The sequence below is a fragment of the Populus trichocarpa genome, chromosome 5 (genome assembly GCF_000002775.5).
Source record: "Populus trichocarpa isolate Nisqually-1 chromosome 5, P.trichocarpa_v4.1, whole genome shotgun sequence".
Lineage (NCBI taxonomy): Eukaryota > Viridiplantae > Streptophyta > Magnoliopsida > Malpighiales > Salicaceae > Populus > Populus trichocarpa.
The window spans coordinates 18,397,504-18,469,445 of record NC_037289.2 but is presented as its reverse complement, the minus strand read 5'-3'; the positions used below and the strand labels follow the sequence as shown (position 1 = coordinate 18,469,445).

Genomic DNA, 71,942 nt, shown 5'->3' with positions numbered 1-71,942 from the left:
CCATCAAAAACCCTGGAAAAACCCTATAAATACCCTTTGAAATTTGAGATAAAGAGAGAAGAAAAAAGAAGAGAAATACTGAGAAAATACCCTAGTTGTAAAGGTTTACAAGCTTAGCATAAGGGTTTTTTCATCTTTAAAAGGGTAACAAGTTTGTGGAAACAAAACTTTACAAAGAAAAGGAAAGAAGGGTAGTAGATGTTCTAGAAGTTTGAAGGTATATTTCTTAACCTTAAAGTGGAGTCCATGTGGTCTGTTTAAGTTAACAAATATTATCATTTGGTTTGTGTTTATGTTTAAAAGTATGGAAATGTGTTTGGAATGCTTGAAAAGTAGGGATCTGCGTGTTACTTTTTTTATTGTAATTTTATATTCTATGGTTTAATGTTATTCTCTGAAGCATTTTAGGATGTAATAAAAGTCTTCTAGTTAAGTTAATTTTGATAAAACAATGCTTGTTTTCTTAGTTTTGTTAATTTAGTTAATGCATTGATAAGCCATGTTGTTAATATTGGGTTTGTAAGGCTTTGGTCATGACCAAAATATGTTTTGAAAATCAATTTTGAATCTAAATGGCATGGATAAGCTTGCTGTTTTTATATGCCAGTTTTGGAAAATAGGATTTCATGATCCTATTTTCCATGATTTTTTTGTTTCTTTTGATTTAAATGTATATCACTATGATAATGTGGATTGTTTGAACAAAAAGGAATCAATTTCGAGGCTTAGTATGCATTTTTGGAAAAAAATCTGGGTTAGTGTTCTTCATGTTCTTCCCAAGAACATTGCCTTAGCTACGAGTTTTGGACCTGTTTTATTTTATTTATTTACATCTTCACATTCACATGACATAATCTAGGGTTTTCATGCATCAATAACTATTTTTTGTGAGTTTTAATCTTAGGGTTTTGTTTTTTATACCAAAATATTTTTGGTCAAATTAAGATTATTAGGTGATAATTATTGAGTTTTGTTGCTTGATTATTGATCCTTGCATGGTTTACAACCTTTCTGTTTCTTTTTATTTTATGAAACATATATAGTTTAGAGTTCGTGTTGCTGGAATTGCTTTAAATGTTCATTTATGTTCTTCGTGTTTGTTTTTTTTTGTTTTGATCCGTTTTCGCCAAACTTTTTGAGTTTTTATGTTTTTGACAAGTTTAATCTATTTTTGGTTTGATTTGGTTTTTGTTTTTAGCTTGTTTCCTGGTCAAACCCATGTCTTTGGTTTGGTTCATGGTCAGACCAAAGATTTCTGGTCAACCTAGTCAAGTTAACCCGGTCAGGTTAACTCAATCAAGTCAAAATTGAATCAATGGCTAAGCCTTTGTTTGGCTAGCAATGTTTTCACAAAAGGTTTTTTTTTGTTTGTTTAAGAGTGTGTTTGACAAACATCTTTTAGGCTTGTTTTGAGTTTTATTACAAAAAAAAAAAAAGAGTTTTTGCCAAATAAAGCTTAAAAAAATACCATAACTTTTTTTTAAATAAAAATACTTTCTTTTTGCTTTCATATGGCCAAAAATCTTTAAAATTATTTGAGTATTTTTTTTTTTTATCTAAAATACTTTGGCATGTTTTAAAGAAGATATTGTATGAATTTTACAATAGGTTTATAAAATTTCAAAGGAATTTGACCTATATTTCAATAACTTTAAATTTTTTAATTCATCAAAATTAATGGTCAATATCCTGGTATAAAATGTTGGACATGTAAGTAGACTGGTATTTAAATACCAGTATTTGACTAGAAAGTTTTCAGAATTATTTTAGATATTCACCAATTTTAATTGAGAGTATTTTTTACCATAATATATGAGTTGTGGAGAACCCTTTCGCTTTCTAAGATAGGTGAATCATGTTAGGGCACTTACATGGACTCTTCCCATAAGCATATATCTAGACATATAAACCCATAATAAATTTGAAATGCCAGAATTATTCACAGGAGTAAATCTTTATTCTGAGCAGTAGACAGACCACATGTTAGGAGCCCATCAAAACCTTTAAACCATATCTAGACCACACGATACAAATTTCCTCAGGTAAGGTGTGTTAGGGGTATTGATACCTTCTCTAGCCACAACCAGTCTCTTACCCTTGGAATTTCTAATAAAACCAATACACCAAGGTCTCATAGTGACCCTATACTAAACAACTAGGTGGCAACTCCTTGACCCATGACGTCGAGCACCCATATACAAAAAAAAACATTGAAGAATTTTTTTCAAGAGTTCTATGTTGAGTATGAGGAAGTCTATCTCTTTAATAGAGACCATCGGGGAAAAACTCTTTCTTTCTAAGTCCAACTTGTACTTCTTCATACTCTCTAAAGGAATACAAGTGGAGTTTAGTGAGTCCTTCCATAATGGTCAGGTCCCTGACTTTGAGGATGTCTTCCTTGTAAGAGCTATGATGGCCAATGATGGTTTTTACCTTGCCCAATAGCCAGGACTAGACATGTAGAAGTCGCTTTTGAGCAACAATAATTTGTATTTCTTTATTTTCCCTGGTCTTGTAGGCTTTCCATCATATAATGAATATTATGACTTTAAGCCTTGAATGTAGCCCTAACGTATTAAATATTTATTTTTATATATGTTGAGTTACATTGTGTACTATATTATTATTTTCTAAGGATGGATGTAAGACCTTTTGATAGATTTAAGACTTTTTTAAGTAGTATGTATCAATGTATTCTTAGGCATCCTAGATGGGTCCAACGCCTATACTTATAAAAATATTTAAAAGTTTGTATGGGTTTAAGGCTCATACTTAGAAAAATATTTAAAAGGAAATCCTTTAGACAGTTTGTATAGGTCCAACGCCCATACTTATAAAAATATTTAAATTTTAGGAAGATTTGAACTCTGTTTAACCTTATTAGGATTTGCCTCCTGCTTAGAACCGAGAGGAAATCTAGATTACATGTATATCCTTATCCAAGAGTTTTAGCTCCTTTAATCTGGTTGTCTGAATGAATCCCCAGCGAATTGATGAGGTTGCTAGGCATGGAGTTGTGGGGCGATATCCCTTGGGAGACTGAGTTAATCTATGCCTTGGAGAGTTATGCTATTGCACCAAGGAGATCTCTAATCAATCCCTTCCAATGTGAGTTGTTCAATCGCACTAGAAAGATCGAGTTAATCTCATCACTGAAAGGTTATAAGGTTATTTCCCTAGGGAGACCAAGTCGATCCCTTTCTTGGAGAGTTGCGCAATCGCACTAGGAAGATCCTTGATCAGTCCTTTTTAATGTAAGTTGTATAATTGTACTAGAGAGATCCATGATCAATCCATTCTAAAGTGAGTTATGCAGTTATACTAGGGAGATCCCTGATAAATTCCATCCTTGAAATGTTATAAGGCTATTACCCTTGGGGGACCAAATTGATCCATTTCTTAAAGAGTTATGCAATCGCATTAAGGAGATCCTTGATTATCTCTTCCAATGTAAGTTGTACAATTGTACTAAGGAGATTAAGTCAATCTCATCCTTGAAAGGTTTTAGGGATATTGCCCTAGGGAGACCAAGTTGATCACTTCTTTGGAAAATTATGCAATCGCACTAGGAAGATCCCTAATCAATCTCTTCTAAGGTAAGTTGTGCAATCGCACTAAAAAGACCGAGTCAATCCCATACTTAGAAGGTTGTGGGGCTATTGTCCTAAGAAGACCAAGTTGATTCCTTCCTTGAAGAGTTGTGCAATCGCACTAGGGAGATCCTTGATCAATCCTTTCTGAGGTGAGTTAATGAAAGACCCTTAGGCATCCCATGGAGAAAATAAAAAAAATGTAACTTTGAATAAGTTAAATCATATATAAGAAACTTATATTCTTAGTTATTGACTATGATATATTTTCATTTCCCTTTAAGATATAATCAACTCGATGACTTGGATACCCAATTTTTACTGAGATCATGATCTCAGTTTCATAGGTAAGGAGAAATAGAATTTCTTCAGTATATGTCTTTTGGGTAGTGGACTCACTTTTCCTTGGATAGTTGCCAAAGATACTTCATATGTTTTGTAGTTTGAACCAACATTTCATTTGTACTTTTTGAAAGCTTTTAAGCTCTCGAGTCTCTAATAACATTCATGAAGTTGACATAACATATAGCCCAAATTTATTTGCCTCACCAAGTCCTTGGGCAAATAAAAGAAACCATATTCTAACTTAGAGTAATTAAAATGTTGCATAGCCTTCTGGTTCTCTTACAAATAGTGCACATCCAGTATTCATAGTAGACCATGCCTTCCAAGCTTATTAAATTTGCTTGTCTCGTTAAATCCTTGGGCAAATAGAAGAAACTATATTCTGATTTAGAGCAATCAAAATGTTGCATAACCTTCTGATTCACTTACAAAAAGTGCACATCTAGTATTCGCAATAGATCATGCCTTTCAAATTGATTTAAAATATTATTAATTATTAAAGTAGCTTTCCTGTTAAAGAAACTTCATTGGTACAGTCAACAAGATCATAAAAATGTACACCATCCTTCTGATTGAGTGATGTTGTAGTTTTATGGAGTTTATATTGGCTGGTATATGTGATACAAGTTTAGTATAGAGGCTACTGAAACCAATAATAGAAGCTAGCACTAGGTTATTGTACCAGGCTTGTTGGGCTTGACTATTCCCTTGAATGGCTAGCACAAGCTCGGTGTGGAGTTGGACCTGATTGAAGAGTTGCTAAAGCTCTTATAGAGTAATTGTGCCAGCACCTATAGAGAGGTATGTGATACGTTCCATCTCAAACGTATCTTGATAGTCTATTATTAATAGTGATTAAAGATGTTAAAACACTGTTTTGAAAGAACAATTGATAGCTTTTTTATTTTTTCCCTATAAATAACGCTAATTGATGATGCTTTAAAATCCAGTATACTCAGGAATGATTTATTTTTGAGTGTTTGGATAATGGATAATCACATGTTCATGACAATATTCCCTTTTCTAGAGGTCATGAAGTTGATGGTTGGCGATAGAATACATAACACCTAAAAAAAAGTCCTTTTGTGGGACTTAAGGACCCTCCGATGACAAAGTCAGTGACTTTTAATAAGGGATTGCAATAAATGAGAGATTGAGTTTTAAATTCTAAGAACAAGAGTGTTTGTTCTTATTTGCATATGATAAATGCTCTAAAAATAAGAATATGAATAATTAAGAGAATAAAAAAAAAATATGAACCATTTACCTGGTGATCAATGGATATTTATAATCCTTAAGCCTTGTCGTTTTGATAGAGTGAAGGAGTTGAAGATTTATTTTTCCTGATGACATTAATGAAAGATAAATATCTATTACACATCATTAATGAGATGAAAAAAATGGTAAGTCATTAGAATATTCATATACATTTAGGGAGAAAAATATTCCTGATATGAATATTTCATGTTAAAAGTCTTAAGAATAAATAAATAGAGCGTTATGTTCCTAACATGGGTCTACAACGATCTTCAAATTAATTGGGCTTGATACATAATTAAGCCCAAGAACTATAAGTTTGGCAACTTGTCAAATTCATGTTCACTTGAGCTTAATAAATAACTAAAACTAAATATATTAGGTTTGATAGCTTCCTAGACCCGCTTGGTAGTGGGTTAACATGCCTTTTTATGTTTTTTTTCATAAAAACGTTAAAAATACTGATGATTCATGATAGTGATTTTGTATGTTAATAAAGTTAAACAAAGCAGTGAGTGTGACAATTATTTGCCAAATTTTTCTGGCAACACTCGCTCAAATCAACCAATGGAGTGAAGAGATTTACTGTTTGGAAACATGACGCATGTGACATAGCACCCAAAATGATAGTAACGAATGTGACATGTAAATGTGGGATTATGCAATATTAATAATTTCCATGGTGTGACATAAAGTTTTTAATCAATTGCGCATTTGTGCTAATAGATTTTTGGCAAGTAGATTATCATCTCCATTGTCGTTATCAAATTGAATCAGGAAGTGATCAATTGTGGGGCCGTCTAGTTTTTCTTTCACCAGAAAAAAAAAAAAAAAAAAAAAAAAAACAACGCTTTTGTGCCATTTAAGCCCATGCTCACTATGCATTCACTTAGAGGGGAGGTACTGATGATGTCTTGATCGCATCAGCAACATCTCTTATTGTAAAAATCCCTCGTGAACTTGTTAAAAAAACAGAAACCCTTCTAAATATATATATATATATATATATATATATATATATATAAATCTTTTATTTCTTAAATTTTTTAAGATTTACTCTTAAACCATAGAAGATGACAAATAAAAACCCATAAAACCTCTCAATTTCTCTCTCTTTCTCTGCAATTTCTACTAATAATAATAATAATAATAATAATAATAATAAAATCAATAGTTTAACTGGTCAGATTTTAGATTTATTTTCTAATGGCTACGAATTCGAATCCTTTTAGAACCGTTGGAGGTTTATGTGGTTATTAACTTCAGAATTTCAAAAGATTTGTTGAGATATACGTAAACTGATCTGGATATCCACGTTAATAAAAATAAAATCTACATTCATTGATAATTTAGTTTGAAATTTAACTTGGATGGTTTGTGTTAATGATGATGTTCAATAAAAAAAGAATTCTAATATTTTTTTTTGTTTTTTTCATCAATTTAACAACAAAAACTCTAATATAAGGGACACCTTCAAAAAATTATATTGTTTAGAATGAAATATCAGAATTTTTTTGTTCAGGAATATTTGTTTTTTTATATATAAAATTCAGTGTGTATATATAATAATTTGGCCTTTCTTGAAATGTTGCCTCACTTTGAAAGAACAACACATGCTTGAAGAGCCCCTCATAACGGGGACGGGACCATCTGAGCTGACAGAGTACCTCTAAATTAGAAGGACAATGCCATGAGTTACAAGTGCAGTGTACCTATTCCCTAAAGAACGTGACATCGACCTTGCAAGTTCCAGGAGCTTTTAATTACAGGGCAATGAAGTGTTTGCTTCGAGATTCAATTTGACGATATATATCTAAAAGATTTTTTTTTTTATTTATGAATATATTTATCTAAAAGTTGACTTGTTTAAAATCAAACCTTCTAGCTAACAAAACAAACAAGCAAAAAGAAAGAGAGGGCTGTCTGACTTATTGTATAGTTACAGAATCTCACATCCGGCCAATTCCCTTCCGAAAAGTCCTTCTACAAGAAAAGGAGTACAAGTTGTATCCATAGAGTTCTAATGCCACGAACTAGAGTGTGTTCCTGACTGTTTAAAATTTTTTTACACCACAATATCAAATACACATTACAAGATCTTTGATATCCGACAAAGATATGTGTTGAATAATATATTATATTAAATCTTTATTGAATTTTCATGAGAGCTTAATTTTTTTTATTGATTGTTTTTCAGTTGCTATTTGGATGAATTCTCTAATAGCCTATTTAAAGTCAAATTACATGTTGGATTTAATTCAATTCATAAGCAAATTTGAATTCAATTAATAATCTATTATAATTTTTATATTTGAAATAAAATACTAATGACATTGAATTCAATTATATTGTTTGGAATACATGTGAAATTAATTAAATTAATAATCTTAACTATTTTATCTTTAATTTAAAAATCATTTTTGTTACAGAAATCACTAGAATGATAGCCCATGCCATACCGCATGCTAGACCAAACTTTTTTTAACGTGTAAGGAAAATGTTTAGGTGACGATAACCTTTTTAAAAGAAGTAAGAGAAACTCGAGAGTTGGGTTAAACCTCAATTAATTTTATAATATAATTACTAAAAAGAAAACAACAATAACAAGAAATATTGGGCTGGGTGAAGGAAGATTTACATGTGAAACCTGTAACTGACACGTAAGATCGGAATGATCCTATAGAAGAATAGAATCATAAAAAATCAATTGTAAAAAATGACTTGAAAAAAATAAGATCTAATTGAACTAGTTAAAAATAATTTTTTAAAAATAAAAAAATATATATTATTTTGATATGCTAATGTTAAAATAATTTTTTAAAAATAAAAAAATATATTATTTTAATATATTTTCAAATAAAATATATTTTGAAGTACAACCATTATCACACTTATAAACATCTCATAGCAACCAAATGTCACCACGCTCAATTGTATGATGGAGGATACTTGTCTATCCAATAGTCTATTCAAAATTGATTTAAGAACTAGTTAATATTTTTATATATATATTTTGTTAATATTTATTTTTTGTAAAACATTAATAAGATAAATGATATTAATAATTATATAAAATTATTTAATTAAGAATAATAATTAAAATAATATACATAATTAGTAATACCTAAATTATATAAAAAAAATTTAAAATAATGAAATATTTATATACAACAAAAATATTAAACACTCTATTTTACTAATTATATACATTAAAATATTGACATATTACATAAATGAATATTTAATTTTGCTAATTGGATATATTTTATAGTGACTAATTTGTATTATAAAAGAATTCTTTCCCCGTTAAAAGATTTGTTTAACTATAATACTTGTATAACTAATTTGATTTTCACTTAATATTTCAAACATAAAGGAAAAAATGAGTGGTTTAATAGGTATCATCTCAGAGGAACCAAGTTTTTCTCTTAAACATTTTCAACTCTTAAGATATCATGTCTCGAGAGTATCGTTTGGTTATAGTATTGAAATTAAAAAAAAATAAAAATCATAATGATAGTAGAGACAAAAAAAAAATAAAACATAAAAGAATATGGAAATAAAATTGCTTTTAGTAGTGATGCATAAGACAAAGTGATTATCTATGTATCTTGTTTAGTTATAATGGGCAGTACATAAAAAAAAAATCTATTTTACTCTTAATATGTATTATTGTCAAACTTCATATTTAAAAATATAATTAGACATTATTATTATTTTTATTTTAGTTTATATTGAATTTTGAAATTAATAATACTATAATAACCTTAATTATAAAACTAAGACCAACTTGATGGGTTGACGCTATTGACTCATGACTTGAATCTTGTCTTGGGTCGACTTTCTAGTTGAGTTTTAAAATTATGATAATAATTATTTTTATTCATATGTTAACTCAAGTCAACCTGTGTTGATCCTCCCAATCTGTGACGTTAACCTTTCCCTGATTAACCTCTCGAGTTGGGTTTTAAAACTATGATAAAACCCTAGCCTTATCTAGGGTCGAGCTCAAGTCGGGTTTTAAAACTATAATAATAGTTATTTTTGTCCTTACATTGATCTGAGTCAACATTCAACTCCACTCATGACTCGGGCCTTGCTTGGATTAACCTCCAAATCGAGTTTTAATATTATGATAATAATTATTTTTATTCTTATAGTAACTCGGGTCAACCTGACTTGTGACCTGGGTTTTGTCTCGAATCGACCCCCGAGTTTGGTTTTAAACCTATGTTAATAATCTTTACCCTTACATGTTTTAATTGAACAATTTTAAAATTAAAAGTTTTTTTACAAAAATATTTTAGATATAAAAAATAATAAATATTATCTCTGGAGATTTATCATTTCTATATCTACTGTTTTAAAAACACATAAATCAGATTAGATATTTTCGTTCCAAGACAATAATAGATAACTATGCAAATTCACTCTCTCTTTTTTCGTTTACAATCTTTTGAAATCATTTCTTTCCAAGTGCATTACTATTATCGTTTCCATGATTAGATATCTATGCTTATTCAAGTTAATGATTTAGACCATTGATCCAATTCTTGAATTACAATGTATAATCTTCTTTGAAGTTGAAGAACCCAATTCAAGAATCAAGAAATTGCCTCCACGTTAAAGAATCATGAAATGAGAGTAGGCCACTGTTGTTTGTGATTCTACCTCGACGACTTTTTCTCCAATTCTTGAATTACAATGTCTAATCTTCTTTAAAGTTGAAGAAACCCAATTCAAGAATCAAGAAATTGCCTCCACGTTAAAGAATCATGGAGTAAAAAGTAGGCCATTATTGTTTGTGATTTTACCTCGACGACTTTTTCCCCAAAATATCTCTATAATTGCCTGCCACTCTACACTCAACGAGTAGAGGGATGTCCATTTCATAAACGTTAATAATTTCGGACTCTCTGATATCCAACTGGGGGAAGGTGTGTTCGCCGAAGGACTTGGCAAAGAAATTAGAGTTATCCAAACGTGAAAAATGCACCGGCGTATTTTCTCCAGCACATCTTCCTGTTTTTCTCTTTTCTTGCCCCTTTTTTTCCCTCAATTGATCCTCCAAGATGCTGTGTTCAAGGCTAAGGTATCGGTGCTTTTCAAATGAAGAAAAATCAGTAAAAAGAACTGTTGATGCAGCAAGAGGATTTGAAGGTAGGATTGTCTTCTTTCAATTCATATCGTTGACAAAATGTTACCATGGGATCTCGACTTGGACTTTTTTTCTCTCTTTTAATGGATGCTGTTATCGCCGTGCTATATGAATTATATGTGTATCTTAAATTGTGGCAACTACCCGTCAATAAACCTTGATCCATCTCGAGATTAAAACAAAAAAAAATCAAATTATTGGGAACCTTAAATATCAGCTTAAAAGAAAAAAAAAAAAGACTTAAACTTTAAAAGGCCCACAGGATATTGGGCTTCGGTGGGAACAGAATGTTTCTCCTCTTTTTCACTCTGCTTTGCTCTATGACTTGAAACTTGAAGGAGGCCGTAGGAACTTAGGCCTCACTGGCGAAAGATTTGTATTGCCCTTTTTCTTGGTGCATGGGAGGTAGTGGACCGATCCACTTATCTTTACCATGCGAGGCAAGGTTCAGTTTGATGAGGAAAACGCAACTCAAAAACCGAAAATGAACAAAGCAAGTTTCATCATATGGTTGTACAAAACAATTATTATTAGATATTTGTTTTAATATGGTCATAAAAAAAAAATTAGATATTTCCAAATTGAAGATCCACGCGGTGTTCGAGGAATATTGAGAATAATCATGTGAGGTTTTTTGAATGAGTTTTGTGTGGTTCACCTCTGAGATTGGTGTTCGAAAAAAGAAAAAGAAGGGGTCCGAGGCTGAAAAAGAATAAACTAGGCAATAAATCCACACAACCAACCTTGTGGATAAGATTTTAAATTAATACTTAATAGAAAAAATATTGATATTATGAATATAATATAATTCATTGATGTCTAAAGACTGTCTAAATTTATAAAAAAAGAAAACATAATATAATTCTAAGATAATAACCCTAGTGATTCCATATTGGGTTGCAAACTAATAAGTCTTAACTAAAACTAAGCTAAGCACAAGTCTAATGCCTAAAACAAGCCTAAACATTGATTTTGATCCAAAACAAATCCAATAGAAATAAAAGCCTTAAAACTAAAATATAATTATCCCAAATAATAATTAAAACAATAAATAAATCTTAAAAAATATTTAGATTAATACATGTTATCAAAACAATTCTAAAACTGTGTCTCCTTGCATTAGATCCCTTATAGCCAAATCTAAAACTTGTAGATAAAAGAATGTTCATTTGTGTCATCCATTAATTATTTTTCCTTGCTTGAAATATGCTAAAGTTTCTTTCATTGTTTAGCCGAAAGTATGCTTTCAAAAATAGGAAGGAAAGTGACATAAATATCTCTTTTACATAGCCTTCTATAATCTCCATTTTGAATAAGGAAATCCTGCAAAATAAGGAAAAGAATAACAAAAGAATCCCAAGCCTCCTTACCACCACATACATTCCATAATGGATATGAAATTCTTGCAAACTATGAATAATATTTGTTGCTATAAATGTCTCATTGTTTGACATGGAATTATTGTAGAATAGGTAAGGCAATAGTTGCCACACATGCTTCCAAGATCATTAAGGAATCCTTGTATTAACTAGAATCCATAATATACAAGGAAACAATGTTTCTTCAATTTTCGCACATTCTTGACAGATTTCAGTCCTGACTTCAAACATATTGTTCTTCCTTGTCTATATGAATTAACAGGCCTACTATATATCTCTAGAAAGATATGAATGTCTACTTTTCAAGTCAATTGAAATATTATAATTCATTTTGTATCTTTGGATATAGTCTGAACAGTAGATGAAGGCCAGATAAACAAATTTGATAAGATTCGTCCAATAACTTCGATCCTCTGAAATAATCCCTTTCCAAACTCATATTGACTTCAGATTTGAACCCAATATAGAATAACATGTATAAAAACTCCTGTAAAAATATCGACTCAATTCAACAGTCGACTTGAAAGTTATATTTTATAGTGTAAAACTAAACAGTAAAAAAGTTTACTTCAAAATCTGAATATGACCTTACTTGATTTACGTTTAAGGAAGAAAATGAGAGTTCATCATTTGTTGAAGAGACTATATTAAATTGAAATTTTGATATAGATAAGATGTGTTTATAGGTGTTGTATTTGTTTGTATAGTTTGTTAAATATTAATAACCATGATGGTATATATATTTGTTATAATTTTTGTGATCCTATATGTATTTAGGTATCTTTCCTCAAACATCTCAGTACTTCAAAAAATGTTATGGAGCTATCTAGGTAATGTCCGATGAATGTTTTATAATCAAATTATAATATGTAATTAAGATTGAATTCTATAGGATTACAAGATGTATATTAGACATGTTGTGTATCTAGCTCTTAGATATTTGAAACATGAAAACGACCTTACAAATAAAGAGAAATACCTCATATGGTCAAATATTCATGTAAAGTATAATGGGATGCATGAGAGTAATCACGAATGTGATGGACTCCAATAATATATATATTACCTCATTTTACACGTACATGATATTTGAAAAGGTAAAAATTACTTTAAAAGTTCATGGCGTTATAGTCAGCCTCCTCTACTGCCATAAAGCTTGATGAGTTGTTTCTCTTTATTTGTTGTTCTTTCCACATCTACTTCCATCCTCTCAAAACTTTTGTTTTAGCTTCTTTTTTTTTTTTTTTACTCACATGCATGCTCCAATCTGTCACCCTAGAACCAAGCCCTTCATGTTTTATCAATTTCTCTTTCTTGACATGTTCTAACATATTCATTTCCTTATAGGATAAGTGACTATCCACCCTTCACAGATTTGGACAACAATATGCAAGGAAATGTCATTTATTGGCAGAGCTTGGTGTGTTTGGTATTGTGGTAGTTGTTGTGATTTGAAAAAAATTATTTTATAAAAAGTATTTTTAGTTGAGGTTGGTTTGGAAAAATATATGTTTGGTTAAAACTATGATTGAAATTGAGGTTGAACAAAAAGTAGTTTAATGTGTTTGGTTAAGAATACTTTTCAAATTGAAGTTATAAAATAACTAAAAAAGATATATATTAATATTGATGGTTTTTAATTGAAATATTATAGATTTAATTACTGCTATTACATTATGAAATAAACAATACTTCATATAAAGTATTTTTTATTGTTCCATTAAACTATTTGCAATTTCATCACGTACGGAATCCATCCGACAAGGACGACAGTTTTCATGGCTTCCTAAGTGTGCAACAATATCAGGTAAAATATCATCAGGAACAAAATTGGGATTGCGATCAAATTCTGCAAATGCTACATCATCATGCAATCTCCTTCTAATATAATTATGTAGTATCATTGAATAATGTTAAACACTAGTTTTTCAAATAAAACGCAATATCTGAGAAATTGTTTTGGATTTTTTTATTTTACTGGGTTGGACCCAGACACCGGGCATTTAGGTTTGGGTCGGACATGGTTCAGCCATGAACAATGGATGCATTCTCCATTGTTCATATGAACAGTGGAGAATGCAGAAGACGAAGGAGAAGGAGAAGGGGAAAAAGAAGAGTAGTGGCTAACGATGGAAACAGCGGAGACCGGTGGTGAGCTGCTCTCCACTGTTCATGTGAGCAGTGGAGAATGTAGAAGACAAAGGAGAAGGAGAAGAGGAAGAGCAGTGGCTGGCGGTGGAAACGACAGAGGCCGGTGGTGAGCTGCTCTCCACTATTCACATGCAACGTGAACAGTAGAGAATGTAGAAGGAGAAGGAGAAGAGGAAGAGCAGTGGCTGGCGGGGGAACGAAGGAGGCCGGTGGTGAGCTGAGAGAGCTGATCTCCACTGTGCTTTGTTGTGCTCTGTTTTTGTTCTTCTTATTTCGCGCCTCTGTTTAATGTGTTTATAAACACAGTTTGCAACTCAGCACAAAAAAGCAACTTCAAGTTGCTTTTGGTTGTCTTGCGGTTTAACCACAGATGTTCATGGATCCCACAAACAGTAATGTGCGTTTAGAACATAACCAAACACGTGACAACAATGTTTTTTTGTAAACATAGCAAAAAAACATGCTCTTAATCCCAACCCAGTTCCTTACCCTTTTGGCTCTCTTTTTAACAATCGATGAGTGTTTCGAGGTTAATTAATGATTAATGACACTTGTCAAACACCTCTAATAATATTTTGTTTGTCTCCACCTTATAGTTTAAGAGACTTTGTTGTTGTTTTTTCATCATATTTTACTGTTATATTTTGTTGTTGCAACAATTATACAGTGATGATTCACTCAAAAAAAATCTTTAAGTCTTTTTGCATTTGTTGAGATTTGTTGTAGTAGTATAAAAAATAAAACATCAACGAAGTTAAAGGAAAGAAAAAATAAAAAAAAATAAACGAAAAATTTTGATTAAAAACTTTTGATCAAGATTTTTTTCAATATATTTAGGTTTTATCATTTTTATTTAAATTAATTAAAAATTCACATTATAAGCTTCAATTTAAGAGGTACAGTGAAATTTTTTTTTTATCCCTTTGAATTATTGTATCCATGGTAGATCAATCCTTTTCAAAGCCCTTTGAATTATTTGAAATTTTATGATAATACAATAGTTGACTTACATATCATTTTTATCCTTATTATTTTTTAGTCAAACCCTCCATGAATAAAATGGTAAAATCATGTAATATGATTTTATAATAATTGTCTTAAAAAAACTGAATAGGCATTGTGAAAAAATTTATATGCATATTTCCATGATTCATTTTTTTTCCTATCACAATAATTTTTTTTAAAAAATTCATTTCAACCAATATTAAGTTTCAATAATAATATTTTAATTTAATAAATTTAATATAAAATATTTTTTGATCTAATAAAAAAAATCATATCAATTATCATAATGTCTCAATAAAATCGCTGTATAAAATATTAATATGATAAATTATTATTTATATACAAATAATCAGATTATTAGAATTGTACTAACCTAAGATATTATGATCATTCCTAAATAATATATTTGAAAGGAATTCAACTTTGCATACAACTTTGTATTTGCAACGACTAATGACTTTGATTTTGATGATAAATAAATCTATTATAAAATAAATCATAGATGATGTATTGATATAACTCAAAAATTTACTATTAATAAGTTAATTATAAATTCAAAAAAAAAATTAATGATAATCAAACCCCCGTTTAATGGCAAGCTTTTTAATAGTTATTTTTTATACTTATAATGTAAGCTTACTCCTTTTTTTACAATACATTTACGTATTATTTCTATTCCATCAAACATGTATTTTATTTCATCATATATCAATGTAAAATCAAAATTATAAACTCAATCACAATATATACATATCTATAACATATATTACTCTTTTATATATTTTTTTTCAAATTAAGAGAATTAGCTGTCCCTTCTGGGGGGGATTCAAGTTAGATATTTTTAATTAAAAAAATAGCAAATACAAAAATTAGATGACATCTAAAATAAATCTTTTGGGTAGCTTTTCACCTAAAAAACCTCCATTAATTAATTATAAACTAAAACAGAAAAGGATTTTATCATACCACTCCTCATAAAATACTATTTATTAAAATAGTGTTTTGCTTTTTTTTCAATCAATGTTTTTTTATTTAATTTCATCATTTAATATTAGATTTTTTTCTATTTAGTTATCACACTCTTATAACACGGATTCTGTGTTTAACGGGTTAACCTAGTTAACTCAAAAAAAAATTTAATTATTTTTCAACATTTAATATTGATATGATTGAGAATTAAACTTCATAATTTATTTTGTACACCTCCTCACAAAGCACTATTTAATGGATTAGTGCTTTGCTTTGCTTTTTTTTCTTGTTCTTTGATTTTTTTTTCAATCAATATTTTTTTTTATTTAATTTGATCCTTTAATATTAGATTTTTTTCTATTTAGTTGTCACACTCTCATGACACAGATCTCAGGTTTGACGAGTTAACTTGGTTTGGCGGGTTAACTCGGTTGACTCAAATTTATTTTCTTTTTCTTAATTATTTTTTTCCAATTTCATCATTTAATATTAATTTAATTGAGAATTAAACTTTATGATTTGTTTTGTTTACTTTTCATTAGGTTATCCTGGTCTCATGACCCGGGAATAGTGCTTAACCGGTTAACCTGAGTTGACTCGGGTTGTTTTTTGTGTCTTTTATTTAATTGATTTTTTTTATGTTTATCATTCAACATTGAGTCGGTTGAGAATTGAATTTTATAATCTATTTTGTTTTGCTTTTTATGAGAATATATTGATCTCACGATCAAGGTCGCATATTTTAGCATTTTAACTCTAATTAAATTAGGTCATGACCCGAGTCATGAGTCCTTTAACATTGGACTTGTTTTTTATTGGGTTGTCTCTGTCTCATGACTCAGATCACAAGTTTCGCGGGTTAACCCAATTGACTCATTTTTTCTCTTTTTTTTAATTGATTTTTTTTTTCAATTTCATCAATTAATATTGTGTTTAATTAGGAATTAGGCTACATGATTTGTTTCGGTTTATTTTTCATTAGGTTATCCTGGTCTCATGACCCGAGAATAGTGCTTAATGGTTAACTCGAGTTGACTAAACTTATTTTTTGTCATTTTTTTAATTAAAATTTTTACAACTTTTATCGTTTAAACATTAGGCCCGATAGGGACGATTGAGAATCGAGCTTTATAATTTGTTTTGAATTTCTCTCTATGAGGTTATTTCAATCTCAAGACCAAAGTCGTGGATTTGATAAGTTAACCCAGGTTAAATCAGGTCATTTTTTTTTCTATATGATTATCTCGGTCTGATAACTCAGGTCATGAGTTTAGTGGGTTGACTTAGTGTAATATCCCACATCGACGGGTAAGGATTTGGTAGTTGGCCTTATTAGTAGTGTTAGTTGATGACTTGTCAGACATGTTTTGGAGCCATGCGTGGTCACTAAGAACAAATTCATGAGGGCAGTAAGATCCAAAGCGTACAATATCTGGCAGGTTGGGTCGGGTTGTGACATTTGGTATCAGAGCCGACCTCATTGGTTATTCGGTTGTGCCTACGGGATCATTGGGCCCTTTAAATGGGTGGATTGTAATATGCCACATCGGTGAGTGAGGATTTGGTAGCTGACCTTATTAGTAGTGATGATTGCTGACTTGTCAGACGCGTTTTAGGGCCATGCGTGATCACCAAGAACAATCTGTGAGGGCGATAAGGTCCAAAGTGGACAATATCTGGCAGGTTGGGCTGGGTTGTGAGACTTAGGTTGTTTTTTTATGTTTTTTTTAATTGTTTACTTTTTTAATCTCATCCTTCAATATTTGGGCTGGTTAGGGATTATAATTTTTAATTTATTTTAATTTATTTTTCATGGGGTTATCTCGGTCTTATGACCCGGGTTACAAGTTTAACATGTTAACTCGGCTCGTTTTTTTAGGTCATTTTTTAGTTGAATTTTTTTCATCCTTAAACATTGTGTTGATTGAAAATTAGGTTTCATAATTTAGTTTATTTTGCTTTCTAAAGAGCTATCATAGTCTCATCACCCAGTCACGAATTTGACACGATAACCCGGGTAACTCAGGTCAATCTAATATATTGTTTTTTTAATATTAAGAAAAGATATCATCTTGAAAATTTGTTTAATCAAATATTTTTGTTCTTACGGGTTGTATGTATTGTTTTTTGACCAATAAAGTTAATTAGGTTACATCGAGTAAACCTTTACACGATTTAATTTTTTTTCAACTAGAAAAAAAATATTAACAATATTTGAATAGCTTTTTTACGTTCAAGAAACATTTTACTTGACTTGCACATCTAGTTTGTTACTAAAATTTTTATATTTACATGTATATTATAACTTTGAACCCTTAATAATTGTACGGATATTTAAGAAAAAAATTTCCACAATCTTTTTTTTTTTTTTACGATTGACTTTCCATTTTACCGAACATCGCATTCCAATGAATTGACCGCGTTTGGTAACTCGTTTCGTGGCCATTATCGCATTTCACCCTTTTTTGTGGTCATTGTTCAAAACGGCAAACCTTAGTATCGTCTTACTTCCCTCTACCGAAAGACGGGGTCAATCCGTCATCAATTTCAACAGTCAGCGTTTGGTAATTTTCATACGAGGGTGTTTATTTTCATGTTTAAAAAGCTTTTTTGAAATATATATTTTTTGAAATTAATTTTTTTATAATTTAAAATTATTTTAATGTATTAATATTTTAATATATTTTTAATTAAAAAAAATATTTTTAAAAAACAACTATTTAAATACTACCTACCTATATACAGCAACACCCCAGCACCATTTCCTAGTGTGTTTTTTTTTTTAAAAAAAAAAAAATTATTTTGCCGTTCTTCATTTTCCCGATAAAACCCAGAAGAAAAGAGAAAGAAGCTTCTATCTATATTCATCGTCAGAAAGGAAGAAGAGTCATCTCAACACACATGACTTCAGGTAATCTAATTCTGCTCTTAATTTTAATTTTCCCTGTCCAATTTCATTATTTGACCGTCCATCATTTGTTCTATAGTAATGGAAATTATAAAATTTTGAACTTTGGGTGGATTTTGGCTGTTTCAGGTCCCAGATTATGGGAAATTTATAATTCAAGCGTTATATTAAGCTTTTCTTAATTAATTAATTAACTAAATTTTTATGATCAGCTAAATAGAGCAAAAGAAGAAATTCTACTAACATTCGATTGCATTTTTTAAGAATTTGAATAAAATGTGCTTTGGGATTTGGCAGATTATGCACTACAAGTGCCTGATGAGCTGGAGACAGCTCTGCAGTTGAAGACGGTGCAGTACTTGGTTGCACAGAGACCATGGCTTGGTAATGCCCAGTTCCCTTCTCTAATGTTTTTAATTGTTTTGTGTGAATTCTTTTGAAGGTTTGTGTTGCAGATCTTTATGGAGTTAATGTTCGACCTGTTGCACCATATGGAAGTGTAGTTAGAATGGTAAATGTTGATCCAGCGTTGATACACCGTTGCTTGCCTGACGAGCTGCTCTTTGAGGTATTGCACACCAAGATCAAACAAATTATTATGTTTGACAAGTTTTCTTTTGGTTTATTTGCTTGATTGACATGTGTGTATGTTCAGTGTGATTTTCATGAATGGTATTGGATAGGGTACTTGGTAGAATTTGATAATCTACTATGGCTCACAACATTTAGAATTGATGATTAACTTCTTATTGAAAATGAAACATGATGCAGGAAATATTACTTGGCAGAATACCATTTCTTTCACTGCCCTGGCTAATGCCAATATCAAGAACTTGTGTTTGCATGCATTGTAAAAAAGGGGATTCTGTAACTGAGCCAATTTGTTATTCTTGTGCAGGTATTTTCACGTATGGCTCCATATGATTTGGGAAGGGCAGCTTGTGTTTGTCGAAAATGGAGATACACTCTTCGTAACCCCATATTTTGGCGCAATGCTTGCTTAAAGGCATGGCAGGTAGTTAGATATTCATAATATTTCCTGTGATCTCTTGTGTTATTGTGTCCAAGCTTAAATGTGTACTTCTCCTTCATCCTGATTTAGCTGTCTGGAATGGTTGAGAATTATAAAATTTTGCAATCAAAGTATGAGAGCTCGTGGAGGAAAATGTGGCTTCTGAGGCCAAGGATCCGTACTGATGGTAAGAGGAGTTTATTGTTAACTTTCTTGTTCGAAGTTTTAGAATAATATGCATCTTATTTTAGTTTCTGCAAAATTAGGAAGTTCATTAGTGATATAATCTACTATATACTATAGTCAGTGATCTTATTTGGAAAAGGAGAAAGAAAGATGGATTTGGAGTCTGATAAGAAGTTTTGAGTAAAATGTTTTTGCTGTTTTAGGAAACTTATCCAAACTTCTGCTTTTTTTCTCTAACTTTTCTCAACTATTTTTCTTTACCCTGGGAGCTTGCAAAAATAACCCTCAAATGTGTTTTTCTTTTACATGTCAGGTCTCTATGTCAGCAGGAACACCTATATTCGTGCTGGTGTGCGAGAGTGGACCGTCACCAATCCAGTTCACTTGGTATGCTGGTGCTTGCTTGGATAATACACTTCTAGTCTATTTGTGATCAGTGAATGAATACAGTTCCAACTCATGAAACTCAGTTGCATGTATAATCACATGAAAAGATTTAACTGAGAGGAATATTTCAGAAAGGGAAATAAAAGATGCTTCTGCACATATTTTTTTCTTCTCTTAATCACTGTTGTTTTAATTTTTTCCTTTCCTATTGTAGGTTTGCTATTACCGTTACATGAGATTTTTTCCTTCTGGCAGGTTCCTTTACAAAGTAACAATCTTGCAATTAATTTAAGTGCATTTATTTCAGTGCATATATCAAATGGGATTATTGCTTTTCTATCTTTGATGATAACCATTTTGTCTTGTTGTTTTTCATTGTCTAGACTTCTGGTCAAGCAGTAAAAGATGTTGTGAAATGCATGAATTTTCGTGCTTCAAAAACTGATGTTTTTATTGGCCGTCACACTCTGACAGATGACGAGGTATGGGCCTCTATGAGATTGCAAACAATTTTGCTTGTCATATTCTTTTACTGTATTTAGTTTTTCATTAATCTCTGATTTTAGATATACAATTTGCAATGCTATCCCGTCTCATAAAGAACCTGGTTTATTGCAGGTTGAAGCCGCTTTCATGTACCCTGGCTTGCGTCCCACCATGTGGAGAGCCTGCTTGAGGTATTGGACATTCTAGCCTTAATATGTTGCACATTCGAAGTTTGTACTGATTTAATGAATGGAAAAGATAAGCAGATGTATTTGTGGGTGTTGATCTGGCTTATAAGTTACAATTTATTATTATTATTATTATTATATATCTTTTTTTTTTATTTGATTCTTTTAACTTAGACTTTAAGGATGCTTACAAATGGAGCGGTGATGTGGGACAAATAACTTAAACTTCATGTCATGCTATTATGAAAAATGGAAATTTATAAATAGATCTGGCAAGTATGGACCACAACAAACCTTTTTTTTTTTTTTTTTGGGGGGGTGGGGGGGGGGGTGCGGGGAGGGTTCTATTGTGAGCCATTCTATTAATTACTTCGTTGCAGGTTGAGAGGAACAACATTAGGTGCTAACAATAGGATGGATATACTCTCACTTTCTACAAGTAAAGTCAACAGTGATGGTGTAATTGAGCCTGAGGAGGACATTCTTGGACGAGTTGAGTGGCAGGAGGATGATATTTCACGGGTATCTCACAATAGGGGTCTTGCTCCTTTCACATTTGTTCCATTTGAAGAGGTATGCATTGTGTTCAATATGTTGCTGTTAGCCTAATGTATTTTAGCATTAAAAGCTCAAGTAGCCAAGTTCTGTCCTAGTTTTTATGTTGGACTGCTTTTTCTTTTTTTTTTTATCACATTTGACCTTTTCTGCTGTATAGGTGGAAACATCAGTCTTGAACCTGCCTGTGGAAAAGATGGATTATTATGTACCTGGGTAGCACCTGGATCTTTATCATTTGTAAATATGTAAAGATGCCGAAAAGATATGTTTGTACCATATGGTGTTTTTTGCCTTCCGTGTCCATTTGATGCACTAAAATTGTATTTATCAGCTGAAATGCTGTGCCGTGTACCAAATGTTGTAATCTGTTTTGATAATGGACACAGAATTAGAAGCAGCGCACAGACGTTTGACAGTTAATTTTTTTTTCAGTTTCTTTAGAAACGGTGAAAAATGTTAGAAATGGGATGTGAACGTGTCAAGAAAAACAAGTGGGTTGCAGTCAAATCTTTTTCAGGAAAGTTTTCTAAGATTCATGAACTAGTAATTATTACTGAGCCAGGAGCCCAAATGGCATGCAGGATATTTTATCTTTGATCATAGATGGACCTTTTTTTTTTTTTGAAGTAGATGACTCTTGTTCTGAAGTAGCTGCTCGTTACATTCTTGGCATGCATTTCCCATGCCATTGGTTAGATCAATGCGTGCACAAACTATATCCTACAAAATAGATTCAGTGTGCTCCAGTACTTTTGCCGTTCATTTATGTGATTTGGTTGGTTATGTTGCTCGATCAAAATTCTATAGCATTTTCAGCATGCAGTGCGAGTCGCATACTGAATGTGCAAGTCGTTCTTTGAGTTGAATTGGAGGTCACTCCGCTGTCAAAGCATGTACATTTTTTTTTTTTTTTTAGTTTAACGTGGGTGTCCGGGCCAGCTTGCGCGCACCTCGACTAATCCCACGGGCCCTGAAGTTAATGACCATGTAAGCCTCCAGTGGCCATCATATGAGCAATCACAGGGCTCAAACCTGAGACCACAGAGGGAGCAAACCTCTTGATGCTAAAGCATGTACATTCTTGATCATGCTGTCTGCTGGGATTGGACCGAAAGGCTAATTGATGCTGTACTGTCGAGTATTTTGAACAGACGTGCATTTTGGCATTCTTGAATGGCATGAGAATTTGGGAAACAATGGAGTTTCGTATTTCCCGATCGTTTCTTTACACTAAAATTGTCTGATATTTGGCAGTTGCCTTGAACGAGCACCAACGATGATCACAAGTTGCAAATCAGGGACAAGTTAACTTTTGATAGTGGGAATTACAGTAGAGAACACGAGGAATGCTGTGAGAATAATTAAATGCCCAGAAGCAAAAACGAAGAAGTGATTCTTATTATGCTGATGGGAGATTCCTGAACATAACACAGAACACCTTATGAAAACAGTTACTTAGGATTTCACTAGCTGGGGTACATAAGCAGTTCGAGAAACGCAAGCAAACGGCTGCAAGCTACATGCTGGATTTGAGTTCTTCAGACACAAGTGGATTCCATGATGGGTTCCGTGGAAGAAAAGTGTCCTGCCAAGGCAAGGGGCAAGAAACAAAGCCTCGTAAGTCGGATGCCTCCACAAAACAGTAACGGGGCTTTGCTTATGGTTCTAATAAAAATTGAAGCTAATCAGACCAGTAGGATGCGAATCAGTAGTCAAGAAATAGATTTACAGTTGAATCGTAGTCGAAATGGATTGAATTGCAAAAATTCTCATGCCTTAAATTCAGAGGATACAAAGCAGTTAATGTCAATTTAATTACTCGTATTTTCCTGCATTTGTCAATGAAAAACACAAAGGCGACCCGAGGCATATAGAAAAATATTACAAAAATGATAAATCCATATCCTAAAGATTAATAAACCCACCAAACATACAGATCATACCACAATAACAAGACCCGAAAGGCAAAAGGGCCAAAAAAAGTATCAAAGACTGCAGGAAAAAAAAGAAGAAGGAAAACCCAGAAAGAGAAACTAATAGGATAATTGAACTTACAGAGACATAAGAACAAGTGGGGATGATAGACATGGAGTGGGACTTGGCGTGATCGAAGGCTGCAACACAGAGGTGAGAAGCCATGCCTAATCCCCTTTTGGAACGTGGCACATAGGTGTGCAATATGTCCATCACTTTCCCATCATTTACGAGGACATATTCTATGTATGCCTCCTTGTCTTCGGTTTCAAACCTGCGCTGCTTCTCGTTCCACACAATTCTGGGTCCTTCAGTCGCCGATGCTGTTGTTGCCGATGCCGCTGCCATCTCTTCTCTAGTGTCTGATTTCGTGTGTTATGTCCTTTTTATGTGCCTGTGTTTTTGGCGGTTCTGGTCAAGTCGTCTGTGCGGTTCATTGATTCTGGATGGCAAGACTCGGTTGTGAAGATAATTTATTAGCCAGTCAATTGGAGCCGTCCATCATCATCTGGTAAATTATATGGCTTTAATAAAACAGATCATCCTCACGAGTAGCCAAATTGCATACATATAATTCGCATTTTAAAATGCTGGAACTCTCCATCTGGTCAAGTCTAAACCCCCCACGATTTGGAGTTCATCACGAAACAAATACAAATATAAGGTTCAGATGAACTAATGACATTGGCCAGACATTTCTACATTTTTTCCCCTCGTTTTACGGGCAGAAATGGTCTGTGGTTCTTGGATTAGAATTAGTATCATTGCCAAGACATCTCAGCTAGCTGTTTATGATTTTGAAGGGGTAAAATAAAAAAAAAATTAGTTGTCCCTAGTTTTATTTTATTATGACTAAAATTTAAACTGATTTTTTAAAAGTTAGGGTTGGTAGTATTAAAAATAAAATAAAAATCATCTTAAAACATCATACATAAAATAAATTATTTCTTGTTTGTTTTTAATAATAAAAAATATCTTTTGTGCTTATATGTTAAAGGTTTTACATAAACTAATACATGTATATTTGTTTTTAAGGATAAAAAACTATAATGACATAAGACAATGATTTAGAACCTAACCTGACCATAAAACTCGATCCACACTTTTAAAATATGGGCATCGAATCCAAAGAGATGGTGAATGATAAATTGAGCTATGATCCATTTATGTTCTAAAATGAACCCAAAAATCATTATTCACACTCAAAAGTGTTTGTGAGAACTGGAGGCTTACTTGATCATTAACTTCAGGATCTGTTGGGATTAGTCGAGGTGCATGCAAGCTGACCCGGATGCCCCACATGAATTAAAAAAAAGTGTTTGTGAGGTCACATGGGTTCAACCTAAGCCTACACATAACAATAGGGAGAAGCACATCGAAAGAAGACTAATCACTTGTATTTTCAAAACAGACTTTTGGTTTTTATATGAAAATCATAAAATTTTAACTTCTTTAGGACAAGATCCTTATAAAGAATGTGTCATCCATAAGTTGATTTTGATAAAAATAAAATTTTTATTAGCATTTTCATAAAAGAAAATTACAATAAGGTATTGACTTCTCAGAGACAACATCCTTATAAGGAATGTACCATCATCGGGTCGATTCTTTTAGTAAAAAATATTATTTATGTTTTAAAAAAAACAGTAAGATTTTGATTTCTCGAGGATGGAATCCTTATGAGGAATGTACCATCCTCATATCATTTATTTGATAAAAACAAACAACTTCTTTTTTAAACAACAAAGTTTCAACTTCTTAAGGATGGGATCCTTATAAGGAATGTACCATTCTCGGGTCTTTTCTTTGAAAAAAAAAACTTGTTATTTATATTTTTTTAAGACAATAAAGTTTTGACTTCTCGAGGACATGATCCTTGTGAGGAATGTACCATTCTCAGGTCAATTCTTTGATAAAAACAAAACAATGCATAATGAAAAAAAATATCAAAAATTATTATTCGACATGAATTTCACAACATTCTCACTTAGAAAATCAACTATATACAAGCAAACACAAATAAACAAAAAACATACAGGAAATATATCATCCACATATGAAAACACAATATATGTCAAATATACATCCACACATCAAAACTACAATGCAAAGTAAATATACATCATCCATAATTATACATTACAGAATACTTAAAATAAGCAGATCAATACATTGGAGATTTTGAGATTGACCTTAAGAAGGAGTTGGGATCATATATGAATGGAAATGGGTAGTGGTTGTGCATGCACCTCATATGTGGAAGCTAGACAGATGTTGGGTAGTGGAGGGTGTATTTGTCTCATGTGCGGTGTTTGAACCTACAAAATCAACAACAAACTACTAGTTCTTTGGTATAAAATTGATGTGAATATTGCTAGATTGTTTTGAGTATGGGTTTGGGCATATCTAATGACAGCATTTATAGTGGTTGTAGGCAGTTTCAGGTCTGATTAAAAACTGTTTAAAGAGAAAAGGTTATGATGAGTTTATTGGAGATGGAGGCGAGTATGAGAGTTATGACATTGTTCTATTTAGTGGTGGTGATGGAAGACCTATAGTGAAGATGAGTAAGTCTATATGATATTGACGGTATAGGGACTGATGAGCTATGTTGTTGTGATTTCTAGGTTTGTGGAGCTGCTGTTGTGGAGATGGGTTTGTGGGGGTGATGTCATGAAGGATATGAGGATGTTGTTAAAGGTGGTCTTGTAGCTGTAAATGAGAGAGAGGGGATAAGATAAAGGGGTGGCTATTTTAGATTTAAGAAGGAGGTTGTTGGTTATTGATATTTTGGAGGCTAGGATTTTGTTTTTTTGTTAGGTTGTTAGGTTTCTTTATCTTGATATATTTTTTGGTGTTTTGTTTTCTATTTTCTTACTTTGTCAGATTTCTCTCCATGTTTACCTGTGTATATCACCCATGCCTTCTTTTTTTTTTATGAGCTAACGCATTTCTATTTATAATTTTAAATCTTATTAGAAAAGGAACATATCAATTAATATGAGGATTTTTTTTTTATTTTTTTCTTTAATGAAAATCTTAAAATTATGGTATTTTTCATTTTTTTTAAAATGTACATGATTGACTCTTTCCAAATAACTACCATTTTTTTTCTTTATGACAATCTTGGTATTTTTTTGCTAGAAAAACAATCAAAATCTTCATTTATTAGAATAAGCTAAATTTCTTCATTTCCATCTTAATCATAATCTAATGTTTTTAATGAACTCAAAATCTCTTCATTTCCTTCTTAATCACAATCAAATATTCTCATTAAGCTCAACTATCATTTTTATTTTTCCTCTTTTATTATTTTATTTAACTCCTTATAATTTTGGTTCTTTTTTTTTCTTACCTATCATTTTCAGTATCCAATCCTTTAATCATTTTTATTTTCATTTATTTTTTGACAAAACATTAGAAAATCAGTGGGTCAAAATTAGGTTATGACAACTACCCCCTCTTTATAATATTGAGGGTATATAAATATTTAAAGATTTACTATCCCTGGACTTTGTACGGTAAGTTTGTAAAGAAAAGAAAAATAACGCTGGAAGCATGGTTATTTTAGAAAAAAAAAACAACATAAACAAACAGTCTCATCTAGTGACGACTACCCTAAAAACAAAATGAATAAAACAAAACAATTATCATTAAAAGTTGACTACCCTCAACATAAATCAATCAAACAAATAGTCTTATCGAGAGGTAACTAAATAAAATAAACAAAACAAAAAAAATAGCACCTTACCACTAAACTAGATTTGTTTGGTTAAGGTGCACACCACTTTCAATTGAAAAAGAAGTTCCTTGTCGAGAGGTGACTACCCTCATAATAAATTAAATAAAAAAATAGTTTCATCAAGAGGTGATTATCCTCAAAACAAAATGAATAAAACAAAGCAATTATCATTGAGAGACGATTACCCTAAAAATAAATAAAATAGATAAATAGTTTATTCGAGAAGTAACTACCCTTAACATAGAATCTAAATGGATCAAAATTGTAAGATGGTCAACCTTAACATGAAATTTAAAATGGGTCAAAATTATTAGATGACCAATCTCAATATAAGATTTAAAATAATTCACTCAAGATGCATGAACTTCATTTCATCATTTTAGGCTTTGACCTTAATTCATTCATATGATTCTTGTAATATTAGGTTCACTTATTTGCTCAATCTTGGCTTCTAAGTAGGGAATTCTTGTAATATCCATTAGCAAATTTCTATTATAAGATCTCATTTGCCCTCGAATTGCTTTCAAATTTATCTTTCATTATTCAATTTTATTTTTTTCATTCATACTTTTAGTCTTTTAATACCTTGTTGTAACTTCCTTCAATAAAATTCTTTGTCAGACATTTATTTTATCCTCGTGCTTAATTTGTTTTTAAACTATTCATTTTGCCTACTAAGCCGAGAAATAAAACTCATTCCTTTTTTTCTACTTTTTTTTTGTTTGTCAAGTTTGTGCGATTAATATCAATATCAATCATGTAGTGGATGTAGTGGACCAAGGAATGTAGGTTTTTGAAAATATAGTTGTGAAGTAAAAAGTCATTGTAGTAGTCGTGTCAAAGAAATAGGATGAACATGGAAAAATAAAAACTTTGAATAAAATTTGGCTAAATTTATACTTTCATTTATTATATTTCATGAGGAAAGTATATCTTTAATCATTAATTTGGCTAAATTTATAATTTCATTTATTATATTTCATGAGGAAAGTATATCTTTAATCATAACACTTTTTCACAACATCTGAATTTATAGGCTTTGACAATTATCTACCATTTATATATGATAAAATAAATGTTCTTTATGAAAATGCTTTTTTGATTATATAAGGACCCTCGTAATTAGATGTTTATTTACTTCAATCTTCCCCAAGAACTTACAAAATCTTTTTCAATACCAAATCTCCTTCATGAAAATCTTATGGGTATACTTTTTTATCTCAGGCTTTAGCTATTCTCTTCTGATACAGCTACGTATGACAAATTCTAGCCAACCTTTTTTCAATAATCAAGTTTAATTTCTCGTATTGGACCTTAACTCATTCTAACTCTTATAGCTCTACTTTTAATATCATTAGAGAAGGTATCTTTACTTTAAAGGGTATCACTACCTCCATCCTAAATACTAGAGAGTAAGGGATTGCTTTTGTAGATGTTCTTGTAACAATTTGATAACCATGCAATGTGTATAGAAGCATTCATGCCAACCTTTATAGGTGATGACTATTTTCTGCATTATTTTCTTTATGTTCTTATTCACTACCTCTACTATCCCATTCATTTTAGGTCTAAGATGATTGATCTTCCATTGTTGGTTTAAATCCTGAATCATATTTTCATTGAAATTCTTAGTGTTATTGTTATTATCATCTTTGGTAAATCATAACAACAGACAATGTCTTTCTCAATAAACTTCAGACCACTTTCTAAGTAATATAGGCATATAAATTCACTTCAGTCCATTTTTTAAAATAGTTAATTGCTACCAAGATGAACCGATATTTGTTACTAGCCTTCTAATTTTTTGGGAAAATCACATTAATTCTTTGTATTGCAAATGGCCAAGGTGTTGTTATATGGTAGAGAGGAATTAGTAGTGTCTTTATCTTATCAGGATGATCATTGCAACTTTTCTCCATTATGGTCAAAAAGTATCCATTTTGTGCCTGTTTATATATGTAATATAAACATCTTAATAGAGTTCCATAAAATCCTCTCATGTATAGAATATCTCCATCTAAGAAACAATAAATTGACAATATCTTTAGAGTTTTTCTATTCATTTTATTCATATCGAGTGAATATTCATGATTTATAATGAACTATCTGATATCTTGGTACCAAAGCTTTCCATTTGTTTCCTCCTCAACTTAACAACAATAAGTAGGGTCATTCTTTATCTTAATGCATAGAGGTTGTAATTCTTTATCGCAGTTGATTTGGGTTATTGATGCTAATATGACAAATGCATCTGCAAAACAATTCTTATCTCTACTTCGATGAGTGAACTTAACCTTTTCAAATTTGTTGGCTATCTTGACATGGTTACAAATTTAACTTCTTATCTTTCATTTTTATTTTCCTTTCACTCGGCAAATTATCTATAGAAAATCACCATATACGTCAAGTTTTTTAACTTTCCTTTTCAAAATAGCCTCAAGCTTATGGATACTTGCCTTATATTTTGTTATGTTGTTAATGCATTAAAATTGTAATTTGATTATCATTGGATATTACTCCTCAGTTGGTTAACTGAGTATAACACCCACATCATTGCTAGATATATTTAATATCGTATTAAAATACAAGGTCCACATATCTTCACCTAACTTTTTTTTTTACAACCACAATCTTTAGAGGAAAGAAGGAATGACACGATCCAAGCAATACTAAGAGATCCGTTAAAGGTTCTGATTGGTGTAATGAAAAAAGTGAGGGCTAAGTGGTTTAAAGAGGCTTTCAATGGATTTCTTCAAAAACACATGGGCTAAAGTGGACTTCAAGACGCATTAAGGCTAAGTAGTTCAAATTTGTTAGCTATCTTGACTTCTCATTTTCTTTTAACAGCCACAATCTTTTCATTCAGGAATTCATACCACAAGGTATCATAATCATCAACCAAATGATCTATTTTAGCACTTTCTTTCACTAGCTTTATAGTCAAATAAATGGTGTCATATTTCACCAATATGACTTTCCACAATGCAATTATGTTGGACAAGTAAGGCTTTTAAAAGAGATACTTAATTACATTACTTTTGGATACCAACCAAGTTCAATAATAAAATATGTAATGCTTGAGTCTTCAAGCATTCCATACCAGACCACAACATATATTTTCTAGGAAAGTATATCGAGATTTGCAGTTCATAAACTTCTTACTCAAGTAGTAAATGACTTTTCATTTTTTTCAAGAATTATTACGCTTACCAATAACACATCCCATAACAGTTTATATCACAGTCAAGTACATGATTAATGGTCTTCCTGAAACTAGTGAGTTCAAAAATGATGGATTACATAGATATTGTTTTATCTTATGAAAATCTATTTGATAATATCCATTCTATACTCTAGGATTTTTTTGCAAAGCAGGTGAATATTTCCTTCTTTGTTTTAGGCTCTAGTATAACTTGTATTGCTTTGAATTTATCGATGTCAACTTCAATGCCTTCATTTCATACTATGAACCTTAATAATTTTCCTTATTTTACTTTAAATGTGCACTTTGACATATTCAATTTGATCATATACTTCCTCAACTTCTCAAAGAGCTTTCTTAATATTTAGATATGATATTCCATTTCATTTGACTTAGAAATCATGTCATTCATATACACTTTGATTTCTTTATATATCATGTCACGAAACAGATTTATCATTACTCGTTTCTATATTGCTCATGCTTTTTAGTCCAAAGAGCATGACTTTGTAACAAAAGGTTTCCCAATACATGATGAAAATGGTTTTTTTATTATTATTATTCTCCACCATACTAATTTGATTATACCTAAAAAGTCCATCCATAAAGAAATATTTAAATTATTGGCTATATTATCCACAAGTATATCAATATGGGGTAAAGAAAAATTATCTTTAGGACTTGCTTTGTTTAAGTCTCTAAAATCCACGCACACTCTGACTTTCCCTTTTTTCTTCGGAACTTCCACAATATTTGATACCCATTAATGGCATTCAACCACTTCTAAGAATCTGGTTTCCCATCGCTTACACATTATCAGAATATTCAGCCGTATTTTTTTTTGCTTTAATTTTACTGATGTGTAATTTGAAATTAAAAGTAGCATGTGTAACATGATAACATTGTCTAGCCTTAGTATATTTGTATATGACTATGAAAACACATCTGTTTATTCTTTTAACAAGGCAATCATGCTACTTTTCTCATCTTTAGGAATCAAAGTTCCAACCTTTAACTATGTTTCATTCACTTTGGTGCCACATTCATCAATTTTAACACTTTTTGGTTTGATTTTATACGTCGTTCATATTGTTCAATTAACTTGGCAGACTTATGCATGTCTTTCTCACCCCACTCTTTCTTATTTATTGCAATTAAAGTTTCACCAAAATTAGACCAAATAATTTCAAAGTAATTATTTTGTATTTTAAGGCAACAGTCATTCTGAATATTCATGCAAAACAAGTAGTGCAAATAAAAAGGTGGAAAAAAGCAAAAAAAGAAAGAAGCAAAACAAGATCCACAAAGAAAGGAATTGCATGACCTCATACTGATGTTAAATGGATAAAATAAATTTCACAAATGAAAAGGTTATTTTCCAGCATCATGAGCTATAATTATTGAAAATATAAAAACAAAGTAATGAAAATTACTTAGACTAAAAAACAATAGGAATTTCTTCAATGAACTAATTATCGAGCTCTTCAACTTCTAAATATTTTCTAATAAGTTAAGTTACACCTATTTATTAGCTTAATACATTAATGGTCAACTATGAACGAGTCAATGTCTTGGTGCTTGAGCCTAAACTAGGCCATTTCCACATGCCATAAGTGTGTTTGAGCCTAAACTTGGCCCAAGCTTTTAAATTTGGTATGGTCAATTAAGTGAGCAGATGATGAATCATCCCTTCGATTAACTTAGAAAAAACTGCAGTAAATGACACGTTGTTTGCTGTAATTATTTTTCATCCATCTTCAGTTGTAGGAAAATTAAAGTTGACTATTTAAACTCCTAAAACTCAACTCTTAACTTGGTTTTACATGAAAATACCTAAAAACAATTATAGAACCTCAATAAATCCATTCTTTATCCTAGAAAGACATTTAATCACTCTAAAAATTGAAATATAACTAGATAAAAAACACATTATGGATTTTGATATACTTTTCTGACATGTTTAAAGGGCAACACCACATTAATTGAATTCTTATATCTAAGACAAACTCATTGACATTAAGGGTGTGTTTATTTTTGTTGTTGAGGTTGAGTTTTGTGCATAGGGCCCATTAAAAAAGCTAGAAAAAGCAAGAAAAACTAGCTTTTATGGTTGAGTTTTGTGCATAATTGGGTTGTACCCAACCTCAACCTCAACCACAAAAACAAACACACTTGATTAATATTTTTTGTGGTCGTAATGTGGCTGAATGAAATTTTTCTCTCTCTCCCTCAACACACATGGAATGAAACATAAAAAAAAAGTTTAAGGTCAAAACATAGAAACTTAAAAGAACATGAACTAAATCTGGAAAACAAAAACTTTAAGGATCAAACTTAAGTTTTTAACACCTTTGAACAATAAAAATAAAAAAGGATTTGTTTTTTTGTGTTTTTATTTTGTTTCTTGTTGTTTCAAGTTTTTTTTTAACTGTAACATAATATTTTGTAAAATCGACATTTAATTTAATGTTGAAATATCTTATGACTCCTCAAACATGCAAGAGTATGCCAAATTGAAATAATTTATAAAATATAAAACCATGTCAACATAACATGATATGATAAAATTGAAAAGAAATAAAGTTCAATGAACTTGTATTATATAAATTTTCAATGATTGAAAAAAAAAAAGGGACAATTGTGGATTGCCTAATGCAATTGACAATGAAACATTGAGAAAATGCATTGAGGACACTATAGTAAAAGCCTGCAAGTTGTCAAAAAAACACTTTTCAAAATATATTTTTATTTCTTTGTTTGAAAATAAAAATAGATATTTGTAAGCAAGGTCATGATTAATATGGAGAAAAATGTGTTTTTTTATAGTCAAAATTTTCTTTTCTCATTCATGATTGTTTTTGTTTTTACAATAACATGTTTTTTTTTAACAGCATGGTTTATCAAATAATAACTAATTAAAATTTTAAAAAAATCCATAATAATTCTAATAACTTTATTTTCTCATTCATATTTTTTTTGTTTCTATGAAAATATATATTTTTTTTATTAGAATGACTATTTTCAAATGGATAATCGTGAAAGGAAATTTCAATAAAAAGTAAAAATAAATCATGAATCCATCATTTAATGAATATAAAAATAATAAATATGAGAAAATTGGATAAAAAAATAAAAAAATAGATATTATATTCTTATTGAATATTAATAAGATTTTTAAAAAAAAACTTCATATATTAGGTTAATATATGATTAATCATAAAATAATTGTTAATTTCACCATTAAAACTTTAATGTTCTTGAAATCCATGGCGTTATTGGATTATTGTTTAAATATCATTTTAATAAATTTATTCTAAAACTTGTAAAGAGTGAGAGAGAGAGCTAATGATTGTTTAACAAACAAGTTAGGCAAGCCTACTTTTATTTTAAAATAAACAGATAACACATCATTTTTCTAATTAAAAGGTATGTTATATTCTAGTGCAGATTTTAGTCATCTTCGATGGTTATAACGTTGGGTTCCAAGTTTTTAAGCATTTAAAACTAATTTTTCAATTTTTTTTCTTCTTTAAACACATATAAAACGTCTTAGGGACCTCATTAAACCTCTGTTTAACCTAAAATGTTTTTTTTATAGCTAGAATATGTTCGTCCGATCTTTTTCTCTCTCCTCCCATTTCTCACCACCTCTCTTTCCTGTCTCAGTACTTAGGGACTGAAACATAAAAAATAAAGTTTAAGACTATAACATAAGAACCAAATAATGCAAAATCTAGAATTCTATGGACTAAACTGAAGTTTCTCGTGCCTTTTTAAAATCAGGATTTATTTTTATTTATTTTGTTTTGATCCTTGGTTTTTGAATTTTTTAACTATAATCTAAAAATTTATTTTGTAAAATTAAGCTTTAATTTAATATCGTACAATTCTTAAACACTTCACATACGTGAGAGTATACAAAGTAAAAAGATATCGACACATAAAACATTCTAATATAATTTGAGAAGATGATACCGGAAAGAAATAATGGGGAAAAAAAAATTGTATTGTGGAAATGAATAGTGATTGACAATGTTCTTTTAGTTTTTCTTCAGCAACCGCAATTAGGAAAGCAGAATCAGCGTCCCATGTTTGCTATTGAAGAAAGGGCGTGCGAGTGACAGTCTACCTCACTGTCCTCTGCGCACGTCAATCTGAGACTTCTTTATAAAATGTCGGCCATAGTTTTGTGAAATAAATATTTCGGCGGAAATCGAAAGGTACCGGATTTGATTTAGAAATGTAGCTTTGATGATTGATTAACCTGTTGCAGCCAATGGCAGCTGCTTCTACTCTGGCTGTGACTCATCATCGAATGGCACAGTAGTCATACAATACATTTAATTCATTATACAATGCTGTATTGTATTTGTATGACTACCGTGCCATTCAAAGAGAAGAAAATAATGAAGGTTGTGGTTGGGGGATCTTTTGGTCTTTTCAAGTGACTTATTAGTCATTTATGATTTGTCAAGAGATATACTATACGTGTCTTTTTCTTTTCTTTTTTTACACAAAAATAACCTTCGTGCCCTTTGGAGCAGTTTTCCTAGGCTATTAGGTGATGGTATTTAAGTATTTTAAATTTTTAAAATATAGTAAAAAGATATATTTACTCTTAAAATCCAAAAAACTAAATCATGTGTTCAAGAACTTTTTTGTTCTTTTACGTTTGGTTTTTCATTAATTTAACATATATATAGTTTGGTCTTTTAAGTTAATTAATTAATTTTAAAATTGAAAAAAATTGATGTCACGTGTTATACATATACAGAGCGTGTGAAAGGTGTCCATGCTATTTGGATGACGAGTACAACACTTTCTAGTTGTCAAACCCACACTTCCATCGTGTTGTTCAAAGAACTAATGTATCATCTTCCTTCTAGTGTGGAGCGTGTCATTGTAAGTACTACAGTTTTTCATTTGTCTTCTTTATTCTTGGTATTTCTATTTTAGTTTTTATTTTTAAAAAAAATTTTGTTTCTTGACCTTTTTATAAAAAATTTATTTGTTTTCAATTTATTCCTTCAATTCTAATTTGTCATGTTTTATTTTTTTCAATTCAATCCTTTTTTTTATTTTTTTTCTTGGCTCTTTTCTAAAAGTTTTATTGATTTTTAATTTCATTATTCAATTCAAGTTTATGGTGTATTGTTTTTTTCGATTTAGTACTCATTCTTTTGATTTTTTATTCTTTTTGTTAAAGTTATTTTTCTTTTTAATTTAACCCACCAATAAAAAATTTGGGTTGCCGTCTAATTTATTTTTTATTTTGGTTTCCACCCTCATTCTTTTACTTGCCATTTTTTTTTATTTTAGATGCTTTTGTTAATTGATTTTTTTCTCGGTTTCATCTTTTACTATTTGATTTGCTCGAGATTGAACTTTATGTTTTCTTCCTATATGTTGCTTCCAACCTAATAATTCGTGTCACGAGTTTGAATAATTAATAGGGGTTGACACCTTTTTTTAGTCTATTTTCTTTTTTGATTTTATCATTCGACACTTTTTTTTAAAAGACTGGCTTTGTGGTTTTCTTCAATTTATTTTCTATTGAATTATCCCGATCTCATGACCTAGGTCATGAGTTTTACAAGTTGACCGGGGTTGGTTCGCCACTTATCACCTAGATTACATGTCTATCACGTTACATTGGGGTGATTTTTTTGTCCTTTTTTTTTATCTAATTTCGTGCTTCCAAGGTTTTTTTTCCAAAAGTTATTGTGATGATTTTTTTTCCATTTATATACACAATTAATTCTTGATTTATTTAATTAGATGTTTGCATAACTTTTTTTTATTTATATTTAGAATTGTTTTATATTAAAAATCACGTCGAAAAAGTCTGTGAATTCAATTTTTTTTGCTGAAAAAATATGCGACCCACAATAGAGCGCGTGCAAAATAACTAGTTAAAACTAAAAAAACATTATTTAAAAAATATCTGGTAATAAAAGAAAATAAATTTGATGTTTAATAAATTCTAATTTTTACTGTTTAAAGTTCCTATTCAACACTCTTTTAATTATATACTTCAATCCTTCTTAACTTGGGCAAGATTAACGATCATTATACAAACTATTAGAACTTAAATTAAAAAAAAAGAATAAAATCAATTGGTATTTCTAACTTCAAATTCATAAAGACGGGATCTGTATTTAAAAAAAAATATTATAATTTTACAATTAAATATTTTTAAAAAATCAATTTATAATTTTACACGGGATCCGTATTCATCTTCAACTGGCTCAGTTGGCATACCGAATCATCATCTTAAGCTACCAAAAAAATAATATACATACATACATAGATACATACATACATATACATACATACATACATACATATAAAAGAAAATGAGAAAAAAAAAAAAGAAGGGAAAATCCTTTATAGGTTAGCATACACGTCCCCGAATGGCACAGGTCTTTCGTAAAAGCAAAAAAAAGTGTCGTCCAAAAAAGCTTAAACAGCAAGTCTATTCTTCCTATCTATTGTCGTCTCTCTTTCAAAGCAGAAATCCCACTCACAGTAACGTCCCCACAGAAAAAGGAACTAAGAGCTAAATGGCGGATTCAAAGGTAGAGACCATCTCCCGACTAGCCCAGTGGAGGATCGACAACTTTGGCCCTTCCTCTTACAAAAAATCCGATCCTTTCAAGGTCGGAATCTGGAACTGGTGAGTCTATTAATTTGTAGTATCTACAAACACGCGCAGATTTTATTTATGGCTTTAGTTGATTTGTTTTTCTTTTGCAAGGTACTTGTCAATAGAGAAGAATCGGTACCTGTGCATTCGTTTATTTCCAGAGCCGTCTCGAGCTTCCAAAGAACAGCCTCCTATCGCTAGATTTGTTCTCCGCATCTCAAATGCTAGTGCTAATAATCGCAGGCCCCTTATCTCTCCAGGTATGCTTTCGTATCTCTCCCCCTCTCTCTATCCTTTTCTTTTCTTTATTTCATCACATCTTGTGTAAGCATATGAAAAAAAACTAGAGTATCTCTTGGTTGTGTAATATTGGTATGAAGAGTATGGAACTGTTTGCAAAAGCTTCTTTTTTAAAATTGGCTTTGATTCCTTAGCAAACTTCCATTGTATTCTGCAAAGTGCATCGAGGGAGGTTCATGGAGTATACTTCGTGCATATTCGTCATAATCTGTTTTACTCAATAATCTTCTGAAGTCTTGCTTGTATGCTCGTCCTTATATACAGAGGAAGTTGGAATCTCCTCATCGATATACTGATGCGGGTAATGATAAACTTATCTGTCCAAGGCCTAACCATCTCATCAAGAGAGGTCTAATTGAACATGAACAAAATTGAAATTAGAAGATGTGATAACCATGAGCCCATCGCCAAGTGCTTATTGGCATCACTCTAGCTAATTGGATGCAATTTATGTGGTTTGGATTCTCTTTTATTCACCAATGTGGATTACGTAGAGATAGTGTCAGGCAGATTCTGAAAACAACTGTCCTGTAAAAAACAAGTTTGTCGCGCCTGCTTTGCACAATGATGTGAAAGTGCATCCTGATGGAGATTAGTAAACTTTTTTCATTTTGGAAAGCACCTAGTTGTTGATATGAGTGAAGTATTTATAATAAAAAGATTCTTGTGACCTGAATTGTTTCATGCTGCAGTTCATGAGAGATTGCTCCGGACTAGTGAGGACTTTGTCTGGTCTGTTGATTCTACCTTTCATGGTCGCTTCATCATTGATGTTGAGTTTCTAGACCTCAAAATCTGCCCTCTGAATGTGAGCTCCTCTAGACTATGTTTTTGGAGAAGCCAAGATGTTGATTGTGGAATAATGTTTTTAGTTTAACACAAGTAATAGTGGATGGTTTTATTTTGATTTTTTCATTTAGAACCCAAAGCCAGACTGTAGTGGACAATTGTAGTCATGATTGATTTTCCCTTCAAGCACAACCTAGGAAGAACCTTATTCAAAAACACATTTCAACGTACATAATTTATTGCAAGCACATGCTGATAAGATCTTGCATGTGGATATTTCTTAATAGTGTGGTTATTGTTGAGCCACTGTCATATTTCTTCTACCTAAGGTTTAAACATCTATTTTTTTCCTGTCATCAACTCAGGGTGGGGAACCCAGTTCCACATGGCCAAGTGATGGAATGATGCAGTCTGTTTCAACTCAAGGCACACTTCAATGTCTCTCTCGCATGCTGGATGAGGCCATCCATGCTGACGTTACTATCCATACTGCTGAGGGAACTCTCAGTGCTCACAAGGCAATTCTTTCTGCAAGTTCGCCTGTTTTCCAGAGCATGTTCCATCACAACCTCAAGGAAAAAGAGTCCTCCACAATCTACATACAAGATATGACACTGGAATCTTGCATGACTCTCTTGAGTTACTTGTATGGAACCATCAAGCAAGAGGATTTTTGGAAGCACCGTGTATCACTGCTGGGGGCAGCAAACAAATATGATATTGCAGCCCTCAAGGATGCTTGTGAAGAAAGCCTCTTGGAAGATATTAATACCATGAATGTCCTTGAGAGGCTGCAAGAGGCCTGGCTTTACCAGTTGAACAAGTTGAAGAAAGGATGTATGATTTACTTGTTTGACTTTGGAAAAATATATGATGTTAGAGATGAGATCAGCAACTTTTTAAGGCAGGCCGACAGGGAATTGATGGTAGAAATGTTTCAAGAGGTTATTACAGTTTGGAAACCTGTATAAGTTTTCCTAAGCCCTTACTGCTAGATAGTTGTGCATAACTATGAAGCCTTGCTAAAATGTCATGAGTTCAGCTATGAGAACATGTAAAACCCTGTTAGGATATGTATATATAGTTACTGAACAAAAATATGTGAATAGTATTGCTTGTAACTACGGGCAAATGGCTGTTATTTGTCTCTTCCTCTATCCAGCTTCCACTTCTCTCTTTTGAGGCACAAAACCCTCAAAAGACTTGTATTCTTTCTTTTAATTCACCAAAAACTCCTATACTCTCTCAAATCAAACCTTCTTTTTTTTTGGGTGTTTTTCTAATGAATTTAATGAATGAAAATCAAAAACCCTTCTCCCGGCCACAAGGAGAAGAAGGAACATGCTTCTATAGTCTATAGCGTATGTATTTACAACAATACTCTTATGTTTAGTTGTATTTTTTGTTTAATCAGATAGCCCATCTTGGTCCATTATCATTATTAACATGTTGAACATAAACAGAGCATAAACATTTTTCTTTCTGGAACTTTATTTCTAATTATTTAGTACTGTGTCATTTATATTTTCTAGTTAATCCATGTCTCCTGGTTAAGTATTGGATAGTTCACTAATACCTTAAAAAAAAAAACACTCTTAGATATCTTATCTTAGATAAGCGGTATCATATTTGTTTTAACATGAATTATATTGATTGTGTTATGATATATGTTTGCCTAACCTAAGATATGCATACTTATTATTTAAAGGTAATAACTAATTAATTCTAAAATAATGATTTGGGTATGGTCTCGATAACAAGATTTAATTCTTACTTTGAAAATACGAACATTGAACCTGAAATGATGGTGATGATCAATTCAGCATAGACCCATTTATTTTGATTATGTCTAAAATGGACCTAGACGCCACTATCTACTCTCAACGAGTCTATGTGGGGTCACGTTGATCCAGTCCAAGTCCACTCACGATGATAAGGGAAATGTATTCCAAAACCTAAAGCCACCTAAGCGAGGATTCACACATATTAGAAAATATAAATGCATAATCATTAAATAATGTTTACAAATCAAAGTTTAAAATAATATTTATAGATTATTTATAAGAAAAAAATTAAATGTTTTCACCCTGAATGTGACTTCGCCAATATTACTATGGTTTGATTGAATTGTCAAAAAGAAGTAGATTAGAAGTGTATTGTCATGGGCACCCCTCCCCACAAGTTCATATTCAAATATACAACAAGAAAAGAAGCTAATATTGTTTTGAAAATAAAGTCATGTATTTACCACTTCCGCTATCTTTCAACTTGCGAGTGATAGGAACTTATCATCCCTAGTTTGATTCTTAAATAAAATTAGACAAATAATCTTTTGCCAAAATCTGCAAAAATCAAACTTCCACAAGCCCCTTCAGTTATTGTTGCAGTCGGTTATTACCTTTATTGTCATCCTTCTCTTCTTTCCTTGTTTTTTAGGTGATTTGTTACTAATGGAGGTTTTTTCAGCCATGAGAGAGGCTAGCGTGTCATGGGTCATGAAGAGAGAAGAAATTGACAGTGATGGTTGACATAATAAGAATATGAAGGGTGGTTGTTGGCCTATCGAAATGAGAGAGATGAAGGAGATGGGTTCGGTCAGTTTAGGTTGGTTTTTGTGGGTGGTTCTTGTTAGCTGGGTAAATTTGTTTTTGTGTTTAAAAAATATTTTTAAAATTTTTATTTTAAATTAATATTTTTTAATTATTTTAAATAGTTTCATATGTTTATATAAAAATAAATTAAAAAAAAACTGTTATTACCGTCTCAAATATTATTTAAATATTGAGAGTGTGGTTGCGGTTGCTTTTTAAAGTGTTTTTCACTCGAAAATACATCAAAATAATATTTTTTTATTTTTAAAAAATTATTTTTGACATCAGCGCATAAAAATAATCTGAAAAAACTAAAAAAATATTAATTTGAAATAAATAAATAAAATAAAATAATTAATTTTTAAAATATAAAAACAAAAGAATAATCAACCAAATTTTTTTGTCCTTGATTTTTATTTCTTTCAATTCTCTCTCTCCTTCCTTTTTCACTCACCAACTTTTATTTTTCATTTTTCCTTACTCATTTGTTTTTTCTCACTCATTTTTTCTTATTTCTTCTCTTTTTTGTCTTCTTTTATTTTCATCAATTTTTCTTTGCTTGATTTCTTTACCTTTTCCTTCGCTCATCATTTTTTTTCTCTTTTCTTTTTTATATTTCTAAAAGCTCGACACCAAATAAAATATGCAAAAGTATTAGAATCATGAAATGAAACGACTGTAATGTTTAAAAATTTAACCAAATTGCATCAAAAAGATATTTTGTAGAAAAAAGTTGAAACGTTGTGAAGAGTGAAAAGTGGACAAAAGAAATGGATTTCGAGATAGAAGCTATCGAGAGAAATAATATATGGGAGTTGATAGAACTACCTGCTGGAGGAAAGAAGATTGGGGTAAAATCGATTTATAAAACAAAGCTCAATAAGAATGGAGAAGAGTGGATAAATACAACTCTTGGTTGGTGTAAAAAGGATACACTCGAAAATATAAAGTGGATTAGGCAAAAGCATTTGCATCTGTAGCTCGGTTAGATATAATTGAAATAGTGATTTCACTCGCAACCTGAAAGAGTGGAAAAATTATCACTTAAACGTGAAGTCAACTTTCTTTCATGGTGAATTAAGTGAAGAAGTATTTATTGAACAACATCCTCATTATGAACACAGGGGTAATGGGCAGGTGTACAAAGTGAAAAAGACTTAAATGAATTTAAAACAAGTTTCTTTGAATAATTGACATGGTCCTTGAAGAAATAACTTATGGTCACCTTTATTAGATAATAATATAAATTATATTTTGAGATTTTATCTAAAAATTTAAGTTATTGGGTTGAAATGATTTTTTGACATGGTATCAGAACCTTGATGATCAAGTGATCACTAATTCGAACTTCACCATCCTTATTTACTTGATAAAAATTAAGTATAAGGTAATGTAAACATGTGCAAGTTTCAAGTCAAAAAGACTTTCAATTGAGAGGGTGTGCTAGAGAATAATAAAAATTATATTTTAAGACCTCACCTAAAAGTTTAAACTATTGGATTAAGATGGTTTAAGGCTTTCACTTGAAGGGGTGTGTTAGAAAATAATATAAATTATATTTTGAGATCTCATCTAAAAATTTAAACTATTGGATTAAGATGGTTTGACAATCTTGTCCACCAATAAAGCTGAGTTCATTGTTGCAGCTGCATGTATTTATCAAGCAATATGGTCAAGAAGGATATTACATTGACCGAGGTATTGAGCCCGAGTTAGGTTCTATTCTTTTTGTGGTTCAGAATCTTGCTTTTACAAATTATTTTTATTTGTGGACTGAAAGTTGTTAGCTATAATTTGTCTTGATAGTTAAATGTTGGTTTGATTTTGTTTTATGCTGGCAACAAAGAAGTAATTTGCAGAATGGAAGGTGCTTGATGATTTCGGAGAAAGAGAGAGGAAGGAAATGACAGGAAAAAAAAAAAAAAACACTTCAGTTGGATATAATAATAATAACAGTAATGTTATATGGTACATACAAACAGAGATTTACATCTCGCAAATGTAAGAGATCATCAAACACTGGTGTTTTTTCTAGGGTTTGGATACAAATCTTGATGATGACTTCATTGGCTGGAAGAGAATCCAAAAGCAAAAAAGAAAAAGAAAAAGATTTTACTGTACACAAAATCAATAATGGGAGTGTACAGTTTCTCATGGTTTTACAAGGGCTCTTTGTGCTGAACAGATCACCATCATCTCCTCTGCCTCGGGTCAATCAACAGTTTCCGCTGAGTTTCTTATGACTCTTCTTTGAGAGACTAAAAGCCAAATCACACGTTACAGTCCGCCGGAGATTGGTTTTATTTGCAAGCGAATGCTAGACTGGTCAGATGGACGAGGGTGTCAATTACCGGAGTAGTTAATTCCATTCAAGAGTTTGTTTATCTTTACGTTGATTTTTCGAAGGGTAATTGCTTTGCTCCTTTTTCAACAGCATCTCTCCACAATCTATATCTTACTCCTAGTTTATCATAGGATACTGGCCAATTCCACACATTGGCACCGTTGATCATTCGCTCTTGCTGGCCGAGGACAAGGCGTAGATCCTCATTCAACACCTGTTTCATACAAGTCAGAATACTCCCAACTATATGACCGCTCAGAGTTTCAGGTGGTGCCATGCTGGTGGCTTTTGAGTTCAAAGCTCAACCTAATGATCAAGACGGTAAAAATAAACATAATATAAGACCTGAACGACGGAAAATTTTGTACCTGTTCAGCAAAATGTCTCCATAGGTAATGCATGAAAGGAACATGCTTCAGCACAGGAGCAAAATCCAGTGACATTCTGTACAATAACCTAGTCTTGTGTCTCGAGGAAGGCAAGCAAACATGAAGTTGGTGGAGGTGAGTTGCACACTCTCTGGTGCTTTGTCCCTCTAGTTTTCCAGGCTTTGAGATCCCAATGGTCGATAGCACCATGCAAGGTGGTCGAAATTCCATATCTATGGGATATGGGTCCCAATACCCTTGGAGGCCAGATGCAGGCGTTAAAAATTTCACCAAGCTGAGAGTTTAGATCACAAACAAAACAAAAGGATTTCAAGTCACCTTTCCTTATCCTCACATAAAGTTATCACGAGCACCATTAAATTGATTTCTAACACCAATCAGAGATATAGGGCGGATTGATCACATGTTAATGACTTGCAATTTGCAATCTGGATGGAAGTGCATTCATTCATACATTGTTTTTCATGTCATTTGAAAGAAATAACAGATCCACCATGTGGAATCATTGAAAAAACTGAAAATTTCCTCTCTTAGTGTCTGTTTTGGGATTGCGGCCTAAATAGAAGTTAGTCAAAATTAAAAATAAAAAAATTGCTTCAAATTAATTTTTTTTTTAATGTTTTCGGATCGTTTTGATATACTAATGTCAAAAATAATTTTTTTAAAATAAAAAAAATATATTATTTTAACACGTTTATGAATGAAAATCACTTTAAAAAGCAATTGCAAACAGACATTTAATAGTAAAATCTTTTAACCATATTCAAAGATGTTACGTTCCAGCTCAACAGTAAAAAGTTATATGAACAAACCTGGGAACGCTCCACCCCTTGGCAAAGGTTGATGTGTGAGTAAAAGGGGCATGCGCAAGATCTAAGAGGTTATCCAGAAGTAGGCCATGTTCCACGGGAAGTTCCATCACAATCTATCATATGCAAGGCATAACATACATGAGATGACATGCTTGTTAATAAATCATGCAAGCGTAATTCGCAATCTTTCATCTTTTACAGAAGGTAAAAGTATCTAGATGAATCCAAATCATACCTCAGCATGGACTTGAAAACCTGGAGGAGGTTGTAATGAAGGAAGGGTTGCTGCAGGAGGGTCGCTGCCAGGCCAAACCAAAATCATACCTTCTTGCTCAAAACATGGCAATGATTTTATCTTCACATTAAGTAATCGTGTGGAAGGCATTTTCTCACATTTTCCATCTGTTGAATATTCCCACCCTGATATTTTTTGATCACCAAATTTTCAATACTCAGTGATCTATTCTTTCTTTCCCTGCTTAATCATAAGCAAACATTCAAACCATTTACTATAATTCTCACTGACCATGGTAAGGACATCGGACTCGACCCTCATTCACTGAACCAAGGTGAAGTGGACATGCTCTGTGTGCACAGGTGTTCCGGACACATCCTGGTTTCCCATCCATGCCACGAAAGAGAACCCATGGTTCCTCAAAACAATCAATTGGAATCTGAAACAGAGTGTGGTGAAGGAACTCATAAGAAGACAATCACAAGCTATTGAAATCACAAACGCTTCACAGGGGCGGCTCCTTCGCTCCCCTTTCAAAGTAAAATGTTAGCAGAACTGTAGCAATAAAAATGCTGTTATTTGCAATGTCTGTTGAGTTCCTTTCCATGATGGTATTTCACAAATACATAATGAATCACGATTGAAAAGAGTAGTTTACCATGGTGCCATCCTTCAGATCAGTGGAGAAAGCAACAGGATACCAGAAATTCTTCAGGTGAGGATGGTAAGGTTGAACTGGACCTGACACTTTCAAGTTTTTCCGGGGTGACTTGTTTTTTACAGTATCCAGAGATTGAGTTGAAGTGCTGGGAGAAGGGGATGCTTGGTCAGACTCTGCTGGGTTCCTGTCTTGTAACAGCCTATCATTGACCAATTCTTCCATGTAAGCTAGTTTATCTAAGGCAGTAGAAACCCTTGCTTCAGATATATGAACCTGTTATTATTCATGGGTCAGGCATCACAACGTTTATGGAATTGTAAACCTCTACAGCATCTAAAAAGAATTTGATGGTAAAATTTGAAGAGTTTGCTTAATAGCATTGGATGAATGTATGTATCACTTGATCTGTGAACTGGATCCTGATCTAATGAATGTATGCAACCAATTAGTGCTTATTTGCGTCTCAAAAGGTATGCATTTTCCATTAATAGAGGGTAGTTTTCCAAACCTGTCTGTGAGCTTGGGATAACTCATCTTGCAACTCCGCAAGCTCCTTCTTCATGGTGCCAATAGACTTGTAATCACGAGCTAAGGGATTTAGAACTTCCACAACCTGCAACCACATTTCTCAAGGTGAGACTTGAAAGTCACCTTATTAAGACATTACTCTCGGTTTAAATTAAAGTAATGAATTTCAACAGACCTTTTCATGAAGGATCACGATAGTAAGTAGATCTTGCCGAGCTCGCCAATCACAGTACTGAATATCATATCTTGCCACTTCAAGTGCTTGATAAGCATCCAAGAACTTCCCTTTAAACTGTGGCATCTTAGACCTCGGATCCTCCACATCAAAGAGTGGACCCCATGTACTCTTCTTATCTAACAACCCGCCTTCCTCCCCTAATACTGCAAACACCCTAAACCCTCCTCTAACGCCCTGAAAATCCACACACCGATCACAATTGAAGCCATAAGAGTTTACCATAATCATAGCAGGAAACTATGATCACTATCTAACATAGTTCAACCAATAAAATATAAGAGAATAAACACGAGTAGCATCGGTCAGCAACTGTGAGGGTACGGAGATGACTATCATCGCTATCTAACTTAGAACTGAACAAGCCAAGTAAATTTTCCTTCAGATTACCATAAACTAAGATCAATTTAACAAGACAAAAAATTCACATCTTTTGAAGGTAAGCACCAGTAACATTGCTAATTCAATTAACTCAATCAATTTTCCTCTAAATGTAGTAGACCAGAGCCCCTGCAACGACAGCAGATAACCTACCAAGAATTCCTATATCTTAGTGTAATCATATTTTGTATAAAGTTGAGAAAATATCATGATAAGATTTTAGGAAATGAACCAAAAGCCATTTTTTTAATATCCCACAACAGAGAAATATAGTTAAAGAAGAAAGATATAACAAATATCTCATGATAAGTATATCTTCAAATAAAGCTAGCAAGAACCCAGATAAGCGTACAGACAGGTAAATAGAGGAGAAAACATTACCTTTTTACAGTTGAGCTTAGATGATCTACATAGAGAAATGGGCACAGAGAGAGCTGCAGCAGTAGCAAAGGCGGTCATGGCGTTTGAAACTTTGCAGACAAAGCTGCAAGTAAGAGAGATCAAAAAAAAGAAAATCCATCTTTAGAGGGAGAGATTTATTTGTTGATAAGAGGTTGGTGTTTCGCGCTATCTCCGCTGGCCTCCCATGGGTTGCCATGTGGACAGACGTGGACTATGCAGTCTACCACGTGGCAACTCCTTCTTCCACATGCTCGCTCTTGTCTGAGAGAAGAGGATTTTTGGTTCTTGCAATTGTTGGGCTTTCTGCTTTCATATCTTGCCAGCTAGGATTCTCTAGATATCTTTCTCTATCTCTTTGTGTTTTTCTATTTTGTTTTTTTTATTCTGCTACTATTTGTTTATTTTATTTATATTTCTTTTTTCTTTTTTTTGTTGTTGTTGATTTTGAAAGGTTTGTAGGTGGGATTAACTTGCAAGTTAGAGCTATGCTTATGATAAATGTGATGTGATGTGAATTAAAACCATATCCTCCAATTATCTTTGGTTAGTTTGCTATTAGATTTGGTGCCCGTAATCCATGGAAAATTTGTTTTTTTTTTTACATAAAAAATAAGTAGCTTAAAGAATCTAAGATTCGAGCCATTAGTTTAATTAATAATTTAAATAATATAATAATAATAAATAAACTAAAAAAAATTAAAAAAATAAACATGATTTTATATTAACTATTAAACAACTCAATATTTAAATGTGAAAATATAAAATAAATAATTTAAAAAATAAAAAAAACCCTGTAAACTAAATGAACTCGGAAACTTCACAACCATAGATATAAGACTGTGACAATCTCATAGAAATAAAAATAAAAAAAAATTGAAAGATGAAATTGAAATAAATAGATTTAAAAAATAATAAACAAAAAAAACAAAAGTCAATTCATGTTAGTCTTTAAAACCAGAATTCTAGTCATGAACCCGAGACTAACCCCATATAAAAACATTATAAAAAATAACAATTCAAAACTCAAAAAAGGATTAAAAATAAGCAAACATTAGCTTAAAAAAAAAGAAAAAAACCAAGCAAAGCCAGACGAACTTCCTAAATCTGGTCTAATCTCTAATACTCGTAACTCGTGAAATCCTGGACTCGGGTTCAATCAAGAAACTTAATTCCCAACCAATTTAATTTTGAATGATGAAATCGTGAAAAAAATATTAGTAAAATTTGCAAAATAAAAAAATATAGCAACAAAAAAATAAGGATAAAATTTAATAGAAACAAAATCCAAAGATGAAATTTAAAAAAAAGTAAAAAAATGATTCCAAATAAAAAAAAATATCAATCAAAAGAATGAAAATCAAATTAAAAAGATTAAAAAATCATTGGAGTGAAATTGAAAAAAAACATTTGATAGTTATAGATTAAAAATGGTAGGGGCTAAAATTAAAAAAAAAAATTGAAATTTTATAGATTATTCAAAAATTTTAAAAAATAATAATCAAAAGGACATGGAGCAATTAAGAAGGAAAAATAAATTGCAGAGGCTGGTTTGAATTTTTAAAGGAGGTAACATTGAATTTGAGGTGGAGAGAGAGAGAGAGAGAGAGAGGGTAAAAAAGAAATGGTCATCGACATCAAACCCAAGATTGCATTAGAAGTATCGAGACCTTTCAAACGTTGTCATTCAAGGCGGTGTTTGACAGTTAAACAACCTCTTACTCGTCATTTAAAAAGCACATGGGTCGTCCACTTCACACACGCGCCAACATATTTTTTTTGTTAATATTTAATATATGTTCAATTACAATAATGCCCATGAGTAATCTTCAAATTAACAAAAAAAAACATTGTAAAAAAACAAAAAAGTCATTGAGAGAGAGTTATGTTGATTTTGTCTTTAAGAGAAATAAAGTAATTTTACTATTTTAAAAAAAAATTGAAAAAACCACAATGTTCCTTATAGAAAGGCATTATATTTTTTTATTGTAATGTTAAATAAGTAATTTTACTATGCAAAAGAAAAATGATGAACCTACCCATGCATTAAATTGCTAAAGACAATTATATCATGTTAAAAAGATCATTTTATCCTCAATGTCTAGATTAAATTTTTTTTGGTCAAGGGATAATTTTGTTATTTTACTATTTCAATGGATAGTGTTTTGTTCCTTGGGATACAATAACTTTTCTTCTTCCTTTAGGTTTTTTTTTTTTTTTGTATTCAGAAAGGGTGAGTAGAAAAACAAAAATTAATAATGCCATTTAATATATTTATATAAATATATAAATATTCCTAAAACATGAAATTAACTTTATATACATTTAAACTCATATTATAAGAGATTCCATCCAAATTGTATAGGGATTATGATGAAATCGTGGAAAAATTTCACAGAAAAATATTGATTTTCCCTAGCTGATGAATTATAAGTCTAAGTCGTGCTCATAAAACAAGTCTCTCATGGAAAAAGAGGTAGTCTGATGATTAAGTTAGTATTTGATTTTTTTCTCAAGCGACAAGCATATAAAAATTCAAGAAGATGAAAATGGTGTTTTTTTTTTTTTTTAGAGGAGATGCGTATTCTCTATCTCGTGTTATCTATATAATGGAGAAGTGTAGAATAAGTGTTCAAACCCTCTTTTCTCTCTCAAAACCTGAAAAATATCTAATAAATGTCTTAGAAAATATATTATTTATGAATAGTATGAATAATGATAAATAGTACCATGCAAATAGTATTATTCATTAATAATAAAATAAGATGAGATAAGGTAGCTTAGTCAGGCCGAGCTAAAAAAAAAAAAAAAAGAAAAGGAGAGAGAGTAAAGAGAGCTATCTTATAGCTAGAATAAGTTGAAAAAGTAGTCTATTTGTAATGAATAGTCTCATCACTTTTTCTCTTTTTATTGATAAGAAAAGGAAATGAGAGGAAAAGAAGAGAGAAGGAGGTGAAACTTGGTTTATACTTGAGACTCGTTTTAAATGAGCTTCGCATAATAAATATTATTTATAAATAGTAAACAAGATGAGATGAAAGTCAAAGAAAAAAAGAAAAAAGGAAGAGAAAAAGCTTAGTTGGGCCACTGCCTTACCAAGTCTCGTGGGGCTTGATTGGCTGGATTGGATCGAGGCCAATCTGAAAAATTCAGCAATAGTATTGACTATCAAGTTACAACTCGATTCCACCGTCAAAAAGGGTTTTTTTTTAATGGTTTTGAAGGGGTTTTTTTTTTTTTTTAACTGTGAGCTGTTGAACTTATATAACTCTTCAATTTTCTTTTATATATATATATATATATATAAATGCATGCTCTCAATTTTTATTATAATTGAAAACAATACACTTTCATTAACATGTATCATGAGATATTGTAATTTTTTTCTTTATTACCTTAAACGTTTCTAATTTGATGTACCAACCCTTATTTTCACATCTCTTTGTGATTGGGTTGGACCGATTATTAGAGGTTCCAAAGTTTTTGAGTCCAAAAAAAAAAAAAGTTCAAGGACAATCAACATGATTGGTGAACACTAGATTTGTGTGCTTTGCTATGTCACACGGGCTGAAATAATTTTTTTAATTGATTAAAAAAAATACAAAAATAATGCAAATGTGTTTTTTTTTAAAATAAAAAAGACTTGAGATATAGACCAAACTGATATAATTTAAATGGATAATTAAAGAACACACAACTATAGTAAATGAAACAATTTAGAAAAACATAATTATGGGAGCCTACAAAAAGAAATCGGTTATCAAAACAAAAGGACTCGGATATATGATTTCAGCCTTATCAAATATGGACAAACAAAACATAAAAGAAAAAAAAAACCTAAGTCAACTAAATTTTGTGAATGAAATAACTCAATTAAAGGTCAACCAATAAACATTATGAAACTCAACTCTAACATAATCTAACATTGAATAACAAAACATAAAAAAATATTAGATCTAAATTTTTTTTTAAGAAAAACTTAAGTTAATTCGTCAAATCTGTTATATAAGTGATGGGATCGAGATAAATAAATAGGAAGGAAATTGCAGAAAGTCACCAAGCCCAATATCAAAAAAACCTCTAACTTGAAGGATTGAACTAAAAAGAAAATTAATTTTTAACCAATATAATATTGAATGATGATATTGAAAAAACAAAATATCAATTTGAAAAATTTATCAAAGTAAATTTAAAAAATGACAAATAAAAAAACCTAAGATAACCTCGGTAATTTTGAAAATTCATAAAAAATCATATAGAAAGCAGATAAAAAAAAACAGAGCCTAAATGTTAATAATATAAATGTTGAAAGATAAAATTGAAAAAAAAAACACATGAGCTTGAAAAAGAAGGGGGGGAGGAACAAACAAACGCAAGCGAACCCTCTTAAACCTATGCTAATGTCTCAAACTTGCAACCCATGAAATCTTAGATCTAGACTAAATAAAAAATCTCAATCTCTAACCAATTTAATATTGAAAGATGGAATAAAAAAATATTAATTTTAAAAATTAACTGAAGAAAATTCAACAAAAAATGAGAAATAAAAAGATCCAAAATAACCCGGTCATTTTAAAGATTAGGGAGAAATTCAACAGAAAACAAATAAATAAAAATAACAAATCTTAATCTTAAATTAAATAAATGTTGAAGGATGAAAGTTAAAAAACATGACTTTAAAGAAAGGAAAAAAAAATTAGTTGAAGAGATTTTAACAAAGAACAGCAAAATAAAAGAATTCGGGATAAAAATAAAAGTTTCTAATCTCTAATTGGATAATTTTTTAAGGATTAAACTAAAAAAAAAAACATGAGCTCAAATAAAGAGGGGGAGAGACCAAGCAAACCTAGATTAAACTATGAAACTCACAACTCGTTAAATTATAGACTCGAGCTCAATTAAGAACCTTAGTTTCCAACCAATTTAATGTTAAATGATGAAATTATAAAGAAATATCAACAAAAGAATAGGGATTAAATGTAATAGGAAATAAAACTAAAAAAAGATGAAATTGGAAAAAAAAATCAATTTAAAACATTATCTCAAATAAAATAAATAACAATAAAAAGAATAGTGACCGAATTTGAAAGATGAAAAAAAATTAAATAAGGATGAAACTAAAAAGAAATTTAGATTTTATACATTATTCCAAATAAAATAAATAGTAATAAAAAGAATAAGAACTAAATCTGAAGGAAAAATAAATTAAAGAGTTGTTTTGAAATTTTTAAGGTGTATGTGCGAAAATTGAGGAGGAGAAAAAAAAAATAGAAAAAAAAAAGATTGTTGGCATCAAACTAGAGGCTCGTTAACCACACCCTTCGCCGCATATATAAGAGGACATCGAGATTATTCAAACATCACCATGAAGTGTAGCATTTGGTCACTGGGTGACCCTGCATGCACCGTTCGAAGGGCATTGGGGTCACCCACTTATTGATGTGTGCATTGCACACGTTAGTAGTTATATATATATATATTAAAATACAAAAATACTCTTATGTCACCTTGATATTAACCAAAAAACTCCTAATGAAAAGGAAAAATCCTAGAAGATAGTTGAGTAAATTTTAGATTTAAAGGTAATTAAGTCATTTTATTATACTAAAAAATTAAAAAGATTAAAAAACCTCTGAATGGAAGTTTATTTTTTTAAGGATAATTAAGTAATTTTATTATGTCAAAAAACAAAGAAGACTAATTTATCCTTATATAATTTGAAAATGAAAATTGTATCATAGTAAAATAATTGTATTGCCCTTACTACATAGTTCAAAGGTCTTTAATGCCTATGATTTGGAAAGAATAAATCTCATATGCAACGACATTTTTTAAGGACATTGATTTTTGTTAGTCCAAACCTGTAAAGGGTTTCATTTAGGGATTGGATCTCACGGACTTGAGAGTCAAGGTTTTTACAACAATAACATAGCGAAATGTTTTTTGGATCCAAACTAACACAGTTAAAATAGTAGTATAGGTCTCACCTACGCAACTGGAGATGTGCAGATACCGCACGTGTGTCTCACATCAAAAATTCTTTTGTTAATATTTGACCATTTCTTTTTCATTCTTCTCTACTTAAAATGCATTTGGCCCCTCAATTTTTAATTTTTTTAACCTTAATTTTTTTATTATTATTATTATTATCATTTTATCCATTGTTTTTTTTAATAACTTATTTTTATTTAAGATGGGGAAGATAAATATTTTTTTTATTTTTTAGCAGATTTTTCCATTATGTTTTAGCAAAATTTGTTAACTTCTATAATAATGGAACTAAAGTTTACTAAATAATAAAATTGAGGGATCAAATGAAGTAGGTAAAGAAGAAGAAAAGGAAATGGGTTGCACAATAAACCAAGAAGGAGAAAGAAAAGAAAAGGAAAAACGAGAGAAAGAATAAAACATTAGAGACACATCAAAACTTTGATGACAACACCTTTAGTATAATTGAAAATATCTTGATAAGATGAATTCATATACATCAAAGAAAGATAATAGGACTTCTGTTGCATTGGCTTTTCAAATGTGTTTTTTTTTAATTCTAATTATAAATTAAAAAGTCTATGTATGCTTTTAATTAAATACATTGAAAACCATCTGTTTTAATAAATACCAAAAACAAAATGTTAACACATTTATTCAACTTGCCTTGCTACGCGTCGAATAATTATTTTTTTTTAACGCAAAAAAATTAATGTGTAGGTGTGATTAGTGTGTCTTTTGACATCGAGTAAAAAATATAACCGTGAATTAAAAAATTGATGCTTACATATAATAAAATATAAGAAAAGTTATATACGTTAATAAAAAAATATGTAAGATCTCAAGCTAATTTTTAATGTGGCAGAAGAATGAAACAATGTTGCAATTGTTACAGTAAAACATTATTTTCTTAGTCTTTGTATAATAATTTTTAAAATAAAATTGTAAATAAAAAAATTAAGAAACAAATTACAAAAAAATAAAAATAAGAACAAAAAGAAAGGTATAAATAGACCAAGTGTAGAGTAGTAAATATTCAAAATGTAAAAAATAAAAAATAATATTTTTTTTCAAAATCAAAGTGTAAAAAAAAAGGAAAACTAAAAAAATATTTTTTAAAAAATAAAAATAAGAAAAGAAATGTTGATAAATAGGTCAAATGTAAAATAATTAAATACTAAGTATAAAGAGAAAAAAATATAAAGAAAACTTGTTTTTTTAAAAAAAAAAAAATTGTAATTTTACCACCATTACACAAAATATTTTTAAAATAAATGATAAAATATATAATTATACCTTTTCTATGTAAAAATACTATTTCATTTTATTATATGTATAATAATAATTTTTCCAAATTTACTAGCTTGGAAAAAGTTTTTCCTCTGTGTGCTATTGCTGGGGAAAAAAAACCTCAAGGGTCCAAAGAGATAGCGGATCATATAAGCAATCTTCAGTATCCTCCTTTCCCTTCCCATTTCCCAACGAACAAGAATAAATGAACTCCTCACTGCCATGTGTAAAGATTTAACCTCCGAAAATATTTGTCTTTCCCTTTATCTCTCTCTGTCTACACCACACAGACCGAATTATGATAGTGTCTTGAAATTATGGCAAGAACAACTAGTCAGAATCAGAACGAAAAGAACAAGGTAGGCGCCTTCTTTTTAGCTACTTTAATTCTGTGGTTCGTCTCAGTTTTGTTCGAGATATTCTTCAACAAGCGCACGGAGCTGCTTTGGATTGTTGCTGGAGCTTGCCTTTTCCAGATAGCCAATTGGGCCATTCGATCTTTTGTCTCCCGTGACCCTCTCTTTGTTAATACCTCCGTTTCTCTCCTCCACTCCACCATCATCTCCGTTTCAGGTTCTTAAAATTTCTATTCTCAATTGGTGTTTCTGATACTTCACTGGGAGTCATTTATTTTCTCGATGTTCGTGTATTGTTATGGTTTGTTGGGTTTCTTAATATAGAAATGTTCGCACTATTAGTATTACTACCAGGCTGGGCATCAGCATGGTCACGGTTGCTTTTGTTGTTAACGGGGGCATCAAGTTTTAAGCAACCTTTTGCTAACAATTGTCCTAAGGAGAAATCTTGATTTTTCTTTTTTGGACAGATTGAGAATGACCATTGATTTATTTGCTTAAGCAAACAAGTGCGGCCGACATGGCCTGTTATTGTGTTAGAAACATAGGAAGTGTGGTATTCAGAGGGAAAAAACTAAAAAGATACTGGGAGTATAGATAGTACAATCTTCGGGGTGTGTTTGAAAGGCTGTTCAGTGGGGTGATTCTTTTGATGAAAAGCTTATGACTTACTGACTGATACAAAGATTTTTAAAAGAGGAGAAAGGTATACCTAGATTTTACAAATCGATGAAGCTTCAGATGCTCAACTAATTTGATGCTTGTAAACTTTATGTTGCATTAGCATACTTGCATTCCTTCCATGTGATGTGCTTCCTTCCTTCTTACCTTGTCATTATTAATTCCGATCCTTGTCTGCTTGCTGTGTAGTGGTTTCCATTTTGGTAAATCAGTGCTTAAAAAATGGTTCCGATGGGATGTTTGAGCATTCACAACTCGTTGGAGGTACATGGGAGTGGGCGTACGCTGCCTTGTGCTTCTCATGTGGTTATTTTGCATATGATCAGTTGGATATGCTGTTTTACCGATTATACAGTGGTTTGATCCCCTCCATCCTGGTTCACCACATGATACTTCTCGTTTGCTTTACTCTAGCTCTGTATCGAAATGTCACAATCAACTACCTTATTCTCACTCTGGTTTGTGAGGTATGTTACTTTATGTTTCTGAGAACTTGTTCTTGTTTAAATGTAACTGTTTACCCTTTAGGCCTTCATGCAAGCTCAATGCGGGGTGGTGTTATATAGTGCTGACAGTGAAATTCTCTTATCACACAGCTGCATTCAATCTTTCTTCATGTGAGGAAAGTGCGGCGGATGGCTGGCATTCGCAATGCTAAGAGCACAATTGTGAGGATAGAATGGGTTCTTAATTGGCTGACTTTCATTTTTGCAAGATCCCTGACTCACATCCTCATCACCGTCAAGCTGGTTGCTGATGCTCCCAAGTTTGAAAAGGGTGTGGAGTTGCCACTTGCTCTGTTTGGGATGGCCGGAATGAATTTAATCAATGTTGGCCTCGGCATTGATCTGTTTAATGCCTTCAAAAGAGAGAAATCCACAGAAAACAGTAATCACCATGGTGAATGACTGGCAGAATGGAGGGCCGAGGGAATGCCTGGGTTGTATCTTGTTTCTCCTTGAAATTTTCTCAATTTGTGTGAATTGACTGTGCATTGGATTGTTGTTAGCTCACTGTAAAATTATGCACCCCCACCACAAGTGGAAGTGATTTGTTTTCCACCATCTGTCGAAACCACATGGTAATGTGGATACAGATATTCCTATCAAAAGAAATCTCAAATGTCGTTGTGATATATTCTTCCACTCTCTGGAACTTCATATAAAATGTGGCCAGGAATTTGGGAAAAGAAAAGGTCCTACCGGGAGTCGAACCCAGGTCGCTGGATTCAAAGTCCAGAGTGCTAACCACTACACCATAGAACCCTATACGGTCTGTTCTGTATATACATTTTACCTCTTCTAGAGAGTATCTGCTTTCTTTCCTACCCCCTCCTCCCCACTACTTAACGAGCAGACACCCTCGCATGCTGGAACAAACTCACTCCAGGTTTCTTTAGCCATTCATTTCTCTTCTCTAATTTTATTGCCAACCCAAATGCTGGTAAGCATAACTTCTCTGGCTGTAATGACTTCTTTGGGAAGTGGAACCATCCAGCAATTGATGCCAGGGATTCAAATTACCATTCTTGAAGCTATATAACAAAGCATTTTCGTTGTATTGTATGAATTCAAAATCCAAGCAATCTAAATTTAAAACTTCAGTTGGATGAAATATTCTGAGACTGTCATTCATGTATATGAAATTCTATGCTTGATTTGGAGTTTGGGTGAGGTTAATTTTTAAAGTGAAAATAATATTATTTTTTTAAAATTTATTTTTAATATCAATACATAAAAACAATTCAAAAACACACAAAAATTAATTTGAAATTGCAAAAAATTAAAAATTTTCAGAAACACACATCAAAACCGAAATGTCAATTAGAGCCTAAATAGCATTTAATCAACATTAAACCAATTCCCCATTTTACAAGTAACTAATCATCATCAATGTACCCTTTTTTTTTCACTTTTCAACTACTTAACCCTTGCTAAATTTCTAGTTTTACTCCCATTCTTACTTCGGGAGAAAATTTTTGCAAAACCATGTCGATTCTTCTCGGAACTGACGTGATTCAATGACACAGCAGATGAAGCTGGAGAAGATACAGATGGGGGTGAGTTTTCTTCCTTTTCATTTACCGAAGAACCGGAACTCACTGGCAATTCTCATAGAACTGGAATCTCTCTTAGGTGAAAACGTTTCATTGGAGTGTCACTTCCAAGGTTCTCCATTACCTTAGGAATTGCTGATCCTCCAGCAGAGAACTCCGGTATGCTTGCAGTGTCTATCAAGAAGTCCTCTAGAGTTGCTAGAGATTTCAGCTGCTTCCCTAGAGAAGCTATTGTTTCCTGGCATTCAGCATGTTTCTTTGCAGCGACATCTAGGTCCTGCTACAGGCAAGTCTTACGATCAGTATATTGGGGACAAAAAAAGAGTATATCTGCAATTTTGATAACTGGCATAATAGAGGTTAATGAAAAAATAAACACGTAATGCAGGTGATATTGCTTATTGACCTGCTTTATTTGTTGTTCAACACTTGAGCTTACAGTTTGCTGGAGCTCTTCTTCCTGTTTCTTTCTTGAGAGATTTTCCTCGAGTTCCTGATACTTGGCTGCAATTCCCGTCGACAAAACCCTCTCCTTTTCAATCTCTCCTTCTAACGAGTTAACTTTTGCAGACATGGTCCGAGCCTCCACTTCCATGCTAACAAGTCGAGATTCAATTTGCTGCTTTGATTCATTTGCCATTGATAGCTCTTCTTGCAACTCCACCAACTTCTGTTGGGCCTCCCTCAGCTGAAGTTGTGATGCTTCATTCTTGTCCTGACTTTCTGTTAGAGCCATCTCCAACTCATCCCTCTCTGCTTTAATCTCTTCTAACTTCTCTTCCAATACAAACGTTTCCCCTTCCATCTTCCTTAATTTCTCTTCCAATACAAACTTTTCTTCTTCCATCTTCTGTAACTTCTCTTCCAATTCAGCGCTTCGTTTTATTATGAATTCCCGCTCAGCTCTCAACGAGCTTTCAGCATCAATTGATTGTTTGGCAGCATCTTCTGCTCTAGAATTATCAGTTCCAGCTTCATTCTCAGGCAAAGCAGCAAGTCGTTCCATTTCAAGAAAATCATCCATGAGATCAATTTCGACGGGTGAGGCTGGGAGATTTCGATTAATAGACTTTTCATTCTTGAATTGGTCAACCTCTGAAATTAGTGCAGATGCCCATGAGTCTGAGCAAATTTGTTCAGACTTGTATGGCCCTGAGCAACTAACTTTGCGAGCATCCAGCACCACAGCATTAAGTTTCTCGCCACTGTCTGATTGACTGTCAGTGAAAGACTCAACATAAACTGAGGATGCAGCAGAAGTCTTGTGATCATTAACAGAGGATGATTTACAAGCCATGGCTTTTAGCCTCCGGCACTCAGCTTCAAGTCTGACCACCTTCTTTATGCTCTCCAGATGTTGTTTGCTGGCTGTTTCAGCTGCTTGGGTACTCAAGTCCCTTTCAACTGTTCTGGCCTCTAACTCTTCTGACTGGGAAAGGAGCTCGACTTTCAGGGTAGCATTCTCTTGCTCCAAATATTCAAGCTTCTGGCAGAGTTCGTCAACAATCAGAGCAGGAGATTCAGAATTGGCAGCAGCTTCTTTTGTCTTGAGCTCAATAAACTGGTTCTCAAGTTCAGATTTAATGGATTCCCACTCGAGACTTTTCTGCACCACAGCTTCATGAAGCTTTTCTTCCTGCTCTTCTCTTGCTTGTCTCAGCTGCCTAACACAATCTTTAAGGGCCCCATCAAGGTGGCTCACCCGATCTTCCAATGCAGATTTCTGCTGATTTGCAACTTCAATTTGTTTCTTGAGAGCCATTACTTCATTTTCAGCCTTTTCCCAGCCTATAATTGTTTTGAGGAAGCACATTAGCAGATGATAAAGCAAGAGTAGCCATGCTTGGTTCCAAAAAGTTTGTCACTGGGAAATTTGACTTTAAATGAGCTCCTATATATGGATGGCATTGTGGAAAGAACTCCTTTAAATTGAAAAAGAACATAAATATATCGCAGATCTTGCAATTAGTACAGGACCCTTAATGTTAAGGGAAGTCTTTGAAGAATAGAGATTGTATCCTAGACATTAGGGTCTAAATATACCTGCAACAGCTTCTTCAGCAACTTTCGCATGCTGCTTTACTAAGTCATCTTTTGCACTAACATTGACAAGAGCGGCTGATAACTTCTCTGTCAAACTCTTATCGCTATCATTGACATCTTCATCCCTAGTGACAGTTTTTGATGTCACTTCAGGTGATTGAGCACTGTCAGTTGTAGATGCCTTTGAGGGATCCTGCTTCAGTGATGAGAAAGTGGATGAAACCAACAATGCAAACAAGAAAGTTTTGAAGTCTATGAGATAATAGAAAAGCGAACTCATGGAGAATAGCTGAGTAACTCAACAACAATTTTCCACTGGAGTGAAAAATTCAACAGTCCTTGATTTGATACTTGAAAACAGAGGAAGCAACATTTTTAGTTTTCTGCTCATTAGAAATGTCCAATTAGTGATGTGAAGGAGGGTCCTAACAAGATTTCATCTCTCTTCCTCAAAAATACTCTAGGAGGAGGGCTTAGCTGATGTGAGGTACCTTCAAATAGGAGCAGTTTAAACACTCGTATTACTGAAATTAGATTGAAACAGCAAATAGATTGAAAACGTCATGGTCTTTCAAAGAAAACTGAAACCTTGCGAGAGAGTCAAATGATTCGCTAAGAATAAATGGCAACACTCCTGTGAACTAAGGTATGAACAATGGTGTTTGTGACCTTATGTGGAGAATGGTGATGCAGTTAGATACTTAAGTAGAACATATTAATATTATAAATGGAGCAGGGCTGTTCAGCCACCTACCTGATCATCAGAGAATCTCTCAGAATGTGAAGTTATTGATCCCGAACTGTCAGTTTCACCAGAACTCCTCTCAGAAGACTTCCTCTTCCACAACCATTTCCTCTTCTCCATCGCAAAATATGGCCGTGAGATGTATTTATCTGCATTTAAATGTACACTTTCGCATCAAATTTCCAAAGATGTGCGTCTGTGTCAGTACATGAGTTGCAGGAAATTTACAGACAAAAAAAACTGGATAAACAAGACAAATTCATTGCAAATTGTTGACAGCAGTATAAAAAGTGCAGGAAAAACCACTTTAATAAGCAGAAATGAACAGCTTCTGTTACAAATCTCAAACATTAAACAAAAAGATGACTTGTCTTCTCATTTTATCATCTTTGATTTGAATCCACCCAATAACCATCCAACCCCGTCAACGACACCAAAAGATTACGCCTCTAAGGACTCCAATGGCACACACAGACAAGTTGACCAAGAATCATGGATGGAGAAATTAAGAAAGAGGAATCGGTAAGAACAAATAACAATGAAATCACCAGAGACCCCGTACTTGAATCACAAAATGGGAACAACCCACCTGCCAAGGACAATTTGAATCTTCCCAAAACAAAAACATGAACCAGTATCAATGAAACAGTAACTACTAACCAAAAAAAGGGAAAAAAAAACACCCAGATCAAAAAATCCCAACCGACCCATCAAATCTCAAGACCCAAAAACACAGTTGAAAAATCCAAAGACTTAAAAACCAAAATCACGGCACAAAAAATAATATATAATTATAATAGAGCTGGAAGGGAACAAAGATGGAGATCAAATACCTTGAACAGGAGACGAAAACAAAATCCAGAGATGAGATGGGAAGGCAAGCCAGAGTTATAAATGGTTCGAGATTTAAGATTTGCAAGGATTAATAAATAAAAAGGAAAGAAAACAAATAATATAGCTCTGCAAAAATCTGTGGAATGTCAGTCAGAAGATATAAATATCGAGATACTACACAGCAACTAAACAACAACATTAAGCAGATAAAATGAGGGCTTCTATTTCTTGTTTTGTAGCTTTTCTTTCTTTCTTTTTTTCTTCGAATAATTAAAAAGAAAAGGAAGCAGAAGTGCATGTGCATGTGCGAGAGAGAATGAGACCCTCAATAAAAACAACTTTATCAGCTTTTGTGGTACGGACAATTATAATTAATTTGTTTTTATTATATGAGTTTGAGATTGAGTTTCCACTTATTCCCGCCATTTGCGCCACAGAGGGATTGACTGGCTATCTATAGAGCTATGGTGTTGTCAGCCACACCATTTTATCATCCTCTTATATTTTACTTCTATTACAATGGTGGGATTTATAAAAAAATTTAATTTGGTTCTTAAATTTTGATTTTACACAATTAAGCTTAAATTAGTGCCCAATTACATGTTTTTCTTTTTTATGACGGTTGAATTAAAAAACAGGTGACTAAAGTGCAATACATAAATAACATAAATGACACGTTTGAATTTGTTGATGAAATATATTTTTATCACCTGTATTTTTTTGCTATAAGATAACCAGTCTTTTATATTTTTCAAATATTCATTTTGGTACAAAGCTTTAATTTTATTATTTTTCAGTTCTTATTTGGTGAGAGGAGAGAAAGGTTATCGCTGGAATCTAGTAGAGAGAGAGGCATCATTTCAATAATTTAAGGGGAGTTTGAATTAAGTGTTTTTTTTACCTTGAAAATACCTTAAAAAATCCAATCTAATATAGATGAGAAATTGGGTTCTAGGTTGATTCTTGGTTTTGGACTTTTTTTTTTTCTTTTTTTTGCTTTTTTGGAGGTTAAGAATGGTTGAACAAGGTTACGATGGTTGTTTCTAGGTGTTTGGGGTTAAAAATTGATTTTTAGAGGACAAAAACTAGACACTCTGATTTTCCGGCCTCCACAGTCGCTGGAATCTGAGTATGCTAGACGCGTTGTCTTTTTTTTTTTTTTTTACAAATTGAACTGGAATGAAAGAATGGCCCGCCCCATTATCTTACAAAAAAGAAAATCTTGCGTGATTGGGCCTAACATTGCAGGCCCGTGTATGGGCCCTTTAGTCATAGGCTAGGCGATAGGCCTACCCTCATTATTTGCTTTTTTTTTCTTTTTTTTATTTAGAATTTTTTAATATGTTTTTTAAAAATAATTTTTAAATTTATATTTTATTTCTTTGTGATTTGTTTTGCTTATTTATGTTCTTTTAAATAGTGATTAGTTTTTAATTATATTAGATTTGTTTAATTTTTTAAGACATTGATATTATTCATTTGTAGTTTTTTTAATATTTTATATATATTAAATTTATTTATAGAAATGAAAAATATTTATTTATTATAATATTTTTAATATATGTAGTTTTGCATAGTAGTATAGGGTTGATGTTCAATTTTGCTATTATCTAATTTTTTTATCATATAATTAAATAAAAAAAGTTTTTCAAAAAAAAAAATTATAATCTTATTGGAGTCAATAACTTGGTTCATTGGTTTAGCGCGTTAGCCCAGGTTACCCAATTTATAGATTTAATGAGTTCACCCACTAGCTGGATATGCTTTTTTAATTGCTGGTCCTTTATTTTTTTAATAGTTTTTTCTTGATTTTATCTTTTAATATTAAATTGATTGAGAAATAAATTGCGAATACAATAAAAAAATAGTTTAGAAAAAAAAAACGTTATTAAACTCAATGAAATTCATGACATAAGTCGCTTGGGGACTTAGATTGAGCCAATTTATCATTGTCTCAATAATTTTTTTTTTATATATATCATCTTGAATTTTTTTTTAAAAACTAAATCATATTTTTACCGATCATCAATATTGCTTTTGGACCTATAAAGTCAATCAATTTAATTCGAGTTAGCTTTTGCGTGATTTAGTTGGAAACTCAAGTTAGGTAAAGAGTTAGATTGTGAGGTTTTAAGAAAATCAATTTGACCAGCGGCGAAACATAGGCCAATTGACTAGTTTGATTGATGCTTTGTTGTTGTAGGTTGAATTTTTTTTTTCAATAAAAAAATTGAATGTATAGGTTTATTTTACATGTTGTTTTATAGAAAGAAACAAAAAAAGGTCGAAAAATAAAATAGAAAATAAAAATATTCAATATAAAAAGACAAAAAAAATTGAGATAATTGAAGTTAATATGTCAAACCCATGAATCGAGTCATGAATCCCATTGAGTTTAACATTTTTTTTTCTAAAATCACTTTTTATTTAATTATACGTCAACTAGGTGCATAAATTTTTTTTTATATCAAACACCAATTATCTTAAAAAATAAAAGAGGAGTGATGTGTGAGACTGAAATAAAAATAACCCTAATTTTTTAAAATCTTGGTAGCAAAACGAAGTATTTTTTAAACTCAAATAAAAAAAGAGTTTCAATAAAAAAACAAACAATGAAATGCTTTTTTAAAAATTTTAAGAGATTAAAAATACATCAAATTAAAAAAAATAAAAAAGTAAACAAGCCATACAGTAAAATAAATAATATTTTATAAATAAAATAATAAAAGATTGTTAAAAACATTTTAATCTTTTTTAAAATAGCTAACAAAAAAACTCAACAAAAAAACAAAATTGAAGGATAAGACTTGAAGGACAAAAACTAAAAGGACAAAAAAAAATCAATGGCACAAAAAAAAAAAGCCTAAGCATGCGTGGACTTAAAAAAGCCTAGACCTACAAACCTGAGTTGAATTAAACTTTTATTTTTTAAGGGGTGGAGAACTTATTTTTTTTAATAAAAAAATAAACAAGCAACGCATCACCTGTTTCTCTCTAGATTTCGACTATCATTGTTTTTAACCCAAAACACCTAAAACATATCCTAGAAACTTTGATAAACTCTTTTATGACCTAAAAAGTAAAAAAAACCTAAAATTAACCCAAACAAAAAATCTTCTTGAACTCATATTTGTTTTTTTTTTTTTTTGTAATTTGAAGGTCAAAAAACACCTTAGTGGAACTTTGCTCTCCAAATAGAACTCGTTGACATCAAGATCAATCGTTTTGGTGGTCAAAATCAGTGTTAACAATAATTTTTTCTCTCTAATGCTGGAATCTAGCGACATTATTTTGTCTCTCTTGAACCAAGAATTGAAAAAATAATAAAAATAAAGTTTTGGGTGAAAATTGATTTTTTTCTGAAATTTCAGAAATTAAAGGTGCCCAATTTTTATAATTCAAAAGGTATGCGTATTAAATTAAAGATTTCATCAAATAGCTTGAAAACACCACCCATCTTCTCTATGATTTTCATTTTGGTCCTCTATCTCTTATTTTTTTTCATTTTCTTAATAATTCAAAAGATTTCTCTGTGTGTGTCTGTGTGTGTGTGTTCGCAGTTTTTTTTTGTTTATACAAACACACACACGAGCATGTGTTTATGATTTATTCTTTTATGTTCGTGCCCAACATGATTAATCATAATTTTATACGTAACACTTCCCTTGCCTTCCTAATTCCCATCCATCCCGCTTGAGGAAAATTAGTTTTCATTCAACTTTTAGTATTTCTATTCACAAAAGGATAATGACATTTGAAGTATTGTGCATTTCTTTATATATATAAGTAATTGTACTTATAATTTGACTCGATTAATTATCTTTATTATTTTTATGATTTAGCAGTTAACTCTCTGTTTTGTGGGTCCAAGTTAATATTATTTTAAAATTTTCCATTTTCTTAATAATCTTTTTTTTTACTTTATGATTTTTTTATTTCAATATTTATACTCCTAAAATTTAATAAATCTAAGTACTTTCATAAATTTTTATTGCGAATAAATTAATTATTTCCAATACAATTATGCCGTGTGTTAAAAATAATTTTTATATTTACAATATATTTTTATCCATCAAGAAATTGAAAAACATAAAAAAAAATGAACATAAAAAACTAGATAATTAATTTTTTTTTTTTTCATTAGTCAGAGTTTAATTTTAGATAACGAAGAATCTTTAACTAATGAGTAACATAGATACAAAATCACATAAATAATTAATTAATTAGTTATTTATATTATTTCTATCCAAATTCACGTAAAAGTAATTTTTTTTTTAAAATACCTTGTGTTATACAATGATATAATAAAAAAAATTATTCAAAATTGATTGATCTCCAAAGTTGAGAAGGCCCAGACGAATATACTGTACTTTTCACTTGGGAGGGCCCAGAGAGTTTTTCACCAGGGCCCATTCAACAATTAATCCTTCCCGGAATAATTGTGAATAATTATGTGCTTTTATTTTGTCTTGTTTCCGTGTCCAAGGGGAATATCAAGCAACTCTATTATGGCTGCCGGCTGGCGAGAACAAATGGACGAACGCTTATCCCTTTGATGCAAACAAAAGAAACCTCGTAAATATGATACTAACTAGGTTACTTTCGGCTACACTTTAGGTTGGATTAAAAAAAAATTGAATGGAAAAAAATAATATATTGTTTGTGAATAATTTTTTGGTGTTGTCGTGAAACTCAGTTCAGTATATAAAATTTAAAAACTCATAACCTAATTTATTGTCTGGTTTGGATTTCAAATTAAATAACATGTGAGTTGTTTTGACACAATCCAATTGATTTAACAATTTTTTTTAAAAAATCAAAGAATAAAAAATTAAATTGTTACACCCGTCATCGCGGTAAAAAAAATATGATATCTTGTTCTTAGAGGGGAAATATCTTGTTTAAAGAAACACTCGCTATCTAGTATTATGGTCACTAAAAACCCTAACTGGTCAACAAAAATTCTACGGTACAAGACTTATTACTTAAAATGGAAGATATTATCACTCTTTAAGCGTCTTACCTGAGACATGCTGCATTGCTAGTTTTATCTTAAATTGCTAAGGGTTTGTTATGTTGTGTTGTTGATGGTCTGCATATGATATTCCTGACTCTAGCGTCGGTGAATATTCAACTACAAATACTTCCAACTCTAGCATTGGTAAGTATTACATGAAGAAAATGTATGATATTCCTGATTTTGATGTCAGTGAATATTGTGATTTAAAATTATTCTAGCATCAATATTTCTAACTATGACATTAGTGAATACCGAGAGTATTCTTAACTAGTTAACAAAAGACTAAAAGGCGTGAGTGAAACACTGTAGCCCATTTTACTATTTACAAACACAAAATTCATTATGGATTTTCCTAGTGAAGTTTTCTTGAATTTGGTTATTGAAGTTTTTGAAACTCAATTAAGCCATTTTACAACCAAATCGATGGCTAATTTAGGTAAATTTGGTAAGAAATGGTAGGATTGAAAGTTAGAGGATCAAAGTGAAAAATATGAACAAAAAAGGTGGCAATTTAAAAATTTAAGTGAAGAGTTTATTTTGGTACACCTACTTTTTAAGTGAATATATTTAGGTCCCTCAATATTTCAAAATTTTGATTTTAGTACAAAACTTCATTTTTATTTTTTTCAATTCCTAGTTTGAGAGAGAAGAGAGAGAATCATTAGATTCTGACAATGGAGAGATAAACTCATTGGTTGACACTGATTCTGACTACTAAAAAGATTGATCTTGGTGTCTACGAGTTTCATTCGATAAGAGGAGTCTAAATTGGATGTGCTTCAAGCTTAAAATTGTTTGAGAAGGTAGATATGACTTCCAGAAGTTTTTGGGTTTCTGGTTGATTTTTTTGTTTTTGGATCAACTTTTAGATTGTTTGAAGGCATAAAGAGGTTTATGTAAATCCTGAGTTGTTTTGTAGGTATCTTTGGGTTAAAGAAGGGTTAGAAAAAAAAATATTTTTAAGGTTATGAAACTCATACCCTAATTTTTCAACGACCCTCGGTCGTTGAAAACTGAAGATGCAAACAACAAGTTGTCTGCGTTGTTTGAAAAATAAAAAAATAGTTGAGTGGATGATGCGTTGTTCGTATAGTCAAGCAAAATTGATCCATTAGGCCGACACTTTTGGGCTCCATTTTAAAGGGCTTTCCTTTATTTATTTTTTAAAATTCATTTAAATAAAATTAAAGAATTTTTTTTAAATCATACATTAATAATGTTTTTAGATTATGGTGGGATTTTTTTTATTGCTTAATTTTTTTAAAGATAGTATTTTTTTTCTATGAAGTTATTTTGGTCTTTAACTCAAGTTGTAGATTTTAATAGGTAACCTGAGTTGACTCAGATTTTTTTTAAATAATTTTTGTTTTTAATTTTATACCTTGATAATGAGATGGTTAAGACAGATTCGTTTGTCTTGTTCTACTCTATTTCCTTATTTGGGCTAGTTGCAACCAGGAGCCGGGTACTATTGTCATTGTATCTGTATCTTTTCCACTCAAAACTTACCCGCATTACATTATGGGTCACACGTCAAGTTAAGATTTTTTAAAAGTAAAAAAATTACATAAATATTATTAATTTTTTTAACAGAAAAAAATTATGTAAGGATTTACTTGATATAACCCGATTGACTTTACTGATAAAAAAATAACCCATACAATCCGTGAAACAATTTCAAAATGATATCTTTTCTTAATATTAAAATAACAATATATTAGATTAACTTGGGACAACCCGGGTTAACATGTCAAATTCATGACCTAGGTTATGAGATTGTGATAACCCTATAGAAAACAAATCAAAATAAATTATGAAGCCTAATTCCCAATCAACTCAATATTGAAGAATGAAATTGAAAAAAAAATCAATTAAAAAAAGACCTAAATTAACATGTCATACTTGCAACCCGGATCATAAGATCAAGATAACTCTATGAAAATCAAATTGAAACAAATTATGAATTTCAATCCACAACAAATCCAATATTGAAGGATGAGATTAAAAAAGAAATTAATTTAAAAAAGAACATAAAAAACAACTTGAGTCAATCCACCAAACCCATGACCCGGGTCATCAGACCGAGATAACCTCATTCAAAAAAATAAAAAAAATGACCTGATTTAACCCGGGTTAACGTGTCAATCTGCAACTTTGGTTTTGAGACTGAAATAACCCTATAGAAAGAAAGTCAAAACAAATTAAAAAAACTCAATTCTCATGTCGGACCTAATGTTGAACAATGAAATTTGTAAAAATCTTAATTAAAAAAATGACATAAAAATAAGCCAAATCAACCCGAGTTAGCCGTTAAGCACTATTCCCGGGTCATGAGACTAGGATAACCTAATGAAAAATAAACCAAAATAAATTATGAAGTCCAATTCCCAATCAAATGCAATATTAATTAATGAAATTGAAAAAAAAAGTCAATTGAAGAGAGAGAGAGAGAATGAGTCAATTGGATTAACCCATCAAATCAACAACTCAAGTCATGAGACGAGGACAACCCAATTAAAAGCAAGTCCAATTTTGAAGGACCCGTGACCCGGGTTATGAGACCAATATAACCTCTTAGAAAGAAAATTAAAAAAAAAACAACCTGATTTAACCAGGGTAAATGCCAAAACTTGTGACCTTGATCGTGAGACCAAGATATTTTCATAAAAAGCAAATCAAAACAGATTATAAAGCTCAATTCTCAACCAACCCAATATTGAATGATAAAATTAAAAAAATCGATTAAATAAAAAACACAAAAAACAACCTGAGTCAACTCGGGTTAACCTGTTAAGCATTATTTTCGGGTTATGAGACTAGGATAACCTAATTAAAAGTAAACAAAACATATCATGAAGTTTAATTTTCAATTGAATTAATATTAAAGGATGAAATTGAAAAAAAAAACAATTAAGAAAAAGAAAAAAAATCTGAGTCAACTAGGTTAACTTGCCAAACTAGGTTAACCTGTCAAACCTGAGATCCGTGTCATGAGAGTATGATAACTAAATAGAAAAAAAAATCTAATATTAAAGAATGAAATTAAAAAAAATCAAAGGAAAAAAAAAACAAAGCAAAGCACTATTCCAATAAATAGTGTTTTGTGAGGAGGGGTACAGTAAAATCCCCTCCTTTTTAGTTTATAGTTAATTTACATCCTATAGGCTACACTAGTATATTGGTCTGCAATTTGTCGCGGGTTGGATCAATTTTTTTAAAATATATAAAAATATTCAGAGCACAATTTTTTTTTAACATTATTATTAAACCTAGCTAAATAGGTTAATTTTGAAATCTCCCAACTCAAATCTTTGCCTAACTTAAGTTTTTAATTAAACCGCGTGAGAGCTAGCTCGACTTAAATCGATCTATTTTATAGGTCCAAATGCAATCTTGATGATGATCGATAAAAACATGACTTAGTTTTTTTAAAAACTTCAAGATGATATTTTTTTTAAAAAAATATTGAGATAATAACAGATTGGATCGACCTCACCCCTCCTATGACCCGGGTTATAGACTCTATTGGGTTTAATAACTTTTTTTATAATTTTTTTTATTTAATTATATGATAAAAATAGATGGTCATAAAATTGAGCACCAACATAAAAATATATATTTATTTGATATAATTATCCCTAGAAAGCAAACAAAAATCAATAATCCAGTCCATTTCCCAAACAATCCAATATTAAATGATGAAATAAAAAAGGAATAAATTAAAACCAATTAAAAGACCGAAAACAAAAAAACATATTTTTTTGGTGGGTAAACTCGTCAAACCTATGAATTGGGTAAGACAGATTAGTACGCCAAATCTACGAATTGAGTTATGGATTCCACTGAGATTACTTCCCAATAAAAAATCCTTAACTTCACAAGATTTTTCTGAGTTGAGACCATGACTTTCATAACGTTTTCTGAATATGGGCAAAAAATCTGAGATGCAACTAACTGATGGAAATTGGCTAAGAACCAAGACTAAATTACTGCACATAACTAAAGTACATTGTTCTGTAAATAATATGGAGAAACTTGTGTCAATTATGAGACTCTTTTTTAAAGGATGTATAGGAGGATCGCCCATCTAATCAGGATTACAACACAAATTTCAGCAGTCAAAGCCCTATTACATTTCTAGGACCAAAACTATAGATGTTTCACATTCAAAGACATTAACATGACCCCAACCATTAAGCATGCTCAGATTTGAATTTCCCAAATAGCCATCATAAGGTTTATTACAACAACTATGTTCATTTCCTTTATATATATATATATATATATATATATATATATATATTCCCTATCTCAATTTCAATATTTGGCGATATATTTATACTCTTTTATGATGATTAGTATTTTTATCTAAATTTTAGCAGGATTTCCCTTTAAATATATCATTCTTAAATTTTCTCAATAAATAAATCACACATACAACTCAATATAAACATATAAATCACACAACTATATATGAATGTTAGAAGATTGATTATGGTTGAGTGTTAATGAGGTAATCATGTAGTTGCTAAGGAGCCATGTACACACACACATACACAAGACAATTAAAATTAAAATTAACATAAACGATGATTAAAATTATAATAATAAATAATGGCTAAATAATCTAGTTAAAGTTTGTATACACCTCCAAATAACATTAATTAATATACATGTAATAGTCCTAATTACTGAGACAAACATGCAAACATGTTTATAAGAAAACAAAATAAAATAAAATTATATTGATAATCTGCCAAAATACCGATCAGTCAAAGCCCTAACTATAGATGTTTCACATTCAAAGACATTAACATGACCCCTACCATTAAGCATGCTCAGATTTGAATTTCCCAAATAGCCATCATAAGGTTTATTGCAACAACTATGTTCATTTCCTTCATATATATATATATATATATATATATATATATATATATATATATATATATATATATATATATTCCCTATCTCAATTTCAATCTTTGACGATATATTTATACTCTTTTATGATGATTTTTTATCTAAATTTCAGCAGGTTTCCCTTTAAATATATCATTCTAAAATTTTCTCAATAAATAAATCACACATACAACTCAATATAAACATATAAATCACACAACTATATATGAATGTTAGAAGATTGATTATGGTTGAGTGTTAATGAGGTAATCATGTAGTTGCTAAGGAGCCATGTACACACACACACAAGACAATTAAAATTAAAATTAACATAAACGATGATTAAAATTATAATCATAAATAATAGCTAAATAATCTAGTTAAAGTTTATATACACCTCCAAATAACATTAATTAATATACATGTAATAGTCCTAATTACTGAGACAAACATGCAAACATGTTTATAAGAACACAAAATAAAATAAAATTATATTGATAATCTGCCAAAATACCGACAGAGTCTTTACTATACTAGAAGATATTAAATTATCGATCATGTCCTGTTACACTTGCATTCACATTTTTCATTTTTGATCCCATCGTCCTGGATATCAAATTGCATCAATGATACTTATTACAAGGTTGTCAATTCCGTTTCGGTAGGTGTTTTGTTTTTTCAATTGGAATGGAATGTTTCAGTTTCGGAGTGTTTCGGCGTGCCGTTTCGGGGTTGTACTGTTCATATATATATATATATATATATATATTCAACAAACATAATTCAAATTCAAGATAAATTAATTATAAATTATGCAATACAAACACAATGCCAAACAAATATAATTTCAAAATTTAAAATATTTCTAAATAGTAAATATTAAATAGATCTTTAACTTAAAGTAATTAAACTTAAACAAAATATCAAAATATTATGAAAGTAAAATGTTTTAACACAAATATTTTAAATATAAAGTTAAGTCAATGTTATCAAGGCTAATGGAATCTAAAGCATCCCTTGTTTTGCTCAAATTCCTACAAAGTATAAACATGAAAAAAAACAACATGAATATAAACCATATATATTAGTGATAAATCTAATATTAAAAAATTAATATCATTGTTAATGAAAATAATAATAATAATTTTCAATATTATTATTAATATCATTGTTATTGAAAATAGTAATGAAAAAGAGCCTTTTATAATTGGGTGATTTAA

The 71,942-nt window shown here is 31.2% G+C and overlaps 6 protein-coding genes and 1 non-coding gene across 7 annotated transcripts; 3 read left to right on the top strand and 4 right to left on the bottom strand.

The window, feature by feature from the left end:
• Positions 1-18,600: 18,600 nt before the first annotated feature.
• On the top strand, positions 18,601-21,999 carry LOC7469160 (F-box protein 7). Its single transcript, XM_002307402.4, has 11 exons — positions 18,601-18,765; positions 19,060-19,146; positions 19,218-19,330; positions 19,661-19,777; positions 19,865-19,961; positions 20,274-20,347; positions 20,562-20,615; positions 20,731-20,829; positions 20,966-21,024; positions 21,402-21,594; positions 21,737-21,999. The coding sequence occupies exons 1-11, from the start codon at positions 18,756-18,758 to the stop codon at positions 21,794-21,796; spliced, it is 963 nt and encodes a 320-aa protein (XP_002307438.3). The 5' UTR covers positions 18,601-18,755; the 3' UTR covers positions 21,797-21,999.
• Positions 22,000-22,956: 957 nt separating this feature from the next.
• LOC18099595 (acetyltransferase At1g77540-like) lies at positions 22,957-24,085 on the bottom strand. The gene is made up of 2 exons (XM_052453359.1): positions 23,635-24,085; positions 22,957-23,164 (listed from the first exon to the last, which is right to left on the bottom strand). The coding sequence occupies exons 1-2, from the start codon at positions 23,899-23,901 to the stop codon at positions 23,096-23,098; spliced, it is 336 nt and encodes a 111-aa protein (XP_052309319.1). The 5' UTR covers positions 23,902-24,085; the 3' UTR covers positions 22,957-23,095.
• A 12,803-nt stretch (positions 24,086-36,888) lies between these two features.
• Positions 36,889-39,379, top strand: LOC7469159 (BTB/POZ domain-containing protein At1g21780). The gene is made up of 4 exons (XM_002307401.4): positions 36,889-37,173; positions 37,255-37,403; positions 38,136-38,251; positions 38,598-39,379. Exons 1-4 carry the CDS (start codon positions 37,061-37,063, stop codon positions 39,201-39,203), a joined length of 984 nt encoding a protein of 327 aa, XP_002307437.2. The 5' UTR covers positions 36,889-37,060; the 3' UTR covers positions 39,204-39,379.
• Positions 39,380-42,738: 3,359 nt separating this feature from the next.
• Positions 42,739-46,955, bottom strand: LOC7460954 (chlorophyllide a oxygenase, chloroplastic). Its single transcript, XM_024602317.2, has 9 exons — positions 46,790-46,955; positions 45,968-46,204; positions 45,773-45,877; positions 45,262-45,537; positions 44,895-45,042; positions 44,604-44,788; positions 44,369-44,481; positions 43,536-43,830; positions 42,739-43,381 (listed from the first exon to the last, which is right to left on the bottom strand). The coding sequence occupies exons 1-9, from the start codon at positions 46,865-46,867 to the stop codon at positions 43,211-43,213; spliced, it is 1,608 nt and encodes a 535-aa protein (XP_024458085.1). The 5' UTR covers positions 46,868-46,955; the 3' UTR covers positions 42,739-43,210.
• A 7,214-nt stretch (positions 46,956-54,169) lies between these two features.
• LOC7469158 (uncharacterized) lies at positions 54,170-56,257 on the top strand. Its single transcript, XM_002307400.4, has 3 exons — positions 54,170-54,658; positions 55,312-55,589; positions 55,719-56,257. The coding sequence occupies exons 1-3, from the start codon at positions 54,403-54,405 to the stop codon at positions 56,028-56,030; spliced, it is 846 nt and encodes a 281-aa protein (XP_002307436.3). The 5' UTR covers positions 54,170-54,402; the 3' UTR covers positions 56,031-56,257.
• A 58-nt stretch (positions 56,258-56,315) lies between these two features.
• On the bottom strand, positions 56,316-56,387 carry TRNAQ-UUG (transfer RNA glutamine (anticodon UUG)). Its single transcript has one exon. It is a non-coding gene; the product is annotated as a tRNA-Gln (tRNA).
• A 484-nt stretch (positions 56,388-56,871) lies between these two features.
• Positions 56,872-61,140, bottom strand: LOC7460953 (filament-like plant protein). Its single transcript, XM_024600773.2, has 5 exons — positions 60,800-61,140; positions 59,976-60,115; positions 59,222-59,417; positions 57,585-58,966; positions 56,872-57,455 (listed from the first exon to the last, which is right to left on the bottom strand). Exons 2-5 carry the CDS (start codon positions 60,084-60,086, stop codon positions 57,234-57,236), a joined length of 1,911 nt encoding a protein of 636 aa, XP_024456541.2. The 5' UTR covers positions 60,087-60,115; positions 60,800-61,140; the 3' UTR covers positions 56,872-57,233.
• Positions 61,141-71,942: the final 10,802 nt, after the last annotated feature.

Coding starts and splice junctions, on each gene's coding strand:
- LOC7469160 (XM_002307402.4), top strand. Junction 20,616..20,730: donor CTGGCAGGTTCCTTTACAAA/GTAACAATCTTG, acceptor TTCATTGTCTAG/ACTTCTGGTCAAGCAGTAAA. Junction 21,025..21,401: donor ATGTGGAGAGCCTGCTTGAG/GTATTGGACATT, acceptor ACTTCGTTGCAG/GTTGAGAGGAACAACATTAG.
- LOC18099595 (XM_052453359.1), bottom strand. CDS start 23,901: ATGGCAGCGGCATCGGCAACAACAGCATCGGCGACTGAAGGACCCAGA. Junction 23,165..23,634: donor CCACTTGTTCTTATGTCTCT/GTAAGTTCAATT, acceptor TTGCCTTGGCAG/GACACTTTTCTTCCACGGAA.
- LOC7469159 (XM_002307401.4), top strand. CDS start 37,061: ATGGCGGATTCAAAGGTAGAGACCATCTCCCGACTAGCCCAGTGGAGG. Junction 37,174..37,254: donor AAGGTCGGAATCTGGAACTG/GTGAGTCTATTA, acceptor TTCTTTTGCAAG/GTACTTGTCAATAGAGAAGA. Junction 38,252..38,597: donor TCAAAATCTGCCCTCTGAAT/GTGAGCTCCTCT, acceptor TCATCAACTCAG/GGTGGGGAACCCAGTTCCAC.
- LOC7460954 (XM_024602317.2), bottom strand. CDS start 46,867: ATGACCGCCTTTGCTACTGCTGCAGCTCTCTCTGTGCCCATTTCTCTA. Junction 45,538..45,772: donor TATCCCAAGCTCACAGACAG/GTTTGGAAAACT, acceptor GAATAATAACAG/GTTCATATATCTGAAGCAAG. Junction 43,831..44,368: donor AAGGGGTGGAGCGTTCCCAG/GTTTGTTCATAT, acceptor CTAAACTCTCAG/CTTGGTGAAATTTTTAACGC.
- LOC7469158 (XM_002307400.4), top strand. CDS start 54,403: ATGGCAAGAACAACTAGTCAGAATCAGAACGAAAAGAACAAGGTAGGC. Junction 54,659..55,311: donor CACCATCATCTCCGTTTCAG/GTTCTTAAAATT, acceptor CTTGCTGTGTAG/TGGTTTCCATTTTGGTAAAT. Junction 55,590..55,718: donor TTCTCACTCTGGTTTGTGAG/GTATGTTACTTT, acceptor CTTATCACACAG/CTGCATTCAATCTTTCTTCA.
- LOC7460953 (XM_024600773.2), bottom strand. CDS start 60,086: ATGGAGAAGAGGAAATGGTTGTGGAAGAGGAAGTCTTCTGAGAGGAGT. Junction 59,418..59,975: donor AGAGATTCTCTGATGATCAG/GTAGGTGGCTGA, acceptor TCATCACTGAAG/CAGGATCCCTCAAAGGCATC. Junction 57,456..57,584: donor TTGAACAACAAATAAAGCAG/GTCAATAAGCAA, acceptor TGCCTGTAGCAG/GACCTAGATGTCGCTGCAAA.